The 72,089-nt window shown below is 45.2% G+C and overlaps 1 protein-coding gene across 1 annotated transcript; it reads right to left on the reverse strand.

Annotated features, from left to right (window-relative positions):
• Positions 1-23,842: 23,842 nt before the first annotated feature.
• On the reverse strand, positions 23,843-39,743 carry LFNG (LFNG O-fucosylpeptide 3-beta-N-acetylglucosaminyltransferase). Its single transcript, XM_073553730.1, has 8 exons — positions 39,283-39,743; positions 30,850-30,898; positions 29,921-30,020; positions 29,652-29,805; positions 27,498-27,583; positions 27,215-27,380; positions 27,026-27,111; positions 23,843-26,000 (listed from the first exon to the last, which is right to left on the reverse strand). Exons 1-8 carry the CDS (start codon positions 39,679-39,681, stop codon positions 25,934-25,936), a joined length of 1,107 nt encoding a protein of 368 aa, XP_073409831.1. The 5' UTR covers positions 39,682-39,743; the 3' UTR covers positions 23,843-25,933.
• Positions 39,744-72,089: the final 32,346 nt, after the last annotated feature.

Here is a 72,089-nt window from a genome sequence, read left to right on the forward strand (position 1 = left end):
TAGATCAGGAGGCAGGCTCAGACGGTCTCAGGCCCAGTATGGATTTGACCAGCTTGTACAAAGTTGAGAAAGTGTACATTATCACTGGATAGCAGGTATATACAGTGGGGCAAAAAAGTATTTAGTCAGTCAGCAATAGTGCAAGTTCCACCACTTAAAAAGATGAGAGGCGTCTGTAATTTACATCATAGGTAGACCTCAACTATGGGAGACAAACTGAGAAAAAAAATCCAGAAAATCACATTGTCTGTTTTTTTTTCATTTTATTTGCATATTATGGTGGAAAATAAGTATTTGGTCAGAAACAAAATTTCATCTCAATACTTTGTGATATATCCTTTGTTGGCAATGACAGAGGTCAAACGTTTTCTGTAAGTCTTCACAAGGTTGCCACACACTGTTGTTGGTATGTTGGCCCATTCCTCCATGCAGATCTCCTCAAGAGCAGTGATGTTTTTGGCTTTTCGCTTGGCAACACGGACTTTCAACTCCCTCCAAAGGTTTTCTATAGGGTTGAGATCTGGAGACTGGCTAGGCCACTCCAGGACCTTGAAATGCTTCTTACGAAGCCACTCCTTCGTTGCCCTGGCGGTGTGCTTTGGATCATTGTCATGTTGAAAGACCCAGCCACATTTCATCTTCAATGCCCTTGCTGATGGAAGGAGGTTTGCACTCAAAATCTCACGATACATGGCCCCATTCATTCTTTCATGTACCCGGATCAGTCATCCTGGCCCCTTTGCAGAGAAACAGCCCCAAAGCATGATGTTTCCACCACCATGCTTTACAGTAGGTATGGTGTTTGATGGATGCAACTCAGTATTCTTTTTCCTCCAAACACGACAAGTTGTGTTTCTACCAAACAGTTCCAGTTTGGTTTCATCAGACCATAGGACATTCTCCCAAAACTCCTCTGGATCATCCAAATGCTCTCTAGCAAACTTCAGACGGGCCCGGACATGTACAGGCTTAAGCAGTGGGACACGTCTGGCACTGCAGGATCTGAGTCCATGGTGGCGTAGTGTGTTACTTATGGTAGGCCTTGTTACATTGGTCCCAGCTCTCTGCAGTTCATTCACTAGGTCCCCCCGCGTGGTTCTGGGATTTTTGCTCACCGTTCTTGTGATCATTCTGACCCCACGGGGTGGGATTTTGCGTGGAGCACCAGATCGAGGGAGATTATCAGTGGTCTTGTATGTCTTCCATTTTCTAATTATTGCTCCCACAGTTGATTTCTTCACTCCAAGCTGGTTGGCTATTGCAGATTCAGTCTTCCCAGCCTGGTGCAGGGCTACAATTTTGTTTCTGGTGTCCTTTGACAGCTCTTTGGTCTTCACCATAGTGGAGTTTGGAGTCAGACTGTTTGAGGGTGTGCACAGGTGTCTTTTTATACTGATAACAAGTTTAAACAGGTGCCATTACTACAGGTAATGAGTGGAGGAAAGAGGAGACTCTTAAAGAAGAAGTTACAGGTCTGTGAGAGCCAGAAATCTTGATTGCTTGTTTCTGACCAAATACTTATTTTCCACCATAATATGCAAATAAAATGAAAAAAAACCAGACAATGTGATTTTCTGGATTTTTCTTTCTCAGTTTGTCTCCCATAGTTGAGGTCTACCTATGATGTAAATTACAGACGCCTGTCATCTTTTTAAGTGGTGGAACTTGCACTATTGCTGACTGACTAAATACTTTTTTGCCCCACTGTATAGCATAGTTTAAATATTTAAAATCTCCATGTTCTCAGTATGGATTAGACAACAATCTAAAAAGTAGAAAAAAGGAAATGTATTTGAAGCGTACATCAGTATACACTTTTGGTGGTACTTTTAAATCTTCATACATATTTCTGTCTCAGACTCTCCGCAATAGGAAATGAGATGCATACAATTACTGACATAAATTCTAGTGATTGCAGAAATCTAGGAATTCCTATTCACGGGATAAACTTCCGTCACAATTCTCAGAGGCGATGCAGACCCTCAATTAATTAGTGTGTGGAGACAGCGAAAACCTTTCTTTGTGAAGAAAGTGTTGCTGTATCGCAGTACCGTTGATCCCATCGCCATTACTCATATCCATATAATTTTGATCACAGGGAGAGATGTAAACATGGTGCTCACTGCCTATCATGCTCTGTCACGTAACTTTGGAGTGCAAAAGACAGAAGCCACAGGCCGTAGGTGATTCATTTGAATTGGCATGAGAGGGCACATTTAAAAATGTGCGCTGGAATGTCACACGTCTGTGGGTAGGAAAACTGTGAAAGCTGATGAGAAACCACCACTGCATCTCATTGTGAGTCGACGTCCATAAGAAATGGAAGCCATTGATCATCTGAAGCTAGATCCCGGCCAGCGGGACAGGGCATAGCTACGTCTTAACCATCATCTTCTATCAGTTCACCAAATTTGTAGTTGCAGTCCCAGTTAAGGATCTGACAGCCCAGACTACACAGCGGAGGAGCAGGAAGAAGTAAACATTGCAAATGCTGGGGCCCTGCCCAAGCAAGGGGGGCCCACTCGTGGGCGTCGGTACTGGCACTGGGCCCCTTATAGTACAGCGGTGTGTCTGATGGCGGGTGTGCACCCCCACCGTCAGAGACATTTGATTGCACTATGAGGGACCCTGTGCCAGTGCCCGCCCAAGAATCGGCCCACCCACCTGTCCAGGGCAACGGCACTCGCACGGTTGCGTGCGCTAGGTGGTGACTCCGGCCATGGGGGGAGGAGGCAGCCCAGTTAGGCAGGTTTACAAAATGGCATATGTTGATGTGGGACATTCACCTGCTGCTAAAGGTGAAATTGGTCAAGTCCCATGAAGAGGCGGACCAAAGAAAGCCATTTTTCTGTCAACCTATGTGTCATCAGGGTAAAGTGTGACAGAATCCTCGGAAACCCATGCATGGTTCATTTTAATGAAGGTTAGATCATCCACATTTTGGGTCGACAGACGGGTCCTTTTTTCTGTCAGGATGGATCCAGCAGCACTGAAGACTCTTTCCGATAGCACACTTGCAGCTGGGCAAGCGAGCTCCTGTAAGGCATATTGTGCCAATTCAAGCCAGGTGTCCAGTTTAGCTGCCCAATAGTCAAATGGGAATGACCTGTGAGGGAGAACATTGATATGGGAGGAAAAGTAGTTTGTAACCATAGTTGACAAGTGCTGTCTCCTGTCACTTTCAATTGATGCAGTATTACCAGTCGTGTGAGCGGGACTTGAAAAATCAGTCCACAACATGGTCATGAAACCCCTGTCTCCAACGCCACTTCTGATGTGTGCACCACCAACACCTCTTCCAAGTTGCCCCCGGCCCCTACGGCTCGTGTGACAACCATCACCGCTGCTGTGTGCTTGGAATGTCTCAACCAACCGGTTTACCAGAGTTGCTTGTTTGTTAGCCAATATTAGGTCAAGGTTCTCCTGTGGCATGATGTTTTTGGAATTTGCCTTTATAGCGTGGATCCAGGATGCTGGCCAACCAGTAGTCATCATCGTTCATCATTTTGGCAATGCGGGGTCCCTTTTTAGGATCTGCAAGGCATAATCTGACATGTGGGCCAATGTTCCCGGTGTCAATGATGCACTGCGAGTGCTGGGTGGAGGAGCACTTTCAGGCAAATCCACATCCCTCCTGTCACGCACAAACCCTGTACCAGACCTTGCCACGCCAACATTTTCTCTTGCCCCACGAGAAGCGTCCTCCCCTAAATAATCATCCCCATCATCATCCTCCTCCTCCTCTTCTTCTTCCACCTCGTCCACGTCAGTTCCCTGAACAGACAATGGCTGACTGTCATCATGGCTTCCCTCCTCCTCATCATCCTCGACTGCAGACGCCTGCTCCTTGATGTGCATCAAAGTTTGCATGAGCAGATGCATAAGTGGGATGGTCATGCTTATGATGGCGTCGTCTGCGCTTACCAGCCGTGTGCATTCCTCAAAACACTGAAGGACTTTACAGAGGTCTTTCAGCTTCGACCACTGCACACTTGTCAACTCCATGTCTGCCCTCAAAGTGCCTGCCCGTGTATCCTCCCACAAATGCATTATGGCCTGCCTCTGTTCGCACAGCCGCTCAACCATGTGCAGGGTGGAGTTCCACCTTGTTGCAATGTCGATAATTAGGCAGTGCTTGGGAAGGTGGAGCAATCGCTGCAGCTTCTGCATACGACTGGAGTGTACCGGCGACTGGTGGATGTGCGAGCACAGTCTTCGAACCTTATGGAGCAGGCTTGTTAACTCCGGATAATTAGTGAGGAAGCACTGCACCACCAGGTTCAAGGTGTGAGCCAAGCAAGGTATGTGTCTGAGTTTTGAAAGGGCTATGGCTGCCACAAAATTCTGGCCGCTATCACTAACTACCTTGCCTGCCTCAAGGTGTAGACTGCCCAGCCATGACTCAGTTTGTCAATGAAAGTAATCGGCCAGTACCTCCGCCGTGTGTCTGTCACCCAAACATATCATCTGCAACACAGCCTGCTGATGCTTTCCACTAGCTGATCGATAGTGGGACACATCGTGTGCACCACTGTCAGCTGCGGATGCAGTGCTCGTGCGACTGCACTCTGTGGACGAGCTTTCGCTTCTAGAGGAGGAGGAGGGTTGAACGCCTACAGCCAACTGTTTCCTATACCGTGGGCTAGGCAGCACTATGCCATCACAGCTGTCCCCTGTGGACCCTGCATCCACCACATTAACCCAGTGCGCAGTGATGGCCACGTAACGGCCTTGGCCATGCCTACTGGACCATGCATCAGTTGTGCGGTGCACCTTTCCACTCACTGATTGCTTGAGTGCATGGACAATGCGGTCTTTCACATGAAGGTGGAGGGCTGGGATAGCTTTGCGAGAAAAGAAGTGGCGACTGGGTAGGTCATAGCGTGGTACTGCGTAGGCCATGAGTTCGTGGAAAGCTGCGCTTTCAACCAACCGATAGGGCATCATCTCTAACGAGATTAGTTTGGCAATGTGGGCGTTCAAACCCAGTGTACGCGGATGAGAGGTTGAGTACTTTCTTGTCCTACTCATAGTCTCTGGTAGAGTGAGCTGGACTTGAGAGCTGCATATGGTGGAACTAGCGGTGGACATGGCGGAGAGAGGGTTGATGATGGTGATGGAGTTGGTGTTCTTTCTGATGGCCTAGATTCAGTCTTTCGTTGCAATAACAGTGTGATTCCCTGACTGATTTGCCCTTGCGACGACAACTCAACATTTGCTGCTGGTGGTGTGCTAACCGGTGGACTTACAGTGGGGGAAACAATGTAGCATTGCTGACTACCTTCTTTGGGAGCAGTAGCACATGTGGTATGTGAGTTTTGGTAGTCCGTCCACGCTTGCAAGTTCATGGTGGTTAAATGTCTTAGCATGCAACTGGTATTCAAATTTCTCAGATTTTTCCCTCGGCTAAAGGTCTTTGCGCACTTCTTACAGATAACCTTTGCCTGATCATTAGGATTTTGCTCAAAAAAGTGCCACACTGCACTCTTCCTACTATGGAAGACATTTTAAGGCCTTGCACGCTGTGCTGTTTTGACCGTCAGGCCAAGCTGTCCTGCAACTCTTTTGGTTTTTGTAACCCGTTTTTCGACTGCTCCGGGCCTGCCAGATAACAGCTGTTGCAATGTCGATGCCCGCTGCGGATGCTCCTCCTCCTCTTCTGAGCTATTGGCAGCGGCACCCTCTACCCCCAATGGATGCCAATCTGGGTCAACAACTGGGTCATCCATCACCTCCTCTTCAATGTCATGTGCACCTTCCTCTGTGTCACCATGTATGGTGGTATAGTATGCGGGAAGGGGCACCTGAGTTTCATCTGGGTCAGATTCTGGCTCATTATACTGCAAGGACAATGTAGTGCTCTGAGTGAATGTACCAGCAGAATCATCTATCAGTGGCTGTGCATCAGTACACTCCATGTCAGATTCATCTTTGCCTGGGTAATTCACGATTTGACTTGATAACCCAGGCATGGTATGTGAAAACCTCCATGGAGTAATCTGTAGTGTGGCCTGCCGCATCCTTCAATTTTGGTTGGGGTGAAGGACACAAGGAAAGGTGTGGTTCATGAACATGAGCCTCCAATGATGACTCAGTGCTTTTATTTTTTAAAACTTCAGAAGAGGAGGCGATAGAGCTGGAGTCAGCAATGTAAGCCAAAACTTGTTCTTGAAGCTCTGGCTTTAAAAGCAGTTTACCTACTCCCAGAAAAGGGAGCCTTTGAGGCCTTGTGGAGCCAGACGATGACGCTGGCTCAACACCTCCTTTATTAGGTGCTATTTTGCTTTTGCCACTACCAGCAGATCCACCACCAACACCAACACCATCATTACCAGCTGCCAACCCCCGCCCACTTCCACAGACTCTTCCACCACACTTCCTTATTTTTGGGGAAAATGTACCCAAAAAACCACCAACTTTATGGTACTGTAAAACAAGGTACAAGGTGTATATAGTAGTGGGGAGAATTGGAATCTCTGCAGATTTCAGGACACAGTTGGATTCTGTCAGGCCCTGTTTATTTTACACCGCAATGTGACAGGCAGATTCTGGATGTTGTAAGAAGGTGGATAGAGGACTGTGGAGAATTGGAATCTCTCTAGACTTCAGGACACAGTTGGATTCTGTCAGGCCCTGTGTCTATAACACCGCAATGTGACCGGCAGAAATTGCCTAGTGTATGACAAACTACAAGGTGTATATAGAATTGGGCAGAATTGGAATCTCCCTAGAGTGTAGGTCTGTAAGAACGGACAAACTCCTCGGCTTTTCCTTACAGAGTCACACACTTAGCTTCAATTTGGCCGTGATAACAGCCGTTACATGGTACTGAGAGAGGAGCGTGCACGTACACCGCTGTATGGTGTATGCAAAATTGTCAAGCTCCATGTTTTTGTATAGGGACTGACACACGCTGTCTCTCTCTAGTTTTGAATGTAATCAAACAGCAAATATACTAAACTGTTTGAAAAACGGACAAAACTATAAGGTGTAGGTCTGTAAGAACGGACAAACTCCTCGACTTTTCCTTACAGAGTCACACACGTATATAGCTTCAATTTGGCCGTGATAACAGCCTTTACACGGTACTGAGAGAGGAGCGTGCACATACACCGCTGTACGGTGTATGTAAAATTGTCAAGCTCCGTGTTTTTGTATACGGACTGACACACGCTGTCTCTCTCTAGTTTTGAATGTAATCAAACATCAAATATACTAAACTGTTTGAAAAACGGACAAAACTATAAGGTGTAGGTCTCTAAGAATGGACAAACTCCTCGACTTTTCCTTACAGACTCACACACGTAGATAGTTTCAATTTGGCCGTGATAACAGCCGTTACACGGTACTGAGAGAGGAGCATGCACGTACACCACTGTACGGTGTATGTAAAATTGTCAAGCTCCGTGTTTTTGTATACGGACTGACACACACTGTCTCTCTCTAGTTTTGAATGCAATCAAACATCAAATATACTAAACTGTTTGAAAAATGGACAAAACTATAAGGTGTAGGTCTGTAAGAACGGACAAACTCCTCGGCTTTTCCTTACAGAGTCACACACATAGATAGCTTCAATTTGGCCGTGATAACAGCCGTTACACGGTACTGTGTGAGGAGCGTACACCGCTGTGCGGTGTGTGAAAAAATGAATGCTCACTACCTCACCAGGACAAAACAATACAATTTGGATTGCTTTTAAAAAAGCAGTTTGAACACCAGTGTGCACACAGCAATGCAGCTAGCCTTAAAAGGCACCAGCGCTGCTGCACAAAAGCAAAAATCTTCACCTTTCACTGCACAGTAACTACAGTGAAAAGCACTAGCAGCAGAAGCAGTTTTTTTTTTCTTTTTGCCTTCCTAACGCTCTCCCTACAGAATCAGCAGCTGCAGCAGCTCTACCTATTCTGAGATCAGCATGAGTAACATGGCGGTCGGCGTCTCCGCCCTTTTATACCCCCTGTGACGCCACACAAAGCAAGCCAATCACTTGCATGCCCTTCTCCAAGATGGTGGTGACCACTGCCTATGTCATCACGTTGCCCACAGTGTACATTCTTCCTGATTGGCTGAAAAAGGGCGCTAAAGCATCTTTTGAAACGCGACTTTGGCGCTAAAGTTGCCGACCTCGTGGCCGACCTCACGCTAAGGTCGGCTTTCGTTTCATGAATCCCGACTTTGGCGAAAGTCGGCGACTTTTGAATTTTTTCAACCCGTTTCACTCAACTCTATCCCTCACCCACCCACAAGACATTGCAAATGAATTTGCGAAATATTTCAATCAACTGTATAATATGAGGTCTGATCCCTCTCTTCCCGCTCCAGATGAGGACTCTATTAATAATTTTTTATCTTCGGTTAACCTTCCAAATCTCAACTCTGTGGACGCAGATTTTTTATCTGCTCCTTTTACTGCTGAAGAGATTGGTGACACCATTAGTCAATTAAAGTCATATACAGCCCCTGGTCCCGATGGATATAGTAACAATTATTATAAGTCTTTCCGTGACATTCTTGTCCCCCATTTAACTAAACTTTTTAATGCCACTGCGTCTGTTGGTTCCTTCCCTAGAGAAAATTTAGATGCTACAATCGTAAAAATTCCCAAACCCAATACTAATCCTGATCAAATTCTTAATTATCGTCCCATTTCATTAATAAATACAGACCTCAAAATGTATTCTAAAGTTTTAGCTAATCGTCTTAATATTATACTGCCTAAATTAATTTCCACGGACCAAATTGGCTTTATCAAACACCGGCAGTCCATTGAAGGGACCAGACGGCTGATAAATATTATAAAGTTAATCAATTCCCAAAAACTTCCTTCTGCTCTAATTTCATTAGATGCAGAAAAAGCGTTTGATCGCTTGAAATGGACCTTTCTCCGATGCTCCCTACTAAAATTTGGATTTAATTTAGACTTTATCACCAAAATTATGGCCTTATATTCTGACCCTCAAGCAAAAATTTACATTAATAATCACTTTTCCTCCCCATTTCCAATTTCTAATGGTACCCGGCAGGGTTGTCCTCTCTCTCCATTGCTTTTTGCCCTTGCAATAGAACCGCTAGCCCAATTAATCAGAGATCATTCCTCCATAGAGGGTGCTCGAACAGATCGTCAGGAGTTTAAGATCAGTCTATATGCTGATGATGTCCTCCTCTCTCTTACTAATCCCTGCTCCTCTATTTCACATTTACAATCCCTTCTTCAAAAATTTTCCTCCCTTTCCTATTTTAAGATTAATGAGTCCAAATCTAAAATTTTCCAATTTAATTTCACCAATTCTCAAATCAGGAGTAAAAAGGCTGTCTCTTCTTGGGGTTGGGCGGAGAGGGAAATTGTTTATTTAGGTCTGCGGTTTTCTAAAAACCTAGGATCTCTGATTTCCACTAACCTAGATTCCCTAATTGCCTCCATTTGTAAAGGCCTTAATTTTCACCCGGACAAAGAATTATCCTGGTGGGCAAAATGACTAGTAGCCAAATCAATATTCCTTCCCAAAATCCTCTATGTTTTCAGATCCCTTCCCCTGCTTATTTCCACTTCTTATTTCAATTTCTCTACAGCGCCACCACAGGGGAAATGAAGCATTAAACAGTGCCTACTCAAGCAAATGAGCTGAGTAACGCAGGACAGGATAGGTCCTCCGGAGAGGTAGATGTTCTTTCTTTACTGGCCAGAGGGGAGGATCATGAACAAAAGACCACAGCCTCTCTACTAATTCACAATTATGGTATATAAAAGTCGGTAGAATCTTATTACTGTGTTGATTGACATATATACATTTGTAACATTGGAAACCAAATCCAGGCGGTCTCCCCAAGAGATTATTATTCATGCACATGTGGACAGATTTGTGAGTTTGAAAAATTAGACAAGAAAATATCTTACACTTGCAAATTTGTGCCACCTGCCTCTAGAAATTGGATCCTATCTGACTCCCTGAATCTGCAACGTGATGACATCACACAACCCATCTGGCCTCTATGCTGAACTAGACCATATTCTTAGGAACAGTACAAGCAGCTATTATGTGGGATGGACCAAAACTCTGGAGAATTTAGGCTTTTGGATCACTGCGTATCATTAGGTTTGGCACCTGGCCAGTTAGTATGTTATTATTAGGGCGGTAACAGAAGGTCCGCATGTTTCTCCAGAGATTTACTGAACCCAAGCTATACAGTATACTCACAGTACACACTATTTCTAATGTTAAATAAAGAGTGTCCTTATAAATACTAAACAAGGAGCTGGCACTTAAATACATAAATCAAAAACCCTTATTCAGAATAACACCAAAAAAGGTACCAGAAAATTAAGAGATCCAGCAATATTATAGAAAAATATTTTTATTATTACAATATTTTAATACATAATAAACAGCAATGCCCAAAGGAAGACACAACAAAACACTGATATCGCCACTCTGATCTATAGCAAAAAATACCAATTTATACAAAATGGAAGTTCTTCCAGGGGCGAAGCCCATGCGAAACGCGCGTAGGGGTGAGGGAGGACACGTCACATGCCACACTGCGCCACCAATGTTCCACCTACTTTAAGGTAATCTTATATTTCTCTCATGTCCAATACTTTTATTGGAATTATCCAGACTATTATTATAAGCGCCCTTCAATTTATGGCCGTGATTTTTTTGCTATATATCGCCATGGGCATAGTTATTGCTCCTTTATTATAATAGGGATTATCTCGGCAGTAATATATTTGTCAGTTTACATGGGGAATATGTGACATACTAATAAAGTTCTTCTGGAACCACTTAGGCTAATTATATTAGCGTTTTCCAATTTTATAGCTGCGAATTGTTTGCTTAACATCGCCATGGACATAGTGATTGTTTTTTACTACAATAGGTATTACCTTGGTAGTGATATATTTTTCATCTTATATTAGGGGAACATGTGATATATTAATAAAGGTTTTGTATAGACACTGTTCTTTATAATATATATTAATATAAACTATAAAACTTCCATTTTGTATAAATTGGTATTTTTTACTATAGATCAGAGTGGCGATATCAGTGTTTTGTTGTGTCTTCCTTTGGGCATTGCTGTTTATTATGTATTAAAATATTGTAATAATAAAAATATTTTTCTATAATATTGCTGGATCTCTTAATTTTCGGGTACCTTTTTTGGTGTTATTCCGAATAAGGGTTTTTGAACTATTTCTAATGTGTAGAGAACAAAATTGGCATTTTAGGGTAAAGTTTGGCATTCAAAGGACTACCACCATTATAGCCCCCATGAGGATTGCAACCCTTGGCTATCTTGCCTTGTAACCAAAAAACAAGGATAAAAAACGTATTCCATAACAAGACTTATCTCCCCCCATGCAAAAAGACCAACTGTTGGAATTCCAAAGTACTGAAGCATCTCTCCTCATCTGTTGGGGGAAGAGCCAGGGGGCCCCTATACATATTAGATGGTCGCCAATCTGTAAGGCCGTTTACTAATGTTGGAGCTGCCATCAGTTACCACATCTGACATGTGGATAGGAGCAACATATGGCAGCTATAAAGAGAAGCTAGTGTGCAGGAAATATGGGTAGTCTGCGATTATGTAAGATGGGTATATTAAGGCTCGCCATACTATTTAGATGGCTCTCGGCCAAAAGATTGGTCAACTGACAGCCATCTCAGCCGACTCTCACTTACATGGGAGCGCTTATTTTGCTAAGCAGTCCTGTGTTCTCTATGAGAAAGCCACCAACTAACTTCAGCCAGCAGCATAGCTCAAGGAGAACAATGTCGTCGGCGGTCCGAAATTGAACATGCCTGATTGACATGACTCTCGGCCATCATTTGACTGGTACCCCCACACTCTTTAGACCATTGCCTGAAACCGTCAATATCTGTGGGTTCAGCAGACATAAGTCTAATGTACAGTGGGGAAAATAAGTATATGATACACTGCTAATTTTGCAAGTTTTCTCGCCTACAAAGAATGGAGAGGTCTGTAATTTTTATCGTAGGGACACTTCAACTGTGAGAGACAGAATCTAAAAATAAAAAACAGAAAGTCACATAAGTATTTGATAATAGAAAAACAAAATTTAATATTTGGTACAGAAACCTTTCTTTGCGATTACAAAGGTCAGACGTTTCCTGTAGTTCTTCACCAAATTGGCACACACTGCAGTAGGGATTTTGGCCCACTTCTCCATACAGATCTTCTACAGATCTTTCAGGTTTAGGGGCTGTCGCTGGGCAACATTACGTTTCAGCTCACTCCAAAGATTTTCTATCAGGTTCAGATCTGGAGAATGGGTAGGCCACTCCAGGACCTTGAAGTTATTCTTAAGGAGCAACTCCTTAGTTGCCCAGGCTGTGTGTTTTGGGTCATTGCCATGCTGGAAGACCCAGCCACGACACATCTTCAATGATCTTACTGAGGGAAGGAGGTTGTTTGCCAAAATCTCATACTACATGACCCCATTCATCCTCCCTTCAACATACTGCAGTTGTCCTGTCCTCTTTGCAGAAAACCACCCCCCAAAGTATGATGTTTACCCCACCATGCTTCATGGTTGGTACCGTGTTCTTCAGGTTGTACTTATACTTCTTTTTCCTCAGAACACCGCGAGTGCAGTTGATATAAAAAAAGTTCTATTTTGTTCTCATCTGACCACATGACCTTCTCCCATGCCTTCTCTGGATCATCCAGATGGTCATTGGTGAACTTCAAATGGGCCTGGACATGTGGTGGCATGAGCAGGGAGACTTTGCATGAATTATCCTTTCCCCACAAGGTGAGATCTAGCATGGAGCCCCAGACTAAGAAAGGTTGACAGTCCTCTTGGGTTTCTTCCATTTTCTAATAATTGTGCCAAAAGTTGTTGCTTCCTCAACAAGCTGCTTGCCTATTGTCCTGTAGCCCATCCCAACCTTGTGCAGGTCGACAATTTTGTCCTTTGTGTCCTTAGACAGCTCTTTGGTCTTGACCATGGTGGAGAGGTTTGGAGTGTGATTGAAATTGTTACCTGTATAAAAGGCACCTGTCCACACACTCAAACAGGTGCATCCTCAGACGTTGTCTTGGTGTCCAAATGTACATTCAGGGGTTGGAAATGGGACATGTAGGGATAAGTGGAAGAAGACCTGTCCTGAAAAGTGAGGTTGCCACACATCCTGGAGCAAGTATTAGTGATGAGCAAATGTGAGGTGTTATCCGAGCATGCTCGGATGCTAACCGAGTGTATTCAGCATGCTTGAAAAATATGTTAGCGTCCTGTCCCCGCACCTGAATAAGTGAACAACAACCCATTTAAGGAACCAGTCTAATAAAAAGAGAATGTGTAAATTGGACAAACCCTTTAACTAAGTTCCTGTGTTTAGAGAACTGTTATGAAGGACGGCAGGTAGTCAATGCCTGTAAAAAATACAAAAATAACAAATTAAATGTTCATTATAATCATGGGGTGTCTACAAGTACTGAATAAGGACAGATATAAAAAGGGATTTCCTTCATACAGCTGCCTAGATCGTGGCTTTTTTTTAAAGCTCTATGACATGAGACACAGGGATATGAAGCTGATCTCCATTCTTATTTTTTTGGCTTTTGGGTTGAGGTGTGCCCTATGTAATGTACGCTGTCTGCTCCACAGAAGAGATTAATAAGTGACTTGTCCTGTCACGCGTGTAATGTTTCCTCGGTCCTCCCTGCCAAAAATCCAAACAGTTTATTTACACCCCAATAATCACTTTACTTAAGCACGGCGTTATGTAAAAGCTGCAGAAAACAGAGTACGGAGGGTCTCCGAGCACGAAAATAACCTTTTATATAGGGAGAATAGGAAGGTTGCTATGACAACGGGGCCTACAATGCACACTCCAGTCAGGAGGCATAAAGGAAGGCCAAAATGGGAGAATATTTGGTTAAAATTGTGAAGGGAAGTCGTCATTAACATGCCACAAGGAAAGAACGACTGAAATACCTCACACCATTCAGTTTTATAACAGGAGGGAGAGAGGAAGCGAGAGCTGCCTACCTACAAATAAACTGATTTACAATGGAGGATGGAGGTCACTTAAAACCTTGAATTGAATGTCCATCTTTTCCCACCGTCACTATTAATGCTGTGGGCGACAGACTGATGTATTGTGCATCTTACGGTGTACTGCTATTTTATGATATGTGAACGCAATGTCTTTTTCAGGTGGATTCCTCCCAAAGAGGTGATAACAGTGGCGCCCCTGAGGCTCAGTCGCCACAGAGGTACTGCACCTTCTCCTAAGGTGTAGTGCCCCACCACCTAGGTAAGTTGGGAACTCCTTTCCACACTCCAACACCTGCATCCCACACACAGGATAGTTCAGCCATGGACCAGATTGCGGCTCCATGCTTAGAGGTTAGCAGAGCACCTTTCGTGGGTCCTGGCTTCGTAACACGAGATGTGCTGGGAGGTGGGTGGAGTTGAGATTCATATAAAGGGTTTGGAAGGTTTAGAATTACAGTTCAGTCAGACGGGGAGTCTGAGTCAGAGAGCAGGCTGACAGGAGGTCAGCCTGACGGGAGGTCAAGGCGGAGGAAGACAGTCAGTCAGGAGAGGCTGAGGACTGGTCTTAGTGGAACGAGCTCCCTAGGAGAGGAAGAGAAGAAGGAGTGCTGCAGCTGTCTCTGTGATCTGAGTCAGCTGGCACTGGGAAAGGAACAGAAGGAGAAAGACGTAGAACTGCAACCTAAGCTTCCATGAGAGAGAGAAGGAACAGCGCGGAACAAAAGAGTAGGAGAACAGAGAGGAGTTGTGGGTTGGAAGAGGAAACTTGCCTATAGGTTCTCAGCGCAAGGCTGGGGCCTGGTCCCCGAGGTTGTATGGACACTTATGGTTCTGCAGCAGACACCGGTGGAGTAGTTGGCTGTAAATGCACTACTCCCATCTAAGACTTGGGACACAACAGCAACCGAATAGAGAGCCAGGACTCAGAGAGGAGTCCCCGATAGAGGCTACAGCTGTCTGTCATACAAGTAAAGTTGTTAAGAACATCTGACAGGAGGAACTTCAGAGTACCACGGTACTGGAGCTCTTCACACTAAAGGCGCAATAGAGGAGTCGTTCAGGAAAGGTACATGTTGGCGGAGTGTTGGAGACGAGAAGCCTAACTTGCTCGGGAGGTTGATTGAGTCTCTGCCCCAGAGGACACGGCATGGAAGCAGGCACCAGTGGTTACCAAGAACTGTGAGTAAAGCGTTGAAACTGCAAGCCCTGGTGTCCTCCATTCCTTCTTGCGTCTGCCAGCACTGCTACATTCCCTGCGCCGGACACTACACCATCAAAGTGTCCCCACATCTACACTGCCCTGGGACAACAGCCCTGCCTGTGGAGGGCTATACCACCATTGCTGTATCCCACCATCTGTCCCAGAGGATCTGTCTGCAGCGTTGGCTTAACATCTCCCTTGCTGAACACCACAGGTGGCGTCACGAACTATTCAATTCCATTAACCACACACCACCATTGACATTGGGTGCCCAGGGCCACGGACCGGGTCACAGCTGCCGTGATACTTTCCCCCTGACACCGGCCCAGTACAGAGTACCCCACTGCCCTGGGACTGGAGGGCGACCCAATAACAACCACCAAAAATAATTAACATGGTTGCCATGTAATATCGGCAGGCTAATCCGACAGTCCAATCATCAAGGGAGAGTCAGGAGACCCCCATACACTTAAGATGGTGGCCTGCTGAAATCAGTCAGGCCGACTCTCATCTAATGTGAATGGGGCCCTTTATAATGAAGAATATAGAAATATCCTTATCTGTAAGCTATGTTAATAGCGCCATACCCCCAAATAGCTCTTGGAAGCACAGGAAAATTTGGATTTAGGGAAAAGAAAAATTGGGTTCTGATTAGGGTATAAATTAGAGAAGGTGATGAAATTCTATCAATATATGATAAATTAGTCAGTTTAGTGGAAATAATTACTGGAACAGAAAATTACTGGAAAATTATTATGTGAAAGACTTTCACCATTGATATAATTTTCTTAAAAGCTCTTAGAAATAAGAACCACTTTGTGGGTAGTTTCCATTTGTTTTGACAGGTGGGTGACCTTAATAAAGGCCGTGTGTGGTTCATTCTTATGACTGTTCTGAAAGACCAAGATGTATTAATTAAAAAAAGTCAGATGCGTATTACTGTGGCAGAAATGTTTGAATAGATCCCAACAAGAATCATTTATAAGTGGCTTGGACTGGCCAACAGGAGAACCCTCCGGTGGGCCCTATTGGAAACTGTCTAAAAGAACGTATTAGGGAAGGGTCACATGACAGTATAAAAAAAATCGTTCCAGAAAAGTGGGACAATTTTTTTTTCACTTGTCATTCGTGTGCAATTACGGTAATCATTTACAGGACAATTTACAGATTTCTATGTTACAGAATTGCAGTGTATCCAAAAAAATTGGATGCTGGATTGTAGCTCTGTACTTTATCCGATTTTTATCCTGTACCCATGGGTGAGCCTAATCTGATTTAAGGAGGAAAATCGTGCATGTTGTGATATTTTCACACACACTGATTTGGTCAGCGAACAAAAACATTCATCTGCACTGCCCCATTGACTTACATTGGTCCGAGTGCGATCCATTTTTTAATGGATAGCACCTGGACTGATAATATAGTCGTCTGTGCATATATTAGTGCGCCAGGGGGTTCGGAACGGTTTTTCAGGTTGGACTCACTGAAAGGCTAGGTACAAACTGCTGTAACTGAGTGACATCTCGGTGTAAATATATGGTGACAGTCCTCAGCAATGGACACGTATCTGCATAACAATTAGTTGCATCCAATTCCAAGCATTACGGAGATTCCCTTTACATTTTCCCACTCCAGGACCGGAAACACATAGTGTTTTTCTAGTGCAAGTATTGTAGTAGAAATATAGTGTTTGTACAGCGGTATAACACACTGAGCAACCTTCTATATATAACTGCGGGTTATGTCATGAGATAAGATGGAAACATCGCCAGATATATAATAACCATGTCCTAAAGACTAGAATATTTGTTTGTTTTTTATTAATGTCTTTATTTTGAGACCAAGAGATGATCATTGACATGGATGACCACAAGTGGTCTCAAGTTTTGTCCCAATTTTGACCTATCAAATTTCAAAAAAGTTGAGTTGAAACCTCATCCATCATCAGCCAGTGCTGGGGTCGTCTTTTACTACAATTTTATTGAGCAGTCTACATTTTGGCTTGGTTTTGAAGATTGATGTTGCAGTGTGCCACATGGCCAAGAAACATGTGGCACAACAGCACATGGTTTCATGTAAATTTGCAGCAAGTCCAAGATCTTATGTGAACCTGTACCAAGTGCAGGTTAAGTTCATGATTTTTATGTGCCTCATCTTGACGATGTGAAACCGCAACCGAGTCATGGGTAGTTTTGTTCTGAGTCACACAACGCAACATGAACATCAAAACTTACCGGGGCTACTCAATTTGACTCTGTCACAGTCAAATCAGAACGAACAACATCTTAGTGATCGAGCATGATGTTAGCGCTAGTCAATTGACTTATGGTTGGGTTCTGTAGAAGGATATGCTGCCAAAGTAGGGAGAGAAACCTGAAAGTCCAAAATCTAGGGTCAGAGAGCCAAACTGAGAATCTGAGTTTTTCTTAGTATAAAATGACTGTTCACACCAAGCACAGGCATTCAGTGCATCCTTGATGTGGTTGAGCAACTGGTTTTGAATCCATCTCTGCACCCCCTTCCTCAATTGACAGCTCTGGCTTTACAGGAGCAAGAGAAGGGCAAAGATGGAAAACAAGTATTTGGAAACTTGCACTGAACTGCTTGACCACACCAAGGATTGACTGAGCACCTGTGCATGGTTTGAGCCATCATTTTGTGCTGACAGAGACAATTAACCTAATATCATAATAATATATATACGGTACATATATATGAGGCCTGCAGATCTAGAAGACAACCCCATTCAAAGCCAACGACAACCACTTCTACTACTTAAGGGATCTTCAAGGAGTTTGTATGTTCTCTGCACGTTTGCGTGGGTTTCCTCCAGGTTCTCCAGTTTCCTCCCACACTTCAAACACATGCTGATTGGGGCTCACAATCTAATTCCCTATGGGGACAGTGATGACAATGTCTTTAAAGCGCTTCAGAATATTATGGTGCTATACATGCAAGTATAATAAAAAGATTCAGAAATATCCTATCAGATCTTATTGATGGTGTCCTATGTGTACAATGCCAACAGTACAGACAATGCAATTAAATGTGGATGTAAACATGTACTGCATAAATGAAGGCTGGATCCAGGAATTACTTTGTCTGGTGAGTCCAGGAAAAACAATCACTGCAACCACGATCCTTTGCTTAACAAGATGCAAAGGGAGATTAAAGGGAATCTGTCCCCTGAAATTGGCGGGCTAGTTAAATGCCTTCTGTCTGGTCCAATGGGCAGTGTTTCCTATCCATTCCTCCTCCCCATCCTTGGCCGCCATCCACAATACTATCTGGAATTTGAGTAGGTGTCCGCCATAGTCCACGCATGTGCAATGCAATCTTGCTTTGCGCAGTATGCTTTGCCCAACTGCGGTCAAAGCCAAAAAGCATTACTGCACAAGCGCCGGTTAACTATGTCCCAGAAGTATTTCGCTGTGTTCCAGGACATAGTTAACCGGCGCATGCGCAGTAATGCTTTTAGGCTTTGCTCGCAGTTGGGCAACGCATACTGCGTGAGCGCAAGGCAAGATTGCATTGCGCACGCGCAGACTATGGCGGACACCTACTCAAATTCCAGAAAATATTGCGGACGGCGGCCAAGGATGGGGAGGAGGAATGGATAGGAAACACCGCCCATCGGACTGGACAGAAGGCTTTTAAATAGCCTGCCAAATTCAGGTGACAGATTCCCTTTAAGTAGCACCAAGCTATCCTTTTGGTGATGGTTTGAGGAAAACAACTACCAGAATTAGGTGGTCTCATTGTGCTTCCAAAGCCTGATGAGGACAAAGATGATCATGCCAGATTGCTAATCAAGTGATAGATAAAAAAAAAATATAGAGTGGCTAATCTGACTCATTTCACAGTGCTTCGTGTTGGGTTATCCATCGGTCACATTAACCTTCTACCAACAGTTTTTACGAATTGTGATAAACGTTTCAGATCTGCTTCCGCCCAAGTCTTGTGGGTAGAAGTTTGCAGCCGGCTGGCAGCACACAGCTCATTTCTGGGTATCGTGCTGTTTCTACGCAGCTGAAGAGGAAAGCAGGCGATGCGGTTTGAAGCTGTGGTTTATCTTCAACATTTCCTGTATGCGCACACTCATCAGCAAACGGAGCGCTTCCAGAAAGGTGTTTTCTAAAACTACATTGTCAAGGGTAACACTGGATGGAGGAGGGTGTCACGCAGATCCCAGTACAGCCACCAATTTGTCACATAACAGATGGTAGAAGGGGTGTGCAGGTCCCACTGCTGTCACCAGTTTGTCAGTGGAATGCAACTCCGCTGCCTCCAATCGTCAGGGTAATTGCGCAATTGACTGACAAGTGATGGAAAAGGTCGCTTCCACCACTAGGCCGGTTATTGAGGAACTCACAATGAGCGGATGGTGTATACACCTCCGATTCCGGCTCATGGAATAAATACAAACCGTATATACAGTAGTGTGAAAAAGTATCTGCCCCCTTCCTGATTTCCTATTCTTTTGCATGTTTGTCACACTTACATTTTTTGGTGATCTGAAACATGTAAGTATTAAGCAAAGATAACACAAGTAATCACAAAATGCAGTTTTTAAATTAAGGCCTTTATTGCTAAGTGAAAAAGAAATCCAAACCTACAGGTCCCTGTGTGAAAAACTGATAGCCCCCCCATCCTTACAATATAAATTAACTGTCGTTTATCACTGCCCCACCTATTCTCAATCAATAAATCACTTAAATAGAACCTGCCTGACAAAGTGAAGTAGACCAAAATTTTCTTAAAAGCTAGATCTCATGCCACGATCCAAAGAAATTTTGGAAAAAATGAAAAAAGTAATTGAGATCCATCAGTCAGGAAAAGGTTATAAAGCCATTTGCGACTCCAGCGAGCCAGAGTGAGAGCCATTATCCACAATTGGCAAAAACATGGAACAGTTGTGAACCTTCCCAGGAGTTGCCAGCTGAACAAAATTACCCCAAGAGCACAGTGACGACTCATTCAAGTAGTCACAAAAGACCCCACAACATCCAAAGAACTGCAGGCCTCACTTGCATCAGTTAAGGTCAGTGTTTATGACTCCACCATAAGAAAGAAACTTAAGCAGAAAAACTATCCATACCTCTGCAGCTGAAAGTTTGAGGCAAAGAAACACATTTATATAATTGCCTTGTTCATTTCCTCTTCTGTCCAGTTGTCACCGTATCCCAGAATTCCAAGCGGAGGAAGTTTACCGACCGCCATATTGGGACACCCAAGTGATGGGTGTCTCAATATGGAAACTGCTGCTGGTACCAACCTATTGCGTCGTACTGCCACTCTCACTCTTGCGCGGTTCCACCAGCAGAACACAGTAGCACTGCGCCCGCGAATTCCACGCAGTGAATCATTCGGCTGATGCCGGCAGCAGATGCGCGACGTGTCTACAGGCAGAGGAAGCCTGTTCCATTAAAGGGGTTTTATTCAGTCGCCATGACAGCACCACGAGAGAGGAGATCCGCCCTTCGGGGACAGGAAACCTATAGACATAAAAAGGGCGGCCTTCTCTCCCGCCTGAGCTGGTTTCCTGTCCCTGACAGGGGATAGAAACCACTACAGATTGGATTTAGGCGGGTCCGCCGACCTCACGTTTGGGAGAAAGGTGCTTGAGGTAGCTATCCCTCCCTAGAGTTCTCTTCATCTCTGCAAATCTCTCGTGGTGCTGTCATGGTGACTGAATAAATGCTCAGCTACTTACCGGTAGCGGTGTTTTTCAGGAGCCCATGACAGCACCTCTACATTCCCTCCCTCTGTTCTCACGTCTTGGATCAGCACCTTTACTTTGGTTAAAAATTTGTCATGGGAGTAGAGAATATTTAGTTTGACTGTGCATGTATGAATTGCTACTAACCAGGGAGGTCCTCTCATGCTCTGTAATCCAACTGAGGCGGGAGAGAGTGCCACCCTTTTTATGTCTGTAGGTTTCCTGTCCCCAAAGGGCGGATCCCCTCTCTCGTGGTGCTGTCATGGGCTCCTGAAAAACACCGCTACCGGTAAGTAGCTGAGCATTTCCTACGACCGAAAGTTAATTTTAAAAATTGTGTGTCTGTGTACAGAGCATACCACATCTCCTGGGCAGGGGAGGAAGCAAAAGACAATACTGACATTACAGCAGGGGTTCACAGAGGATTTTGTGAGGTAAAATATTTCACTGACTGTTTTTAAACATTATTTTACCTCACAAAATGTATCCTCTGCGATCTCTTGCTGTAATGTTAGTATTGTCTTTTGCTTCCTATTCTGCCCAGTAGCTGTGTTATGTTCTGTACACGGTCAGACACAGGGGTGAGAGAGCACAGGGGGGAGACAGCTCAAATGGGACAGCACATGAGGGGAGAACACAGCACAGGAAGGAGAGAGACAGCAGACAAGGGGGATAGCACCTGGGGTAGACAGGTCAAAGAAGAGCGTACAGACAGGAGAAGTCAGCACATGGGGAAAGAGAGTGGATAGGTGGGTGAGCACGGGGGTGGGGGGGGGGGGGGGAGGAGATTCTTAACACTGCAAAGCCTGCCCCCATTGTGACATTACCGCCCTCCCGATGCGATTGCATTGGGCCTCCATCTAGTTTACATATAATTTTTATATATTAAAAGGAAGTGTGTACTTCAAAGAAGCTATTGGGAAAACCAAGTAAAGCTTAGTTTTGCCAAAGCAAATGTACAGTAAGGAATAGGGACTGTGGGGACAAGGGGATAGGGACTGTAGGAACGATGGATGGGGGCACATCCACGGTGGAGGTTAAGGAAGTCCATAGCATAGTTGTCTCTCTTGCAGCCTATGGCATACGCTCACATACTGTGCTGCCATCTCCACCATGCTCTCTTCTTCCTCCTCCAGCAGGATGTTTTCTCTTCCTCCTTCATGGAGCTGAAATTAAGGAAGAGATCAGATTCTCCTGAAGTGAATGTTCCTCACTGCTGAGTATTTGGTGCAGTGTAACAGGAAGTGGGTCTCATCCTCCAGGTTGCAGTGTAGGGACAGTCTGTTCTCTCTGGGCTTAAAGTTCCATCTCTGCCAGCCAAACTATGGCCAGATTGTACCCACTGAGTCTATACTGGCTCAGGATCTGGTGGTCTCTGGGGCCCAGGAGTTTCTCCAGATAAGGAGCCAGTGTGTAATCTCTCTGTAGACTCCAGTGAACAGTTTCTGTTTAGCTTCCCTTGATGAAGCTACATGCGAAACACAAGTCAGGTGCGGTTCTTTCATTGACTGGTAAGACCTTCTGCCACTATGCACATTACATGTCTTACTGATGGGATTTCTACCCTTTTACATCATGATACAACAGCTCTGTAGATAAGAAAATGTTTGACTAGATCTTTGTATGCCACTGCGTGTTCACATTCTTTACTAGACTTACATTTCTCTTATTTCATGATACTTGACCTTTGGAGCTGATTACATTAATATGACAATATATTTTATGCATTGTATCTCTCTGCACTATTAGCACTGTACCTTGTATTTCACATTATATTTACCATTTTCCTAACCCAATAGTTTTGTTCATTGACTTCCTCTTATATTTGTATCATGTTTGTAGCCTACTTTTGCGCATCAGCTATGATTATCTTGTGTATTATACCTTTTATCAACTTAATTTATTCTTTGATAAACTTGATAATTTTGTATATACCTCTGTGCTTTGCACTTACTCTTTGTAGGTTTTGTTTCTATCTTATGTGCATTCTGGCCTACCCATTTTATGTGTAATACATATTTATAAACATAGCAATAGTAAAATCCAGGCGGCACCAAAGGATCAGATCACTTTGGCCACTGATTACTAGACATTCGGCTCTTGATCTGGAAAAACCCAAAGATGCAGATCCACTGAAGAATATTTTGTCCTTTTACATAAAACCTGTAGGAAAAAATCAAGATTTTGCTGCCTTCATCCGTCACACGTTAAAACTACTTTTGGGGAATATGGGTTAATAAGTCCAGGAACTGTTACAATTCTCAAGTTCTATAACTTGCCATTCACATTGTTTCAGTGGTCCATTCCTTAATAGAAAGATTCTGCCAGCACTGTAGGTGCTGGAACATCCATCATTCAGCATCTATTGTTCCCATCTCCTGTCCATAGACATGCCTGCCCTAAACTGACAATCTGCAAATTTTAGTATCAACTGAGATCTAGTTGCCTGAAAGTACAGGGACCATTGTTAGGACTCCATGTAATTGGGTTCAGCCTTAGGCCAAGCTCACACATTCTGCATTTTTCACCCACTCCTGGTTTTGGCTTACAAATACTGATGGAAAATACTGAAAGTGTGAACAAGGCCTTTTCTTGCAGTCGATTTTAAGGACATAGACCAAACATTTAAAGGGCAGGGTGAAAGAATCCTGCAAAAGCAAAACCATGCAAAATCTTTAACAAAACCCAAATGCAAAAGTAATGTTTAGCCCAAAATGCATATAAAAAAAAACAAAAAAAAAAAAAAACAAAAACACACAGATGACATCTAAGACACACCCAGGGTGGTTGCCTCACATCATTGGCTTCTTTTTGCATGTGACTATACACAAGTAGAGCAATCATTATGTCTGATATGTACTGACGCACAATAAACAGTGAAACGATACAACCATTTCAAGCAAGAAACTGCTTTATTTAAAGCAGAGGACGACATACATCATAATCACCCTGACACCGGGTAGAATTCCCCTGAGAACAAATTGTTAATTCTCTTTTAGATTTATAAAACAATAAACTCGTATAACAATTAACCCCCAGATACTGGGATAATTTAATAATGCGGGCGCGTTTGAGATAAAAGAAAAACAAACAAAAAAAACAAAAAACATTTTGATAAACTTTTTTCTGATCCACAGAAAAATAAAAAAAAATATATATAAATTCATTAGACACCAAAAAAAATAGATTTTTGAGATCCACAGTAAAAATACTGCATCTTTACATTATATACAATTAATGCCCACTATGGGCAATAACATTACACTCCCCAAAAGGTCACCTTGAAGCCGCCATAAAACTCTGCCATTAAAATTAACTAAAGAATAACCCATCGGGTGCTGGAAATATTTTTTATAGCAAATTTGCAGTTGGACTGTAAACTGCTGCCCAAATCCAGGAATGTAGACCACGAAGGGGCCTGTGTACGCCAGGAAAAGGTCGAGCTCGGAGCCTTGTTTTGCATAAAGGTCTAATGGGCACCACACTGCAAGAGGCTTGGAGATAACGGGGCAGAAAGAGGATGGATCTTCCCCCACTATGGACTAGGTGGGTGTCACCAAACTGCTCCCCGTTGTGTTAAGGATAATGGATCAGGGCTCCCTTTGGATAACATTCGATTCTACGGGTAGATTAAAGGTGACCTATTAAAACTCTGCACATGATGCAGCCATGGATCAGTTTTTCATCTTGATTTTGGAAAAGTTGCGAATGTTTCAAAGCCCAGGAAGTTAATTTTCATGTCTAATATTAAATTCAGCTCTGAACTGTATAAAGGGGACCATTGTGTAACAATGTGTTTTGCAGTCTGGCTCCTATAGTGTTTCATGGCAGAGTTATAGCACTGAAACATTTTGATCTCCAAAATAAACTAAATGATCCTGAGGCCTTACTACAGTCCCTTGTGCATCCTCAGACCATCAATAATGGCCAACAAAAAAAAAATAAAGGATGGGATCAGAGTAGCAGCTCTAAACATTACAAACGTTTGAGCAAATTTCAGTGCGGCAGCTTCAAAGGCGCTTTTAGAGTCCAGCTCTACTATTTGTTCACGGTCAATCAAAAGTGCCTTAAAAAGTGGTGAAGACTAGTGATGAGTGAACGTGCTCGGATAACGTGCTCATCACTAGTTAAGACCCGATTCACTGCCCCAATTGCAGAAGATACAATGCAGAACACCGGCAGGAACCTGGTCAAGCTCCAGTCCTATCTGATGTAGATGTTCCCAGTGGTGACCATCTTGAGGTTCTACACCAAGGAACACTTACATGATTAAACCAGAGCCCAATTCTAAAATATATCTGTTTTACATGGGAGGTGTTCTTCATTTGGACATAAATCCGGAGCCTAAAAAAGGGGGCAACATTCTTTAGAACATCTGGAAACTTTCCCAAAAATGCACACAAGACCTAGGATGATACAAAAAGTTAGTAGCACCAAGGTTATCCTGCTGGAATAACTAACTGGTATAAAAAGTACCAAAAAATTTAAAATCAGTCACTATGGAGCAGAATGACAGGGGTTTAGGGCATGAAAAATTGGTGCGCTAAAATTTGGTCTGCAACAGGGAAAGCCATTTTTGTATGTAAAAACTATAGGTAGCTCAAAGGAAGCAAACATTTAGCAAGCAGGTCTTCAGCACACATTCTATAAGAATAGCAGACACTGCTGCAAAGCAATTGTATAAAAGTCTATAGGCTTGTAGCCACATGACATGCAAGCTCTGTCCATCTTCAGGCTCTGTTCCAGAAGTTGGCACACTTCTCAGCCACACGAGGAGGTGCTCTGTAGAGATAAGCTGTCATTGACTGCTCAGACAAGGACAGTAACCAGCCGCACAGCAGCCTATGAAACCATACACTGTGCAATCCCTGCACAGCACCAGAAATCAGCGACATTCACAGCAAAGGGAAACACGTACAGGTCCCACATAGCCCTTAGGATACCAGGGAAACTTGGGACGAGGTTGAAGAAGATTTGTAGTCTTCTAATAGGCAATATTCTTGGGGCACCATGGAGTGTCTGAATACAACAGACAATGGATGGATCGGAATCTGGAACGGAAACATCATGTTTACACTTTTGAGTACAGAAATTTTCATGTATATGTTGAAAATTTGGGGGGGGTCGTCCTGGATGGAATCGGAAAAGGGACTTTGGGCCCAAATATAGACTTTTAAACACCTAAACAGTTTTAGGCCATAAAATATTAGATGATTAGACTTTCAATTAGATCAGATTTTATATGTTACAGTAATAGTCACTCATTTGGCATGGTTAGTTGGTAGAAAAAGAAATCAGAAGGCAAATAAAGGGATCTCCTTAGTGTACAGGTAGAAGTAGGAGATGGACCTTCTGGTAGACCAAGCTGCTATGAAAAAGGAGTAGTCACACATGTGGTATTTCATGATGAGAGAGTGCATTGAGCATGGCAAATGAGCACCCACAATACGCTAGTCCGCTCCCTGCATGTTACGTGGCTGTTAGACAGCAAAAAAAAAAAAAAAAAAAAAAAACACATGCAGGGTTTGCCCACCATACATGGTCAATCCACACAAGTTTGGCTGTCTAACAGCCACAAAACCTGCAGGCGGGAACTCTAGAATGATGCTTCAGCACCACCGATGCTTGATGCGTACCCAAGTACACTCACAGCACCACTAGTGGTAATACTTTAAGTAGCTTTAACACTTTTCGGGTTTGTACCAAACCCTTTCTTAAAGCAGAAGATCAATACAAAAAGGGGCATCAGTCCACAACTTACTCAAGCCAAACTGGGAGTTTCTTTGAATATTGACACCCTTTTGTGTATTTAAACCCCCTCTTGTTGTATTGCTCTTCATATGTAGTTCAGTTTTGAGAAAAGGTAAGGTATGAACCAGAAACACATTACTACCTGAACAACTTTTTCACAGTAGGTCAGTCTACCAAAATGTTTATGTCCCATTTCTCCTCAATCTACATTCAGAAGATACTCTTATTTACAGACTTGACTGCAGCAACTGAATAATCTACAGGAATTTACTGGATTATGACATGATCTATGAAATATTAAAAAGTAACGTTAAATGCCTCTAACCTTGAAGGATCATCCTCAACTGAGAAAGCCCCTTTCATCAGGATTGTGTTCCTCTTATTTTCAAACATTCCATAACTTAATGTCACCTAGGAAGCCAGAAAACGCTGGTTACATCTCTTATTTCTAATTAAGCGGAACCATGAAGAGTGTTGGAAACTTTGGTAATTTCCATTTTGCAACGTTTCTTACCTGATTGTGGATTTCGCTTTGAGGAACTTGGTGCAAGTTCTCCAAATGAGAATGAAAGAGGTTGCTTCTGATTAATTTCACCCCCAGCACAGACTCGATAATGTAACCAATGGTGCAGTCATCAGGAAGTCGGATCTTCTCTGCAGTGTTCATGAAGTGTCCACCACTAAAGAGGAAAAGAACAGCAAGTTCTTATTATTAAAAAGAAAAAAAAAAAGATCCACATCAACCATCTGTCCATCTACAGAAGCGTAGCAAGTTCTTGTACTTTGTCGATCCTTACCTCGCCCATGGACTCATTTTCAATGCCAGGCCACGACTTATGCAGAATCCAGCACCTCCAGTGGCAAACCAGAAGTTAACGGGACGCTGAGAAGAACAAATTAGAATTACTACACCAGTGGAGGAATGTTTAGAAGAATACCAAAGTGATATCATGAGTCTCAAGAAGGTGTCTCATCTGATAGATCTTAAACTTGCCGGTCTCTAGAAAGTCTAAGGGTTTTCCAACTAATCTTACTCATAAAATGTGGTGGTCCTGTAAGAAGTGGTTGAGAATGAGAGAATACTCTCAATATACTCTTATTTGGAATAATCGCTGTTTGGGAAAAATGCATAGTTTGGAAGGTTTTGGGAACTGGAAAAGGAAGGGATTGAAGTACTTGCATCAATTATATGTGGAAGGAAACTTGTTAATTTAAACATTAGGGAAACCCTATGGCTACAATTAAACCTAGAAGGGAGAGAGATGTTGGACTAATTACTCAAGAGGAGTGGAAGACATCCTGGAGTCACCAGAAAAACATCGATAAATATGACAAAGAAAATCTCAATTATTTCTTATCCATAAAGTATACAGAACACCTAAATTATTATATATGAAGGGCCTTAGGATGAATGATTGTTGTCCATGTTACGGGAAAGATGGAGCAAATTTAGTCAATAGGTTTTGGTCCTGCACCCATTGTGGGAAGAGGTGAGCAGACTGGTCTTGGAGGTCTTTAATGTTCACATTTCTTTAGATCATAGAATGGTAGAGTTGGAAGGGTCCTGGGTCATCTGGTCCAACCCCCTTCTCAAAACAGGATTCACTAAATCATCCCAGACAGATGTCTGTCCAGCCTCTGTTTGAAGACTTCCATTGGAGGAGAACTCACCACCTCTCGTGGCAGCCTGTTCCACTCATTGATCACCTTAACCATCAAAAAGTTTTTTCTAATATCTAATCTGTCTACTCCCATTGCTTCTAGGGTTTCCTTGTGCAAATGAGATTAAAGATGATCCTTCTACAATGTGACAGCCCTGGAGATATTTGTAGACAGCTATTGAGTCTTCTTTTTTGCAAGCTAAACATTCCCAAATCCTGTAACCATGCCTCATAGGACATGGTTTGCAGACTGGTCACCATACTTGGTTGCTCTTCTCTGAACTTGCTCCAGTTTGTTGGTGTCTTTTTTTAAAATATATTGCCCAAAACTGGACACAGTATTCCAGATGAGGTCTGTCCAAAGAGGAGTAGAGGAAAATAATGACTTCACGTAATCTAGACTGTATGCTTCTGTTAATACATCTCAGAATTGCATTTGCCTTTTCTGCTGCTGCATCACACTGTTGACTCATATTCAGTCTGATCTATTAGTATACCCAAGTCTTTTTCACATGTCCTGTTGCTTAGCCCTATTCCTCCCATTCTGTATATGCCTTTTCATTTTTATTGCCCAGATGTTGTACTTTGCATAGGTGTGTGTGCTAGGCTATGTGGAGGAGATTAGAAGTTCGCCCCCTGAACAACTGACAAAATGTTGTATCAAACCAGAAACACTGTAGATAGGCATTGGCTGGCTAACACTGCTCCCTTAAATAGAAGAGATGGTGAGCTGTTTGAATAACACTATTCTAATGATGGGCAGCACAGTGGCTCAGTGGTATGGACAGCACGGTGGAGCAGTGTTAGCCTTTCAGCAGTGTTAGCCTTGCAGGGAGCAGTGTTAGCCTTGCAGCGCTGGATCCCTGTGTTCAAATCCCATCAAGGACAACATCTGCAAAGAGTTTGTATGTTCTCCCTGTGTTTGCGTGGGTTTCCTCTGGGTACTCTGGTTTCCTCCCACATTCCAAAGACCTACTGATAGGGAATTTATACTGAGAGCCCCATCAGGGACAGTCATGATAATGTGTGACATATCACTGCTTGCTATGTGGTCCATTGTAGTGGAAAGATTTTTATGGAAATTCAGATGACAGGGGAAAAAAAATCCTGGAATTCTATAATTGTTATTGTTGGACTTATTACTTTGTTGTAATTTCTGCACCATCTAATCTGTAAGAAATGATTCCTGCGCTGCACTGAGCAGGGAGTTGGACATGATAATCCTTGAAGTCCCATACATTCTATGATTCTACAATTCCTGTTTAATAAAAAAAGGAGGCGGTTCCTCACCATTTTGCTTTCACTGATCCTCTCAGTTGCTTGGATTGGCCGATCTAAGCTCGGCTTCCCGATATAGATGTCACTGGTATGAGAATATCGGGACAACAGTTTCAGCAGCGTCTTCACATTAACGTAGTTATCGTCATCTACATGGCAAAACCACCTGAGACAAGGCGAGAAAAGACAAGTTAAGATGCAAGGAATAAGACAGCTCTATGTCATCGGCAAATTCAAGGCAAAAAACGTTCATCTTTGGTTTGGTTGATGAGGACACTTACTTTTTGTTGGACTCTATGAACTTGTCGTACTCCACGGCCATTTTGCAGGACAAGGCTTGACGGCTGTGAGCTGCCGAGCAGTTTGTGCTGATGACATTTCCTACAAAGTTACAGAAAAATTATGGTCATTGTAGATGGAACATACAAAGAATTATGGGTTATTATAATCATTCATTGCAATGAGGGTTTAATACAGCTGCTGGGGCAAGGGTATAGGGTTACAGTAGAGAACGGCATCAGACTGGGGGATGGAGGCAGCAGATGGAACACCACAGTCACTTTGCAAAGAATGGGGGGCTGGGCAAGTGTAAGGAACATGTGAAAGGGTTAATTACAAGTCAGCCCTCCCCAAACTTTTTTTCTCCAAGGAACGCTGTCCTATTGAACATGGACTTTCCCAGACCGGACCACCTGTTACTGGCTGAGCACACTCAATAGAAGCTGTATCAGTAGTCTGAATGGAAATCATTTACATAAGGAGAATAAAGGCCATGACCCATACTCAACGGGGAGAAGGAAAAAAATACACATGCCACATTAGTACCAAACCCACCCCTCGGCTGGTGTTCCAGCCCCCACTATCCATATTGGTTAATACTATGGATTACTCCTCTGCAGTTTAGTTAAAAAAGGTCTTAACCATAAAAAGGGGGTAAAATGTCATCCGAAGAGCCCAGAGAAGGACCATGACCATTTGTAAGGATTACACCCCACCTAGCAAAGGGCACTTAACCACCTCATCTTATCCCCATGTTGACAGGCTAGAAACACAATATATTACATTATATTGGTTTAATCACCAATTTTTTACTTTGTAATAAAAAATAGAATACAATAAAATATTACAAACAGTCAAAAATCAAAATGATAGCAAAAGATCCTAAAATTTAGATTGGCTACAACCACAAAATGAGCAAATTCAACCTCACCTGTTCTGCGCTGCAGCTCTTCGTCTTCGCCGTCCGTGAAAATGTAAGTCTGAAAGGTACACAATGCCAACAAAAGGAACATTAGATTAGTTTTTTCAGTGCACCTGGGATTCTTTATTTTAAAAAAAAAAAAAAAAAAAAAAAAAGCAAAAATGCAGAGGAGCAGATGGTTAGGGGACAGGGCTTGTAATTTGGGACTAAACCCCCGTGCAGATCCACAAGCCGTTTGTATTGTGCATGGAGGCTTTGAAAGGAGACAGCTGTGTTGCTTAAAAACCTAAAAGGGACAAACACAAAAACTTTTCCTGAGGCTGATAAAAGACAACGGAGGGAGATTTAACTCATTGGTTTTGTTACACTGAAGACTGACTAATTTCTGAAAATCGTACCCTGGTGATCATGCCATACCCCCATAATAACCTATGATTCGAAGTAAAATCTCATTTTACCTAGTTTGAGGACCTTGCAGCTGTTTGTTTGGCACAAGACTTGGCATCGTTTCACCCAACGGCTCTGCCAGTCTTAACACCTGCCTGCTGCCACTTTGCTTTCAAATTTTTTTGTTTTCACGCCTCCATCAGTTCCTATGTAACTCAATAGCTCTGTAAAGCGCTAGGGCTTATGGCGCTGCAAGACTGCCGGCTACCTTCCTTACCCCGCCCCAAGCTCTACCTTCTCCACCTGCCGGGCCGCACTCCCTTATTTACACAGGCTCAGGGTAAGCAGACGCCGGCTGTCTCTGTGGTTAGCTTTTCATTGTGCGCCGATTGTTGTGGGACGGGAAGATATTCACAACATGAGAAAACATAAGTCCCATCAATCAGTTTTCGGAGAAAGCAGAGGGAAGGGTAACACTTGTGCCAGCTGCTTTGCGGAAAGCAAAAAAATAAAAAAGTATGCAACAAAAAAGGAAGAAAGAAGGCAACAAAGGATAAAGAGTAGGAGGGGAAGTCGGCTGACGTTGCAGAGTCGCTGTCAAGAATCATTTATGGTGGCCGCGGGTATTCTTTAGGTTGGGGGGGGGGGGAAAGTTAGGTGCCTGTTTTCCCAACAAAAGAGGCGATCCTTCGCCACTGACGGATAGTTTAAGCCGAGACATGTCCGTCCTGATTAGCATACAGCTGGCCTGGTTAAGCTTGGGGTATTGAAGGGAGAAGAAAGGAAGATGATTGATGTGGAGAACTATTCTTCCTCCCGCGGTGGTACCCAAGGAGGGGTGAATGAATGACGGGGGTGGCTCCGGGGTTCTTTATGAAGGTAAATTTAACAGAAGAAAGACAGAAATTGGTTAAGGTCTCTTTTGTGCCTATTGTTCTTATACAGCACTTCTGTGGGCCAGATTTCCCTAATGGTCCACGACACAGCATTAGTAGGAATGTATGGCATTTAGTTTATGGCCGGTCTCCATTTCATCTCACTAGGCGCAGCCAGTTATACTATTAATAGATAAAAAGATTGTTTATTGCCAGGTCCCTAAGAACAATCTGATCCCGTGTCCATAGGGCCCCTTCACCCCCGCTCTCGCCGTCAAGAGACAATGGGATGACTCCAGGCTATAAAAGAAGAGTCGCCTTTCTTTAGGGATGGACAGGAAAGGAACAGCATGCACCCCCCTTTATTGGAAGGAAACTCCGGAAACTTGTAGACTGCTTGCTTGCTCCTTGTGAGGAAGGGATGGGACCATTTAAAGCCCCAAGTGTCACCTCTCAGGAGATATCAGTGATTGGCAGAATTGCTGCCTCACACCCCTTCCTGCCAAGCCCAGGACTTCAGGAGCCCGGCCAGGAAATCCAATCAAAGCCAAACAATTCAGCTTAAAATTTGTAAGAATTTGTACACTTCAGAAAAAAAAAAAAAAAAAAAAAAAAAAAAGGCAACCTTTACCCCAAGAGCATAGGTGACTCGTATAATTGTAGTCGTGGGGCAAGAATGTTTACCTTTAAAAGTTCTCTACGTAATGACCACTTTCTGGAGGAGGTGAGGTTAACATCTTAAGGCAAAGTACAGGGTTCACTGTGGCTTATGAAAAGCCTCTGAAGTTTTATAACTTCGCTAGCATGTAGGTGACGGTGAATGTCAAGGTGGCAGGAGAGCAAAGTGACAAGCGGGACGTGGGGGAGGAGGGGGACATCAGACAGCAAGTCACTAATACTAAGGTTACAGCAAAAGTGTAAGTAAAAAAACTGCAAAAATATTCCATTATTTCTCAACGGTCCCATGACTCACTATCTTCTGAAATATCTAATCTAACTTCTGCTTTTTTTTTTTCGGCGCTTCTCAAAAATTTAAGTTTCAACCCTGGGTTAAAGCAGAGGAAACCTCATTGTTCTAAAAATCAGCAGTCGAAATAATGACAGGATGCCAACTCCTCTTCTAACAATAGAGACCACCACTGTAGTAGGTGCGGACAATGGAAGACCCCCCCCCCCCCCCTGAGGTCTGGTCCTGCCGCTAAGGTTAACAATGAGTAGCTCTTTGGTAAAGTTTACTGGTGGGCTGAGGGGGGGGGGGTAGTTAATTTTATAACTATCGTGATGAGCGATGCACAATGTACGAGTTGTGGTGCAATCTCCCTTTATTTTTGGAGATTAAGGATTTTGAATTTGAATTTCCCGCTGCGGTGAAGACAGGTTGGACAGGATGAAACATACCTGCTCATGTCATGAGGAGGAAGAAGGCGAGTGTCTGCAATGCACCTGATCCAGCAGGTGTACCCAAAACATTGCCTCTCCACCTCCTAGTAATAAAAAAAAAAAAAAAAAAAAAAAAAAAAAAAAAAAAAGGAGAACTACTTCTCCACCCTGTTCCCTGACGATTACAGCATATTTGGCCGCAAAAAGGGGGAAACAACAAGCTCTGCTGTTTCATGTACTCGTTACCCCCTGAAGAACTCGCTGCGGGAGGTCAGAACCAGTTCTTCCCAGTTAGATCAGATTAGACTGGACCATAAACTTAGACATGTTTATAGCACAAATACAAATGTGAATTCTTCCCTACTGATCCGTGTTGATATATACACAGAGCAGCACGTCAGGAGCATGTCAGGAGCACGGCACACCTTTCCCGAGCCGTTACACCTGAGGACAGGGCAACCTCCGTCTTGTCACTGCCACAGCTCCAGTCTGGGTTATTTGGTCTGTGCAGTACATGCGCCTATAACAACCCCCATTCACTGCTGGAGGCGCATAGTTGTAGGTCAGGAGTTTTCTCTCAGCATGGGGCCTGACATCGGCAGTCCGTTAACCCTTTAATTATTCCACACCTGTCACTCAGGTATACAAAATACGTCAAGAACCATCTAGTCTTTCACTATGAAGTAACTATATCTCCAATAGTCGTCCAAGTAAGGAGGAGACATTTAGGGTAAAAAACCTACAAACATTGCACATATTAAAGGGGGACCTGTCACCAGGTTAAAAGCGACTAGTTTTTGCCCTTATTTTATTCCCACTGCTCCCCTGAATATTCCATTTTTTTATTTTTTTAAAATTCGCCACACAGTTCAAGATTTTTTATTTTACTTGGTGCCAATTTTTATGCTCTTTATTAATGGGGCGTAACTTAATTGACACTAGAGTAGTCTAAAGACATGCCCTCTAAGCCACGCCTCCTCAAAGACCATGTGGGTGTGTGCACACGCTGCGGATTCTGCTGCGCAGCAGTATTGCTGCGGTGTACAGTACCATTATTCCCTATGGGAATAAAAAACCGCAGTGCAGACGGTGCGGATTTTTCTGCACGGTTTTGAAACTGCAGAAAAAATTGACATGTCAATTCTTTCTGCCTATTCCGCAGCGGTTTCCTATCTCCACCATTGTGAAGATGGTGAAACCGCAGGGCCAAACTGCAGGATAATCCGGATTTAACAAAATCCGCGAGGCCAAATCCGCACCCCATTCCACAGCGTGTGCACGTAGCCTAAAAGTTAGCACCAAAGTAAAAAAGTGCCTATAATTGTAGAACCGTATGGATGATTTTAGAAAAACAAAAAACGTAATACTCAGGGGCTTACAGGGAAAATAATAAGGGCAAAAACTGAACACTTTACCTGGTGCCAAAAAAAAAAAACAAAAACAAAAAAAAAAAAAAAGAGTATATAGCTAATAAAAAAGGAGACAAACGAGAGTATGGAATAAATGGGATATACAGTAGATCTAACAAGACCCTCTTTCTCCAACTGGGGGTGGTCCATATTTTAATGAGTAATGCCAATAAGTTAGTTAATACCAAAAGCGAGACAATAGAGCGATGTAACCATATATGAGCACTAGAACAAGACACGGGATACTGGACCTATTGTGTCTTATCAAAGACACCTTGTCCTCCTAAGAAACCAGGTAACACTGGCAGGTCTTAACCCTTACAGTCCTCACAAGGGGTTAAGTCTAGAAGGGAGATCTTTGACTTGTAGTTTAAACCAACAATAGGGAAGCACTCCTTGTGTTAATGGACCAGTGCCAACAATTAAGGATAAGGGCGCGTGCTGGAGTGGGCGAATACTCTGTTTTGGGTTAAACACTGGATGTTTACTACCCAGGGGCACGTTGGACTGGAAATTCCACTTGTGCCCTAAGGATCTGGCAAAAAAAAAACAAAACAGTAATTTAGTCAGAGCTGTTGACAAAACATAAGATCATTGCTGACTAAATACAAAAAATAAATAAGTACATAAAGTTCTATCCAAGGAACAGTTAAGAAGAATTTAGATGAAATCGCCTGTGATCGAAGGGTTTTTAAAGGGACAGCGCATAGAAATTTCTTACAAAACTTTTCTATGTACTTAATCCAGTTTGAAATCCAACGCTTCAGGATTTTTTTTTTTTTTTTTTTTTTTTTACAGGCCTTACTTAAGTAAACTTTCAATGCGCAGAAAAAGGATTATCCCGCACATCTATAGTGGCTGCTGTCAAGCCGTGCCTCAATGAAGCCAGTTTTGCTTCCAAGCTTATTTGGTAACATTTTCCCCTCAAACGGCTGTCCTTCAAGTCTCTACCATCGACTGTCAAGCCTGTCAAAAAGGGTTCCAGGATGCTACCCCCGCCCATTCCCTGGCTCCTTGTCTTGGGTTTTCACTGGCCCACATCTCCAGGCAACCTGACCTGGACACCACAGCAATAGCTTGGACTTAAGTGTTCCCATGATAAAAGCTTCATGGAAGAGGCAGCAAAAAAAAAAAAAAAAAAAAAAAAAAAAAAGGGGCTTTCTCCTTGCTTGGAGAAAAGGGGCATTGTTAGCAAACGCAGGGGGACAGCGTGAGAGAACAGGCTCCGTCCTGGGAACTCAAACCGCCCGCAAAACAATGAGAAACCAAAGAAGAGATTCATTCTCCGGGATGTCATTCTATAAGACTCCTGAAATTTATCCTCTCTCCCCTTCATCTTCAATGGAGACTCGGGTTCTCATTCAGAAGTCGGAGGGTTTTATTTCTAAGGAAGAACTGTCACAATGAAAGCCGTTCTGCCACCAACGAGAATTTATAAATCCGGCAGAAGCATGCAAAAAAGGAGGCAGAGGCTATCCAAAAAGCCCAAGACTCATCAGGAAGCCCTCATGATCCTTGGCTCTGCTCAACATCTCAAATTGAGCTCAATATGAAAATAGCCGTCTCCTGGAGACCTAATCTACATGTTCTCCCATGAAGTCCATACGCTTAAGAGATCAAGCTAGTGCACGTTCACACCAAGTTTTGGGCAGAAACGCTCCAATTCTCTATGCAAACTTGGGTTTTTGGGGAGTTTCTGCTCTAAAAAGTCAGTGAAAGCAGATTCTAAGGAGAACCAGAATCTCTCCTTTCCTGATGCAACAGCTCAAATCTTAGTGACGGCTCCTATTAATGGATCCAAGCAGCTAAAGCAAGCCATTATCCCTCACACAAGATAATGATCCATGTTATTAGGCGCCATGTCAGGTCCCTTCACAATCCTTTGGTGGCACCTATAATTTTGCTCATTTTTACATTTGACAGACACAGAAGCCCCTGTGTATGAACAGTATATGGGCCCTTTTCAGCCCAATAGCTCCTCATAATGCACAATGCTACCTGCTTTGCAGGTAGAAGTGGCCCTGACACCTCCTGGGCCCCTACGGCTGCACAACTTGCACCAATGGCTTTGTCTGTCCCTGATTTGACAAGCTGAATAAGAAACCTCTATGCAGGATCAGACACAGATTCAGAACCAGGTAGAAGATAAGCCACAGACATGAGATCTTTATCTGCCGACCATTGGCAGAGCCAAGTAATCTGCTCAGTGACAGAGCCGGACACATCATTGATGCAGCTGCGGTGGCCCAAAAGGTGAAGGGGCCACTCTTCTCTCCAAAGCAGGAAACATTGTGCATTATGATGAGCTCTGGGATTGATAAGGGCCTGAATATTGTTCTTGTACAGGGGCTTCTGTCTACATACCCCACTGTACAGAGCCCACCAGCTGTAGATAATTCTCTCATGTTTGGGGAGCAATAGTGTGATGTACATATTGTCATATACCTCCCATTGATGTATATATACAGTTGTGGCCAAAAGTATTGACACCCCTGCAATTCTGTCAGATAATACTCAGTTTCTTCCTGAAAATGATTGCAAACACAAATTCTTTGGTATTATCTTGATTTAATTTGTCTTAAATGAAAAAACACAAAGAATTGTCCTAAAGCCAAATTGGATATAATTCCACACCTAACAAAAAAAAAAAAAATAAAAAAAATAAAAAAAAGAGGGTGGACAAAAGTATTGTCACTGTTCGAAAAATCATGTGATGCTTCTCTAATTTGTGTAATTAACAGCACCTGTAACTTACCTGTGGCACCTAACAGGTGTTGGCAATAACTAAATCACACTTGCAGCCAGTTGACATGGATTAAAGTTGACTCAACCTCTGTCCTGTGTCCTTGTGTGTACCACATTGAACATGGAGAAAAGAAAGAAGCCCAAAGAACTGTCTGAGGACTTGAGAAACCAAATTGTGAGGAAGCATGAGCAATCTCAAGGCTACAAGTCATCGCCAAAGACCTGAATGTTCCTGTGTCTACCATGCGCAGTGTCATCAAGAAGTTTAAAGCCCATGGCACTGTGGCTAACCTCCCTAGATGTGGACGGAAAAGAAAAATTGACAAGAGATTTCAACACAAGATTGTACGGATGTTGGATAAAGAACCTCGACTAACATCCAAACAAGTTCACACTGCCCTGCAGTCCGAGAGTACAACAGTGTCAACCCTTACTATCCGTTGGCGTCTGAATGAAAAGGGACTGTATGGTAGGAGATGCAGGAAGACTCCACTTCTTACCCCAAGACATAAAAAGCCAGGCTGGAGTTTGCCAAAACTTACCTGAAAAAGCCTAAAACGTTTTGGAAGAATGTTCTCTGGTCAGATGAGACAAAAGTAGAGCTTTGTGGGCAAAGGCATCAACATAGAGTTTACAGGAGAAAAAAAGGCATTCAAAGAAAAGAACACAGTCCCTACAGTCAAACATGGCGGAGGTTCCCTGATGTTTTGGGGTTGCTTTGCTGCCTCTGGCACTGGACTACTTGACCGTGTGCATGGCATTATGAAGTCTGAAGACTACCAACAAATTTTGCAGCATAATGTAGGGCCCAGTGTGAGAAAGCTGGGTCTCCCTCACAGGTCATGGGTCTTCCAGCAGGACAATGACCCAAAACATACTTCAAAAAGCACTAGAAAATTGTTTGAGAAAAAGCACTGGAGACTTCTAAGGTGGCCAGCAATGAGTCCAGACCTGAATCCCATAGAACACCTGTGGAGAGATCTAAAAATGGCAGTTTGGAGAAGGCACCCTTCTAATATCAGGGACCTGGAGCAGTTTGCCAAAGAAGAATGGTCTAAAATTCCAGCAGAGCATTGTAAGAAACTCATTGATGGTTACCGGAAGCGGTTGGTCGCAGTTATTTTGGCTAAAGGTTGTGCAACCAAGTATTAGGCTGAGGGTGCCAATACTTTTGTCCGGCCCATTTTTGGAGTTTTGTGTGAAATGATCAGTGTTTTGCTTATTGCTTCATTCTCTATTGTGTTTTCATTTAAGACAAATTAAATGAAGATAATACCAAAGAATTTGTGTTTGCAACCATTTTCAGGAAGAAACTGAGTATTATCTGACAGAATTGCAGGGGTGTCTATTCTTGGCCACAACTGTAGTCATATACCCCCCATTGATGTATATAGTCATATACCCCCCATATTAGTCATAAATCCCCCAATTGATGCATATAGACACATACCCACCCCACATTGATGCACGTGGGCATATAGCTCCCCCCGCACACCCCGATGTCCACCTCCTCCTGCCACCACAGCTGTCACTTCTGTGTCGCCTTTCAATGTGGGACACTACAATGAGCCCGGGTGCTGACCCGGGGCTGCGGTCACTAACTCGTCGCCGCGGAGTGTGAACAGAGCACAAAGCCGGAGCCTCACCTGCGCCCTGTTCCTGGAGATCCAGGTGTCCATGAGCAGGACCATCCTGGAGCGGTGGAACTTCTTGGTGGTCTTCACCGCTATGAACACATCGTCAGCAGTGACCTCCTCCACGGGGGGCTTACTGGCCCTGGTGCCTTCCGTGGATGGAGTGGCCACCGGCTCCACGTCTCTCCTCACCCGGGTCAGCGTGCTGATGTACGAGGAGAAGCTGCGGGCAGCCCTGGCAGCAGAGGCGGCAGCCTCCTCCTCCAACCTGGCAGCAGGCTCAGCCTCCAGCTGGCTCCCAGAGCCGTCCACCTCCTGCCTGGTCTGCTGGTCCACCATGAGCACCAGCAGGCAGGTGAGCGTGGCCCCCACCAGGGACAGCAGAAACTTCCTCCCGCAGTTGTTCAGCATTGTTGTCCGCTCCTGTGCGCGCTGCACGCACCGCCCTCCACAGCTCTGCTCACACTGCCCGACAATGCCGCATGCTGGGATTTAAAAGTTCCTACACCACAACCACGCCTACCAGGGAGGGGTTTACATGTAGCCACGCCCAGCAGCAGTCTGAACACTGTGGTGGACGTCACCACAGGGGCGTGTCGCTCAGCAATCACGCCTCTATGCCCGCCCATTAGCAGCTAGAACACGGCACTAAGGCGTGGCTAGCGTTAGACACGCCCCACTGGCATGGGATCCATAAGGAGACGGGCTTGTGTCACCCGTAGGATGGTGCGCGACAGAAGGAGACGTATCGTGACAGAAGCTGGCGTGTATGACTTATCCTAGGAGGCTGGGGATCAGATCTGCTGCACTACAACTCCCAGCAGGTCCTGACAGCTGCAACCTGGTGATCGTAGTAGGAGAGAAATGTATCAAAGTCTTGTGAGGGCAGCAGCAATGTGAGAGACGGAGAGGAGCATCAGATTACTATCACCACATGGAATAACTACACATCAGAGCTATCTCCCCTCTTCTCTCTTCTCTTTCTTTTTTCTCTTCTCTCTTCTCTTTCTTTTTTCTCTTTTCTCTTCTCCCCTCTTCTCTTCTTCTCGCTTCTCTTCTCTGCCCTTTATACAATTAAAAGGTTAAAAACTGCTGGGGCAATCTGCCACAAGCCCAAGAGCGATCCCCTTCAGCTTCCAGGTGGGCAGCCATGTAGCCAGGGGGCAGTGAGACTACCCCGGGCTTGCAAGACTAGGTAGTTATGCTGGTTAGTAGAGTTGAGCGACTTTTGGTTTTTTAGGGTCGCGTTTCGTTTCGTGAAACCCGACTTTTCCAAAAGTCGGGTCGAGCAAGATCGTCCAATTATAGGGAAAAGTCGGGGTCGTCCCGAAACACGAAACCCAATGTAAGTCAATGGGGAATAAAAGTCGGCAGTGAGAGGAGGACAGGAAACACACCTACAGTGCCCATTTGAATGCCAAAAGCATCAATTCTTCTTACTTAAGCTTGTCAACCTTAATTAACTTCATAATACAAGTTACGCACTGAAAAATGGGGGTTATTTGGCTACAAACTGTGGGCGGGGAGGGCTGGCTCCAGGTTTTCATGTGCCCTGGGCGAAAGAGCGCCCCTTTAACACATACCACAACTCATCATGCTCCGATACGGCAGAGAAATAGCGGTATAGTACAATGAAAAATACTTCACTTTTTACATCTCATGACGAGGCCCATCTATTTCTCCATACAGAATCATTGGTCCCATATAATGTTTGAAACAGTATATGATGAGCTCCACATAATGCTACAGTATATGTTGGTCCCCATGGATGAAGCTCCACTGTGTTATGGGCCCAAATAATGCTCCAAACATAATGGGCCCCATTTCTAATGCTCTAGTGTATAATGGGCCCTGTAAATGCTGCTCCAGTGTCTGATGTCCACCTTTGGAATGTTCCAGTGTATGGTGGGCCCCATCTATCATTCTCCAGAGTATAGTGCTCCCCAAAAATTGCTGTCCCAACATTGAAAACAATGAAATAAGTCTCCTCGCTAGGGAATCCCTGTACTAGTCTGGACTCCTCGTCGTCCCCATCTTCCATCTCACTGCACAGTATTTCAACTTTGCAAGTGCTGTGATCCTGAGCAAGCAGGGGAGGCCCACTCGTTGGCGACGGCACTGGCACAGGGCCCCTGATAGTACGGTGGTGTGTCTGATGGCGGGTGGGCCGAACCTGCACTTTCATCTGCAGCTTCCTCTTTGTCACCGTGTAAGATGGAACTATATATGGGAAGGGTAACCTGAGTTTCATTAGGGTCAGATTCAGGCCGTGTAGCGTGCGAGGGGAATGTAGTGGTCTGGGTCAATGTACCAGCAGATTCATCGAGCAGTGGCTGGGCATCAGTGCACTTGTGTCGCCCCCAGGAGTACGGTCGCCACAGTGGCATTACCTTCTTCCTAGGGAGTGTGATGTCATGCTTGGGAGCAACGAAGGATCTCTCTAGCAGGTTAACTGATTGGGCGGCGTTATTCCCACGAGTCATGACCCTCCAAACAGCGTTCATGAAGGCAAAGTGTTTGTTTTACGTGGGCAGTATGGTTGCAAAGCTGAACCTTAAAGGAATGTCCAGAAAGGCACCACCAGGAGTGGAGCCTACGGTTAAATTCGACTCCACCTGGGAAACCTCAACCATGCCAGCTACAGAACAGATGCACACATTGCAAGCTTAATTCCGTTAACGAACGAGACTCCGTCATGCCCCGCGGTCCGAGTCCGGCTTACTAGAGGGACACGTGAGGCTCTGGCACATGAGATTGGCCAATAACTGGTGTGTCATGCCCTTACATGTCCGTGGCTGCATGTGCGCTACACTGAAAAGGCCAGCGTTTGTCGCTTACAGGTGCAGATAACCCGCTGAACAACGTTAGTGATGGGGATCACTGATTACAATTATTACTCGCGAACGATGATTTCCCAGTAAGTGCAGGTCAACCGCAGTTCCGGAATTAGGCCTAACCGTCATTCCTGAAAAAATGAAAAACTTACGTGTGCAAACCACAGGTGCTGTAGCTTGCTTAACAGCTCGCCAGCCGTTCTCACGCCCAGTATGGATTACACGTGATTGCACAAAGGTGAGAAAGGGTACAGTATCCCCGGATAACATGTATGGATAGCGTACACATTCAAAATATATGTCTATACATCAGGAGGCAGGCTCAGACGGTGTTAGGCCCAGTATAGATTGCACGTGATTGCACAAAGGTTAGAAAGGGTACCGTATCCCCGGATAACATGTATGGATAGCGTACACATTCAAAAGATATGTCTATACATCAGGAGGCAGGCTCAGACGGTGTCAGGCACAGTATGGCTTGCACGTGATTGCACAAAGGTGAGAAAGGGTACCGTATCCCCGGATAACATGTATGGATAGCGTACACACTCAAAATATATGTCTATACAGCAGGAGGCAGGCTCAGACGGTGTTAGGCCCAGTATGGATTACACGTGATTGCACAAAGGTGAGAAAGGGTACCGTATCCCCGGATAACATGTATGGGTAGCGTACATATTCAAAAGATATGTCTATACATCAGGAGGCAGGCTCAGACGGTGTTAGGCCCAGTATGGATTGCACGTGATTGCACAAAGGTGAGAAAGGGTACCGTATCCCCGGATAACATGTATGGATAGTGTACACATTCAAAAGATATGTCTATACATCAGGAGGCAGGCTCAGATGGTGTAAGGCCCAGTATGGCTTGCAAGTGATTGCACAAAGGTGAGAAAGGGTACTGTATCCCCGGATAACATGTATGGATAGCGTACACATTCAAAAGATATGTCTATACATCAGGAGGCAGGCTCAGACGGTGTTAGGCCCAGTATGGCTTGCAAGTGATTGCACAAAGGTGAAAAAGGGTACCGTATCCCCGGATAACATGTATGGATACCGTACACATTCAAAATATATGTCTATATATCAGGAGGCAGGCTCAGACGGTGTCAGGCCCAGTATGGATTGCATGTGATTGCACAAAGGTGAGAAAGGGTACCGTATCCCCGGATAACATGTATGGATAGCGTACATATTCAAAAGATATGTCTATACATCAGGAGGCAGGCTCAGACGGTGTTAGGCCCAGTATGGATTGCACGTGATTGCACAAAGGTGAGAAAGGGTACCGTATCCCTGGATAACATGTATGGATAGCGTACACATTCAAAATATATGTCTATACATCAGGAGGCAGGCTCAGACGGTGTTAGACCCAGTATGGATTGCACGTGATTGCACAAAGGTGAGAAAGGGTACTGTATCCCCGGATAACATGTATGGATAGCGTACACATTCAAAATATATGTCTATACATCAGGAGGCAGGCTCAGACGGTGTTAGGCCCAGTATGGATTGCACGTGATTGCACAAAGGTGAGAAAGGGTACCGTATCCCCGGATAACATGTATGGATAGCGTACACATTCAAAATATATGTCTATACATCAGGAGGCAGGCTCAGACGGTGTCAGGCACAGTATGGATTTGACGGCCCAGACTACACAGCGGAGGAGCAGGGAGGTAAAGATTGCAAATGCTGGGGCCCTGCCCAAGCAAGGGGGGCCCACTCGTGGGCGTCGATACTGGCACTGGGCCCCTCATAGTACGGCGGTGTGTCTGACGGCGGGTGTGCACCACCACCGTCAGAGACACTTGATTGCACTATGAGGGACCCTGTGCCAGTGCCCGCGCCCAAGAGTCGGCCTACCCACCTGTCCAGGGCAACGGCACTCGCACGGTGTCGTGCGCTAGGTGGTGACCCCGGCCATGGGGGGGGAGGCAGCACAGTTAGGGAGTTTTAGAAAGTGGCATATGCTGATGTTGGACATTCAGCTGATGCAAAAGGCGAAATAGGTCAAGTCCCAGGAAGAGGTGGACCAAAGCAAGCCATTTTTCTGTCACCCTATGTGTCATCAGGGGAAGGTGGGACAAAATCCTTGGAAACCCATGCATGGTTCATTTTAATGAAGGTTAGATCATCCACATTTTGGGTTGACAGACGGGTCCTTTTTTCTGTCAGGATTGATCCAGCTGCACTGAAGACTCTTTCCGATAGCACACTTGCAGCTGGGCAAGCGAGCTCCTGTAAGGCATATTGTGCCAATTCAGGCCAGGTGTCCAGTTTAGCAGCCCAATAGTCAAAGGGGAATGACCTGTGTGGGAGAACATCGATATGGGAGGAAAAGTAGTTTGTAACCATAGTTGACAACTGCTGTCTCCTGTCACTTTCCATCGATGCAGTATTACCAGTTGTGTGAGTGGTACTTGAAAAATCAGTCCACAACATTGTCATGAAACCCGTCTCCAACGCCACTTCTGCTGTGTGCACCATGAACACCTCTGCCAAGCTGCCCCCGGCCCGTACGGCTCGTGTGAGAACCATCACCGCTGCTGTGTGCTGGGAATGCCTCAAGCAACCGATTTACCAGAGTTGCTTTTTTATTAGCCAATATTAGGTCAAGGTTCTCCTGTGGCATGATGTTTTGTAATTTGCCTTTATAGCGTGGATCCAGGATGCTGGCCAACCAGTAGTCGTCATCGTTCATCATTTTGGCAATGCGGGGGTCCCTTTTTAGGATCTGCAAGGCATAATCTGACATGTGGGCCAATGTTCCCGGTGTCAATGATGCACTGCGAGTGCTGGGTGGAGGAGCACTTTCTGGCAAATCCACATCCCTCCAGTCACGCACAAACCCTGTACCAGACCTTGCCACGCCAACATTTTCACTTGCCCCACGAGATGCATCCTCCTCCCCTAAGTAATCATCCCCATCATCATCCTCCTCCTCCTCTTCTTCCTCCAACTCGTCCAGGAGAGGTCCCTGAGCAGACAATGGCTGAATGTCATCAAGGATTCCCTCCACCTCTTCCTCCTCATCAACATTGGCTGCAGACGCCTGCTCCTTAAGGTGCGTCAAAGTTTGCATGAGCAGACGCATAAGTGGGATGCTCATGCTTAGGATGGCGTCGTCTGCGCTTACCAGCCGTGTGCATTCCTCAAAACACTGAAGGACTTTACAGAGGTCTTTCAGCTTCGACCACTGCACACCTGTCAACTCCATGTCTGCTCTCAAAGTGCCTGGCCGTGTATCCTCCCACAAATGCATTATGGCCTGCCTCTGCTCGCACAGCCGCTCCACCATGTGCAGGGTGGAGTTCCACCTTGTTGCAATGACGATAATGAGGCGGTGGTTGGGAAGGTGGAGCAATCGCTGCAGCTTCTGCATACGAACGGAGTGTACAGGTGACCGGCGGATGTGTGCGCACAGTCTTCACACCTTATGGAGCAGGGCTGTTAACTCCGGATAATTTTTGAGGAAGCACTGCACCACCAGGTTCAAGGTGTGAGCCAAGCAAGGTATGTGGCTGAGTTTTGAAAGGGCTATGGCTGCCACAAAATTACGTCCGTTATCACTAACTACCTTGCCTGCCTCAAGATGTACACTGCCCAGCCATGACTCAGTTTGTCGCTTCAAGTACTCGGCCAGCACCTCGGCGGTGTGTCTGTCGCCCAAACACATCATCTGCAACACAGCCTGCTGACGCTTTCCACTAGCTGCTCGATAGGGGGACACCTCGTGTGCAACAGTGGCAGCTGCAGATGGAGTGCTCGTACGACTGCGCTCTGTGGACGAGCTTTCGCTTCTGGAGGAGGAGGAGGAGGAAGAGGGTGGAACGCCTACAGCCAACTGTTTCCTATACCGTGGGCTAGGCAGCACTGTCCCACCACCGCTGTCCCCTGTGGACCCTGCATCCACCACATTAACCCAGTGCGCAGTGATGGACACGTAACGGCCCTGGCCATGCCGACTGGACCATGCATCAGTTGTGAGGTGCACCTTTCCACTCACTGACTGCTTGAGTGCATGGACAATGCGGTCTTTCACATGATGGTGGAGGGCTGGGATGGCTTTGCGAGAGAAGAAGTGGCGACTGGTTAGGTCATAGCGTGGTACTGCATAGGCCATGAGTTCGCAGAAAGATGCGCTTTCCACCAACCAATAGGGCATCATCTCAAACGAGATTAGTTTGGCAATGTGGGCGTTCAAACCCAGTGTACGCGGATGAGAGACTGAGTACTTTCTTGACCTACTCATAGTGTCTGGGAGGGTGAGCTGGACTTGAGAGCTGCATATGGTAGAAGTAGCGGTGGACAGGGTGGACTGAGAGAGGGTTGATGATGGTGATGGAGTTGGTGTTCTTTCTGATGGCCTAGATTCAGTATTTCGTTGATATAACAGTGGGATTCCCTGACTGCTGTGGCCTTGCAACGACACCTCAACATTTGCTGCTGTGCTAACCGGTGGGCTTACAGTGGGGGAAACAATGTAGCGTTGCTGACTACCTTCTTTGTGATCAGTTGCACATGTGGCACTTGAGGTTTGGTGTTGTGTCCACGCTTGCAAGTGCATGCTGGTTAAATGTCTAAGCATGCAACTGGTATTCAAATTTTTCAGATTTTTCCCTCGGCTAAAGGTCTTTGCGCACTTCTTACAGATAACCTTGGCCTGATCATGAGGATTTTGTTCAAAAAAGTGCCACACTGCACTCTTCCTACTTTGGCAGACATTTTGCGGCCTAGCACGCTGTGATGTTTTGACCCTCTGGACAAGCTGTCCAGCAACTCTTTTGATTTTTGGAACCTGTCTTTGGAGTGCTCCGGGCCTGCCAGATAACAGCTGTTGCGATGTTGATGTCTGCTGTGGATGCTCCTCATCTGAGCTATTGGAAGCAGCACCCTCTTCCCCCAATGGATGCCAATCTGGGTCAACAACTGGGTCATCCATCACCTCCTCTTCAATGTCATGTGCACCTTCCTCTGTGTCACCGTGTATGGTGGTATAGTGTGCGGGAAGGGGCACCTGAGTCTCATCAGGGTCAGAATCTGGCTCTGTACACTGCGAGGACAATGTAGTGCTCTGAGTGAATGTACCAGCAGAATCATCTATCAGCGGCTGTGCATCAGTGCACTCCATGTCAGATTCATCTTGGCCTGGGTAATACACCATTTCACTTGATAATCCAGGCATGGTATGTGAAAACAGCTCCATGGAGTAATCAGTAGTATGGCCTGCGTCATCCTTCAATCTTGGTTGTGGTGAAGGACACAAGGAAAGGTGTGGTTCATGAACATGAGCCTCCAATGACGACTCAGTGCTTTTACTTTTTACAACTTCAGAAGAGGAGGCGATAGAGCTGGAGGCTGAGTCAGCAATGTAAGACAAAACTTTTTCCTGATGCTCTGGCGTTAAAAGCGGTTTGCCAACTCCTAGAAAACTAAGCCTTCGAAACCTTATGGAGCCAGACGATGACGCAGGCTCAACACCTCCTGCATTCGGTCCTATTTTGCTTTTGCCACTACCATCAGATCCACCACCAACACCATCATTACCAGCTGCCAACCCCCGCCCAATTCCACGGCCTCTTCCACCAGCCTTCCTCATTTTTGGTAGAAATGTAGACAAAATCCAACAAACTATATAGTAATGTAAAACAAGGTACAAGGTGTCTATAGGACAGGGGAGATTTAGATTTCCTGCACACACTAGTGGACACTGGACACTTTTGGATTGTGTGAGGCCCACTGAATATCAGAGCGCTATGTCACAGGCTCGATGGCACAGGTGTGAAGAAAGTGACTACAGGATAAGGGAGATTTTGAATTTCTGCAGACACTTGTGGACACTGGACACTTGGATTGTGTGAGGCCCACTGAATATCACAGCGCTATGTCACAGGCTCGATGCAGCAGGTGTGAAAAAAGTGACTACAGGATAAGGGAGATTTTGAATTTCTGCAGACACTTTTGGACACTGGACACTTGGATTGTGTGAGGCCCACTGAATATCACAGCGCTATGTCACAGGCTCGATGCAGCAGGTGTGAAAAAAGTGACTACAGGATAAGGGAGATTTTGAATTTCTGCAGACACTTGTGGACACTGGACACTTGGATTGTGTGAGGCCCACTGAATATCACAGCGCTATGTCACAGGCTCGATGCAGCAGGTGTGAAAAAAGTGACTACAGGATAAGGGAGATTTTGAATTTCTGCACACACTTGTGGACACTGGACACTTGGATTGTGTGAGGCCCACTGAATATCACAGTGCTATGTCACAGGCTCGATGGCACAGGTGTGAAAAAAGTGACTACAGGGTAAGGGAGATTTTGAATTTCTGCAGACACTTGTGGACACTGGACACTTGGATTGTGTGAGGCCCACTGAATATCACAGCGCTATGTCACAGGCTCGATGCAGCAGGTGTGAAAAAAGTGACTACAGGATAAGGGAGATTTTGAATTTCTGCAGACACTTGTGGACACTGGACACTTGGATTGTGTGAGGCCCACTGAATATCACAGTGCTATGTCACAGGCTCGATGGCACAGGTGTGAAAAAAGTGACTACAGGATAAGGGAGATTTTGAATTTCTGTGAGATTTTGAATTTCTGCAGACACTTGTGGACACTGGACACTTGGATTGTGTGAGGCCCACTGAATATCACAGCGCTATGTCACAGGCTCGATGGCACAGGTGTGAAAAAAGTGACTACAGGATAAGGGAGATTTAGATTTTCTGCAGACACTTGTGGACACTGGGATTGTGAAAGGCCCACTGAGTATCACAGCGCTATGTCACAGGCTCGATGGCACAGGTGTGAAAAAAGTGACTACAGGATAAGGGAGATTTTGAATTTCTGCAGACACTTGTGGACACTGGATACTTTTGGATTGTGTGAGGCCCAATGAATATCAGAGCGCTATGTCACAGTCTCGATGCAGCAGGTGTGAAAAAAGTGACTACAGGATAAGGGAGATTTTGAATTTCTGCAGACACTGGACACTTTTGGATTGTGTGAGGCCCAATGAATATCAGAGCGCTATGTCACAGTCTCGATGCAGCAGGTGTGAAAAAAGTGACTACAGGATAAGGGAGATTTTGAATTTCTGCAGACACTGGACACTTTTGGATTGTGTGAGGCCCAATGAATATCAGAGCGCTATGTCACAGGCTCGATGCAGCAGGTGTGAAAAAAGTGACTACAGGATAAGGGAGATTTTGAATTTCTGCAGACACTTGTGGACACTGGACACTTTTGGATTGTGTGAGGCCCACTGAATATCAGAGCGCTATGTCACAGGCTCGATGGCACAGGTGTGAAAAAAGTGAATTGTAGAATTGGGCAGAATAGGAATCTCCCTAGAGTGTAGGTCTGTAAGAACGGAACAAGTCCTCCACAGTGACACACAGATAGCTTCACTGTGGCTGTGATAACAGCCGTTACACGGTACTGTGTGAGGAGCGTACACCGCTGTATGGTGTGAATAAATGCACGCTCAGTACCTTAGCAGGACAAAAAAAAAATTGGGATTGCTTTTAAAAAAGCAGTTTGCAGAGCAGTGGGGAAACAGCAATGCAGCTGTCAGGAAGCCTTAGAAGGCAGCCTAACAACCAACACCGCTGATACACCACAATATAGCCTCCCCTTGCACTGCACACACAGTGACTAGTGTGTTGTACAGGCAAAATCGCTAGCAGCAGAAGCAGTTTTTTTTTCTTCTTCCCTGCCTAACGCTCTCCCTACAGAATCAGAGAAAACAAAAAGCAAAAAACACAAATATCCTGAACTAAAAGTAAAAAATATACTGCAAATAATGCATAAAGGTAATAATAATAAGGGTATTTAGTAAACATAATTTTGATCAAAATAATGTACAAGCCATCCCGCCACGTCACGGCAACCCTTGTGGGACAGTCCCTACTCTAGTATTTAAAACCTTATCACTTGCCAAGTGGCGTGAATGTGAACAAGGGTCGAGCGGCTGAACCACTAGTAACAGTTTAGGCCAGACTGGATGGCTTTCCCAGCTCAGAAAAAGGGCGGTCACACCCATATATGCACTGAATGCACAATGAAATGAATAAAAAACAAATCTGAACTGAGAAAAGTAAGTTAATGTGTATGCACAATGTAAGTGCATATTAACACATGACCATTAACCAGAGAAGACAAAAAGCAAAAAACACAAATATCCTGAACTAAAAGTAAAAAATATACTGCAAATAATGCATAAAGGTAATAATGATAAGGGTATTTAGTAAACATAATTTTGATCAAAATAATGTACAAGCCATCCCGCCACGTCACGGCAACCCTTGTGGGACAGTCCCTACTCTAGTATTTAAAACCTTATCACTTGCCAAGTGGCGTGAATGTGAACAAGGGTCGAGCGGCTGAACCACTAGTAACAGTTTAGGCCAGACTGGATGGCTTTCCCAGCTCAGAAAAAGGGCGGTCACACCCATATATGCACTGAATGCACAATGAAATGAATAAAAAACAAATCTGAACTGAGAAAAGTAAGTTAATGTGTATGCACAATGTAAGTGCATATTAACACATGACCATTAACCAGAGAAAACAAAAAGCAAAAAACACAAATATCCTGAACTAAAAGTAAAAAATATACTGCAAATAATGCATAAAGGTAATAATAATAAGGGTATTTAGTAAACATAATTTTGATCAAAATAATGTACAAGCCATCCCGCCACGTCACGGCAACCCTTGTGGGACAGTCCCTACTCTAGTATTTAAAACCTTATCACTTGCCAAGTGGCGTGAATGTGAACAAGGGTCGAGCGGCTGAACCACTAGTAACAGTTTAGGCCAGACTGGATGGCTTTCCCAGCTCAGAAAAAGGGCGGTCACACCCATATATGCACTGAATGCACAATGAAATGAATAAAAAACAAATCTGAACTGAGAAAAGTAAGTTAATGTGTATGCACAATGTAAGTGCATATTAACACATGACCATTAACCAGAGAAAACAAAAAGCAAAAAACACAAATATCCTGAACTAAAAGTAAAAAATATACTGCAAATAATGCATAAAGGTAATAATAATAAGGGTATTTAGTAAACATAATTTTGATCAAAATAATGTACAAGCCATCCCGCCACGTCACGGCAACCCTTGTGGGACAGTCCCTACTCTAGTATTTAAAACCTTATCACTTGCCAAGTGGCGTGAATGTGAACAAGGGTCGAGTTTACTAAATACCCTTATTATTATTACCTTTATGCATTATTTGCAGTATATTTTTTACTTTTAGTTCAGGATATTTGTGTTTTTTGCTTTTTGTTTTCTCTGGTTAATGGTCATGTGTTAATATGCACTTACATTGTGCATACACATTAACTTACTTTTCTCAGTTCAGATTTGTTTTTTATTCATTTCATTGTGCATTCAGTGCATATATGGGTGTGACCGCCCTTTTTCTGAGCTGGGAAAGCCATCCAGTCTGGCCTAAACTGTTACTAGTGGTTCAGCCGCTCGACCCTTGTTCACATTCACGCCACTTGGCAAGTGATAAGGTTTTAAATACTAGAGTAGGGACTGTCCCACAAGGGTTGCCGTGACGTGGCGGGATGGCTTGTACATTATTTTGATCAAAATTATGTTTACTAAATACCCTTATTATTATTACCTTTATGCATTATTTGCAGTATATTTTTTACTTTTAGTTCAGGATATTTGTGTTTTTTGCTTTTTGTTTTCTCTGGTTAATGGTCATGTGTTAATATGCACTTACATTGTGCATACACATTAACTTACTTTTCTCAGTTCAGATTTGTTTTTTATTCATTTCATTGTGCATTCAGTGCATATATGGGTGTGACCGCCCTTTTTCTGAGCTGGGAAAGCCATCCAGTCTGGCCTAAACTGTTACTAGTGGTTCAGCCGCTCGACCCTTGTTCACATTCACGCCACTTGGCAAGTGATAAGGTTTTAAATACTAGAGTAGGGACTGTCCCACAAGGGTTGCCGTGACGTGGCAGGATGGCTTGTACATTATTTTGATCAAAATCATGTTTACTAAATACCCTTATTATTATTACCTTTATGCATTATTTGCAGTATATTTTTTACTTTTAGTTCAGGATATTTGTGTTTTTTGCTTTTTGTTTTCTCTGGTTAATGGTCATGTGTTAATATGCACTTACATTGTGCATACACATTAACTTACTTTTCTCAGTTCAGATTTGTTTTTTATTCATTTCATTGTGCATTCAGTGCATATATGGGTGTGACCGCCCTTTTTCTGAGCTGGGAAAGCCATCCAGTCTGGCCTAAACTGTTACTAGTGGTTCAGCCGCTCGACCCTTGTTCACATTCACGCCACTTGGCAAGTGATAAGGTTTTAAATACTAGAGTAGGGACTGTCCCACAAGGGTTGCCGTGACGTGGCGGGATGGCTTGTACATTATTTTGATCAAAATTATGTTTACTAAATACCCTTATTATTATTACCTTTATGCATTATTTGCAGTATATTTTTTACTTTTAGTTCAGGATATTTGTGTTTTTTGCTTTTTGTTTTCTCTGGTTAATGGTCATGTGTTAATATGCACTTACATTGTGCATACACATTAACTTACTTTTCTCAGTTCAGATTTGTTTTTTATTCATTTCATTGTGCATTCAGTGCATATATGGGTGTGACCGCCCTTTTTCTGAGCTGGGAAAGCCATCCAGTCTGGCCTAAACTGTTACTAGTGGTTCAGCCGCTCGACCCTTGTTCACATTCACGCCACTTGGCAAGTGATAAGGTTTTAAATACTAGAGTAGGGACTGTCCCACAAGGGTTGCCGTGACGTGGCGGGATGGCTTGTACATTATTTTGATCAAAATTATGTTTACTAAATACCCTTATTATTATTACCTTTATGCATTATTTGCAGTATATTTTTTACTTTTAGTTCAGGATATTTGTGTTTTTTGCTTTTTGTTTTCTCTGGTTAATGGTCATGTGTTAATATGCACTTACATTGTGCATACACATTAACTTACTTTTCTCAGTTCAGATTTGTTTTTTATTCATTTCATTGTGCATTCAGTGCATATATGGGTGTGACCGCCCTTTTTCTGAGCTGGGAAAGCCATCCAGTCTGGCCTAAACTGTTACTAGTGGTTCAGCCGCTCGACCCTTGTTCACATTCACGCCACTTGGCAAGTGATAAGGTTTTAAATACTAGAGTAGGGACTGTCCCACAAGGGTTGCCGTGACGTGGCGGGATGGCTTGTACATTATTTTGATCAAAATTATGTTTACTAAATACCCTTATTATTATTACCTTTATGCATTATTTGCAGTATATTTTTTACTTTTAGTTCAGGATATTTGTGTTTTTTGCTTTTTGTTTTCTCTGGTTAATGGTCATGTGTTAATATGCACTTACATTGTGCATACACATTAACTTACTTTTCTCAGTTCAGATTTGTTTTTTATTCATTTCATTGTGCATTCAGTGCATATATGGGTGTGACCGCCCTTTTTCTGAGCTGGGAAAGCCATCCAGTCTGGCCTAAACTGTTACTAGTGGTTCAGCCGCTCGACCCTTGTTCACATTCACGCCACTTGGCAAGTGATAAGGTTTTAAATACTAGAGTAGGGACTGTCCCACAAGGGTTGCCGTGACGTGGCAGGATGGCTTGTACATTATTTTGATCAAAATCATGTTTACTAAATACCCTTATTATTATTACCTTTATGCATTATTTGCAGTATATTTTTTACTTTTAGTTCAGGATATTTGTGTTTTTTGCTTTTTGTTTTCTCTGGTTAATGGTCATGTGTTAATATGCACTTACATTGTGCATACACATTAACTTACTTTTCTCAGTTCAGATTTGTTTTTTATTCATTTCATTGTGCATTCAGTGCATATATGGGTGTGACCGCCCTTTTTCTGAGCTGGGAAAGCCATCCAGTCTGGCCTAAACTGTTACTAGTGGTTCAGCCGCTCGACCCTTGTTCACATTCACGCCACTTGGCAAGTGATAAGGTTTTAAATACTAGAGTAGGGACTGTCCCACAAGGGTTGCCGTGACGTGGCGGGATGGCTTGTACATTATTTTGATCAAAATTATGTTTACTAAATACCCTTATTATTATTACCTTTATGCATTATTTGCAGTATATTTTTTACTTTTAGTTCAGGATATTTGTGTTTTTTGCTTTTTGTTTTCTCTGGTTAATGGTCATGTGTTAATATGCACTTACATTGTGCATACACATTAACTTACTTTTCTCAGTTCAGATTTGTTTTTTATTCATTTCATTGTGCATTCAGTGCATATATGGGTGTGACCGCCCTTTTTCTGAGCTGGGAAAGCCATCCAGTCTGGCCTAAACTGTTACTAGTGGTTCAGCCGCTCGACCCTTGTTCACATTCACGCCACTTGGCAAGTGATAAGGTTTTAAATACTAGAGTAGGGACTGTCCCACAAGGGTTGCCGTGACGTGGCGGGATGGCTTGTACATTATTTTGATCAAAATTATGTTTACTAAATACCCTTATTATTATTACCTTTATGCATTATTTGCAGTATATTTTTTACTTTTAGTTCAGGATATTTGTGTTTTTTGCTTTTTGTTTTCTCTGGTTAATGGTCATGTGTTAATATGCACTTACATTGTGCATACACATTAACTTACTTTTCTCAGTTCAGATTTGTTTTTTATTTTTTTTTTATTCCCTACAGAATCCGCAACCTCTCCCTATGCTAAGATCGGCAGAAGTAAGATGGCGGTCGGCGTGCACGCCCTTTTATAACCCCTGTGACGCCCACCAAAGCAAGCCAATCACTTGCATGCCCTTCTGAAAGATGGTGGCGACCCCTGCCTATGTCATCACGTTGCCCACAGTGTCCGTGGATCCTTATTGGCTGAAAAAGAGCGCTAAACAAACTTTTGAAACGCGACTTTGGCGCGTAAGTCGCCGACCTCGTGGCCGACCTCATCCTAGGGTCGGGTTTCGTTTCATGAAACCCGACTTTGCCAAAAGTCGGCGACTTTTGAAATTGTTCGACCCGTTTCGCTCAACTCTACTGGTTAGTAAAGTGAGCTGACCTGTGATGTCTGTGATTCTTCCAAATCCCTTCATTTTTTAACCCTTTCCTATGATAGGACATTCTGGTAGCAAGGAACCGAGCCCTGTCCATAGTCCCGCAGGCGCTGGCAGGTGTACAATAAAGTATTGGAGTGCAGAGCAGAAATGATCACAGGGTCCAAAAATAGAGTGCAAACAAAGCTGTTAAAACTGTAAAAAAAAAAAAAAGTTTGGCTCTTCCGACTTTTCCCTCTTTGAAAATAAAACAAATATATTCGGTTTCACTGAGTTTATAAAAGTCCAATCTAGCAAAAAAAAAAAGCAAAAAATGGAAAGGCCAGAATTGTGTTTTTTGGTCACTGCGCCTCCTTTAAAAAAAAAAACCCCCGCTAAAAAGCAATGAAAATGTCGCATCTCCTCCAGAGTGGAACCAATAAAAAACCACAGCTCAGCTCACAAAATCAACTCCCCACACAGCTCCACTGCCAGATACAAGAACGGCTCGGGTCTCAGAAAAGGTCGACACAAGTCAATTATTTATTTATTTTTTTTAGAAACTTCAGATTTTTTTTCACCACTTTAATCCTCTGTCGATGGAAAAATAAAATAATGAAAAAAATGGAAAAAATAATTAAAAAATGGACTTGGACGGGAAGCGGTTAGCGGAACACCCCCTAAAAAGCAGCTCCTAAGCTCTTATTTTTTCTGGTCGTCTTGTTGCCATAATTTCATGCTTTTGCTTGCTGATCCCTATTGCGCCACCATCTATAAATAGTGTTTCTAGTCCAGGGCCCACTTGGGTCTCTGCAGTTTGTCCTTCCCAATTGCTGTCACCAGCAGATCACTGATATGCTCCAGAGCGGAGTGTTTGTTGAAATGACAGAAGTGTGTCATATGTGAAAGTTTGTGCCCCCCTCCCCACTTACTGCAAGGACAGATCACAAGGGCTGATTCACACTTGCTGGTGAAATCCTAAATGACTCCTGACACTCAGTCCTGTGCAATTCTGTCCCATAAAAAATCCCATTACTAGATCCCTGTTCTCCTGAATTCACATAATAAAAAGTCCAAGCAAATCATATAATCGCCTTATAAATCAATTTGAACCCTCCTGTAATACAAGTCCAAGCAGCCCAATCTAAAAGATTGTAGGCCTCTGCCATATACAGATCTGAAAAGTGCTCCCCCTAGTGGACAGTTCAGACTGAAGTTGGCTGCTCCATATATCCCAGTCCCGGCTTGTTTCCTGCTTAGTAGCCCTCGCCTGGCTACAGAATGCTCATCTTAGCTACATGCAACTTGTGACCAAATATCCATCCGGTTAGGATTTTGTTGCCCTCTGCAAGGAAAAAATAAGAACTTGGGTGCAGTCTATAGGTGACATATTAAAGGGGTTGTCTAGTACTTATAAATTGATGTCCTATCCTTAGCACTCCCTCATGGTCAGTTGTATGCAGCTCTGATGTCAGCCAGATCTACACATTACAGAGATCCAAAACAGCACAGTGCCATACTCTGAGCAGTGGCCATTTCAGGGTACTGCAGAACAACTCCTATTGAAGTGAATGGGAGCTGATCTGCAGTGCAGTTGACATGGACATTGCTTTTAAATCTGCTTTTACAGCTCTGTACACTAAAAAAATGGTGGGATGACTTTTATGCTTCTTTGATCAAAATAGCTTTAGCTAAGTATCCTATGTCATTTACATGTACTATTACTATTTACTTCCTGTAGGGTATATACTGATTTTGTTAGTCTATTTTTTCTTGGGTTTTGTCAGCTCTGCACACTGTACACATTCAGCTGCCACAGTAGCTGTACACAGCAGATTGTCGGGACGCCTAGTGCCGGACCTCCATCAATCTGATATTGATGAGTATAAAACATCAATATTTACATTCTATCCCTTTAATATTGCACCAATGGACCCATACCGCACCCTGTATATAATATTCAGGCCTACAAATTAGCTTTCTGAATGACTACATTATGGAGGGGCTCTCCTCTAGAAGAATTGCTGCTTATCATTCACTTCTATGTGTAACAGTATACGTTAAGCTCCCCCTAGTGGTGACAGCAAGCAGTCAGGGATTTGGAGCTCTGGAGTAGAAAAACAGATCTGACCACTATACAGATATATTAAGAAATTAGTAGGAAGTTCAAGAATAGCAATTTGAGTGTGCCTGCCTTTTCAGGTTACTTTCCAGAGTAAGGCCTGTTTCACACATCAGTTTTTTCAAATCAGTTAAGATCCGCTGTTTTGCAAAAAAAAGGGATCCGCCATTTTGCTTGGCGGATCCGTTTTTTTTTCCCATTGAGTTGCATTACCGGCGGATCTTTACGGATGGCCATCCGTTGGATCTGTTTTTTTGCAGATCCGCCAAAATTTTAGCGTCCGCCGACATGTCTGGACGGACCATGCAACGTTTTTTCGGGCAGCCGGATCCGCATTTTACATTGCGCATGCCTGGAGGATTTGCTTCGGCCACAAATTTAACCCTGTTCTGGCGGCTGAAAAAAATTCTCTCTCTCTCTCCCCTCTTCCCCAGGCAGCGGTTCCTTTAAAATTCTTCCTTCGACGGATCCGTTAAAACAACGGTCCGGTGCCAAACGTTGTGGTGAGTACAGGAACGGATCCGTTCTCCGCCATTTTAGCGGATTTTAACTGAGAACAAAAACTGATGTGTGAAACAGGCCTAAGCTGTTGTGAGTATGCATGAAGAATATCACTATTTCTGGCCATTATTTAACTTGTATCCTGTATTTTTCTCCTGTTTTACCCTTTCCAGTGTCTCTAACTTTCAGTTGTCTCTGAGCTAGTGGATAGAGACCAGCTGCTTTTATATCTCCCATACACAATACACAAAGGCGTGAGAGATCTCATTCAGTTGAAGTGTAGCAGCATGCAGGACATTATGCAGCAGTAAAGAGCAGTGTAGCTGTGAATCCAGCTCTGGTGTTAGATTAAACACTTACTAAAGAGCCACAGTATTGTCATTGACTTTAATATGCTGGCAGTTTATCAAGCAAGACCGTATTTTAGCTGTTTTCCAGGTAATAATGAGCTCAGAAGATGTCAATGAAGAGAAGTGGCTTGTAAGTGGGAAAAGAAGCCAATTTCTTTGATAATACACATTACCACGTTTCTTATATTCGCTTGTGCTATCATTTTAAGCAACGTGTATTGAAATGGCATTGACTGTTAAAGACTCATCTCCCAGAGTTTTCCTTTTGGCATTCTGAGTTTTGCAGTGCAGAATAGCTAGATGTCAGACACGGTAGCAGATTTCATTACAAGGGCTCTAAGTCTCTATTTCCGGATCACGTCCTTTATTTCCATCTTTAGCAGTAAATATAGACAGTCCATTTCTTATTTATTTTGGATATCGTGTAATTGGACGTTGTGCAGATATGTCCACAACTGGAAGGGTCACTGAGATGTTTTCTTGACATCCCGCAGCGCCTGCTGCCTCCTGTGTCTTGGAAAGTGACAGATGCGCAGGTCAGTGGCACGGCGAGTTCAAGCCCAGTATTAGCAGCGGTGACAGAAAGTCTCAGAACGCCAGCAACAATAGGCTGCTTGTACACAGGAACATGTGGAGCCTCCGCACATTAAGGCCTATGACAATGGCCCCATCTCAAGTTCTGTCTTTAAACCCATTGATGGTGTCCCTTTCCCCCCGAGGTAATAGGCTGTGATATGGGACATGCAGCTGTATGCTAAGCTACAGCTCATCCTGAATATTTTTAGATGCTTTTTTTTTGGCTTCATGCCGTTACTAGTTGTCCATTACATGGTCCATATGTCCGACCAGATGACTCCATGTTTCCACCCAGAGGCATCTAGCGTCCAGACCAAACAATGGCGACTCATACATGCAGTGGGTATGGAAAGTATTCAGACCACTTTAAATTTTTCACTGTTTGTTTCATTGCAGCCATTTGGTAAATTCAAAAAAGTTCATTTTTTTCTCATTAATGTACACTCTGCACCCCATCTTGACTAAAAAAACAGAAATGTAGAAATTTGTTGCTATTTTATTAAAAAAGAAAAACTGAAATCTCACATGGTCATAAGTATTCAGCCCCTTTGCTCAGTATTGAGTGGACGCACCTTTTGAGCTAGTACAGCCTTGAGTCTTCTTTGGGAATGATGCAACAAGTTTTTCACGCCTGGATTTGGGGCGTCAGGTTGGATGGTGGACGTTGGTGGACAGCCATTTTCAGGTCTCTCCAGAGATGCTCAATTGGGTTTAGGTCAGGGTTCTGGCTGGGCCAGTCAAGATGGTCACAGAGTTGTTCTGAAGCCACACTTTGTTAGTTTAGCTGTGTGCTTAGGGTCATTGTCTTGTTGGAAGGTGAATCTCTGGCCAAGTCTGAAGTCCAGAGCACTCTGGAAGAGGTTTTCATCCAGGATATCTCTGTACTTGGCCGCATTCATGTTTCCTTCAATTACAACCAGTCGTCCTGTCCCTGCAGCTGAAATACACCCCCATAGAATGATGCTGCCACCACCATATTTCACTGTTGGGATTGTATTGGGCAGGTGATGAGCAGTGCCTGGTTTTCTCCTCACATACCATTTAGAATTATCACCAACAAGTTCTATCTTCATCTCATCAGACCAGAGAATCTTATGTCTCATAGTCTGGGAGTCCTTCATGTGTTTTTTAGCAAACTCTATGCGGGCTTTCATATGTCTGACACTGAGAAGAGGCTTCCGTCGGGCCACTCTGCCATAAAAGCCCGACTGGTGGAGGGCTGCAGTGATAGTTGACTTTGTGGAACTTTCTCCCATCTTCCTGCTGCATCTGTGGAGCTCAGCCACAGTGATCTTGGGGTTCTTCTTTACTTCTCTCACGATTGCTCAGTTTGGCTGGACGGCCAGGTCAAGGAAGACTTCTGGTGGTCAAAAACTTCTTTCATTTAAGCATCATGGAGGCCACTGTGCTCTTAGGAACCTTGAGTACTGCAGAAATTCTTTTGTAACCTTGGACAGATCTGTGCCTTGCCACAATTCTCTGAGCTCCTTGGCCAGTTCCTTTGACCTCATGATTCTCATTGGGTCTGACATGCATTGTGAGCTATGAGGTCTTATATAGACAGGTGTGCGCCTTTACAAATCAAGTCCTATCAGTTTAATTAAACACAGCTGGACTCCAATGAAGGAGTAGAACCACCTCAAGGAGGATCACAAGGAAATGGACAGCATGTGACTTAAATATGAGTGTCTGAGCAAAGGGTCTGAATACTTATGACCATGTTGTGGGAGGAACGGTCCCCCCCGTCGAGTTTCCGGGCCGGAACCAAGGGAGCCGTCATCCAGGTTCCGGGGGAAACTGTTCCCGGTGGACAGAGTTCAGGGATGGACTGTTGTGACACACAGGAGAGCCAGGGAAGGGACCAGTATAAAGAGGGTGGGGAATTCCCCGGGCGATGAGTCAGCAGACCGGGACAGAGGCAGCTGGAGACGAAGGGAGCAACTGTAAGCGAGAGTAACTTACCAGTGTTAGGCGTCAGATTCCTGGGTCAGCACAACAGGAATCCAGAGCCGTACATCCAGCGGTCTCTCATTCCCCTCTGACTGCTCAGGGACCTGCTCAGCAATCCCGGCGATCAAGGCATCCTGCTCAGACTCGCTCTGTGAGCCTGGATGTTGCTGCCACCCAGAGGCGTATCTAGGCTTCCTGGCACCCGGGGCAAGAATTTGGTTTGGCGCCCCCCCACTCCAAATCCCCCACACATTAATCCCATCCCCACTCATTAACCCCCATCCCCACTCCAAATCCCCCACACATTAAATAACCCCCATCCCCACTCCAAAATCCCCCCACACATTATGTACCCCCCACTCCAAATCCCCCACATATTAACCCCATCCCTACTCATTAACCCCCCCAAACAATAACCCCCATCCCCACTCATTAATTCCATCCCCACTCATTAACCATACTCCCAAATCCCCCAACACATTATGTACCCCCCCACTCCAAATCCCCCACACATTAACCCCTATCCCCACTCATTAACCCCCCAGACATTAATTCCATCCCCACTCATTAACCCTCCACAAATTAACCCCATCCCTACTCATTAACCCCATCCCTACTCATTAACCCCCCCAAACAATAACCCCCATCCCCACTCATTAATTCCATCCCCACTCATTAACCATACTCCCAAATCCCCCAACACATTATGTACCCCCCCACTCCAATTCCCCCACACATTAACCCCCATCCCCACTCATTAACCCCCCAGACATTAATTCCATCCCCACTCATTAACCCTCCACAAATTAATTCCATCCCCACTCAATAACCCCCATCCCCACACATTAACCCCATCCCCTCATTAACCCCCCACACATTAACCCCCATCCCCACTCATTAACCCCATCCCCACTCTTTACCCCCCACACAGTAACCCCCATCTCCACTCATTAACCCCCCACTCATTAACCCCCATCCCTACTCATTAACCCCCCACACATTAACCCCCATCCCCACACATTAACCCCCATCCCCACACATTAACCCCCATCCCCACTCATTAACCCCCCACACATTAACCCCCATCCCCACACATTAACCCCCCACACATTAACCCCCATCCCCACTCATTAACCCCCCCACACATTAACCCCCATCCCCACTCATTAAATCCCCCCACATTAACCCCATCCCCACACATTAACCCCCATCCCCACACATTAACCCCCCACACATTAACCCCCATCCCCACTCATTAACCACCCACACATTAACCCCCATCCCCACACATTAACCACCCACACATTAACCCCCATCCCCACTCATTAACCCCCCACACATTAACCCCCATCCCCACTCATTAACCCCCCACACATTAACCCCCATCCCCACTCATTAACCCCCCCACACATTAACCCCCATCCCAACTCATTAACCCTCCCACACATTAACCCCCATCCCCACTCATTAACCCCCACACATTAACCCCATCCCCACTCTTTACCCCCCATCTCCACTCATTAACCCCCCACTCATTAACCCCCATCCCCACACATTAACCCCCATTCCCACTCATTAACGCCACTACACATTAACCCCATCGCCACACATTAACACCCCCCATCTTCGGTGGTTTCTTCAGCTCCACATTGGAGCACACTTACCACCAGCGCTGAGCGTTCACTCTGGGCGCCGGGGAGTGACGTCAGCAGCGTGATCACATGACATGTCACGCTGCTGACGTCACTCTGGCCCGGCGGTCAGAGCTGCAATTGTACTGGCGTCTATACAGACGTCAGTACAATTGTTCCCTGGGAGCCGGCATGCGCACCTTCTCTGCGCCTGCTGTCAGCTTGACAGCTGACACAGAGAACCGCCGACTCTCAGGCCAGGGGGGGCGGCAGAACGCAGCCGCCAGGGAGGGCACTGCGGACCGCTGCATTCGGCGGCCCGACTGCGCCCCCCTGCTGGCTGCGCCAGGGGCAACTGCCCCGGTTGCCCCCCCCTAGATACGCCCCTGCTGCCACCTCTGGTGCAGCAATGGTAGCGCACCTGCTCTGCAGGGAACCGCTCCAGAGGCTAAGTTCTCTCACCGTGCTGCTGGGCATGCCCGCAAGAGGACCTCTCAGTGGAGAGCAGGGGTCACATGCTCAGGTCCTGTGTCGGATCTGATTGGTCCTTCCCAGAGTACTGGAAGGTCCTGGAAGCGCATGGCTATAAAAAGCCCGCATGGTGGCTCGGCCATGCGCTAATGTAGACTTATTATGCTATATGTGAATGGTGATGGATGCATGTTTCTGGTGACTGAATTATTTGAAACCCCTACCCTCGGATATTACGAATGGTGACAGAGTGTTGGTTTAGTCAGCGCCAGGTAGTGGCTAGCTATGCGCCACTGAGCTACCATACCATACACTAGCGTCCGTCAGTGACCGCTTCTCCGACACTGACGTTAAGCGGCCTCAGTCAGCAGCATCTCTTGGCGTTCGTGGCTGCGACGCCACCCGCCGGCAGCCTGTGAGATTAACAGGTCCGGCGCTTACGCCTTATTTCCTTTAGGGCATCTCTGTGCTTGTAACAGAGCCGCGCCTAGCACCTCAGGTGACGCTAACCCGAGTGTAGTGCTCCGCCTCCTAGCTAGTCTGCCATTGTCCAGCAGTGGTCTTGTCACCTACTGCACGGTGGACACCAGGCGGCGAACGCACCTCCTATTATTTATATTTGCTGCATTCCGCCGTCCATAACAACCAGGGCCAGGCAAGACGCTCACTGAGGGCCCCAGAGAGACTGCACCAAGACGAACAGCTGAGACTCGTCGCCCCGCTACAGCCCGCAGCCACTGCTGCCCCAGTCCAACCCGCAGCCGCTGCGGCCTGTGTTATGAATGAGTTACCGTAGGAGGCAAAAAGAGAAATGCTAGCTAAGTCCAGAAAACCAGAGAAGTTGGCAGCTATCGGATTGCAGACCCCTGAACCTATCAACACAACTAGCAGTAGCCGTGGGGGGTTCCTACGATGCCCTAGACCCCTCGATCACAGCCGGAGAATTAAATAGGCCTAAAGAAAGAAAGGGGAAATCTAAACTGCCCCAGAGCAGCCGCAAAGCAATAGGCAGCCCCCAACATATAATGACGGAGAAGCAAGATGAAAATACTAACACAGACAGAAAGATAGACTAAGCAAAGAGGGGCCCAAGCTAACTAGATAGAAAAGGACAGGAAGGCTGCTGTCTGCAATCCGTGAAAAACCCTATGAAAATAAGAGCCAACAGACTGACAGTAAAAAAGGCCCTGAAGACGCTAGGCTTCAAATAGCTATGTCAGTACTCAGGAATATACTGAAGACAGAGCTACAGGCAAAAGGAGATTCAGCTCACCCCAGCAGGGAATGGCAGAATACTGAATAGCAAGGAAAACAAAAAGCTAACAGGCAAAACAGAAAACTTAGCATTAGAGGAGCAGGAATCAGACTGGTGTCCTAGAAGTCCACAGAGAAATCACCCGCAGGGCAGAAGGGCGTCGGCAGCCTTATATCCAGTCCGTGACTCCACTCAGCCAGTCATCCTCATTAGACTCAGGTGCCTGATAATCAGGCTCATTACCTTCCTTTACCAGAATAGGGAGTTCACCAGACCTCAGTGACGAAGGGGAAAATGAACTCACAACAGTACCTCCCCCTTGAGGAGGGGTCACCGAACCCTCAACCACGCCACCAGGGCGATCAGGGTGAGCCCGATGAAAGGCACGCACCAATCTTTTGGCATGAATATCAGAGGCAGAGACCCAGGAATTATCCTCCTGACCATAACCCTTCCACTTAACCAAATACTGGAGTCTCCGTCTAGCCAAACGGGAATCCAGTATTTTCTCTACCTCATATTCCATGTTACCTTCAACCAATACAGGGTCTGGAGGTGCCACCCCAGGAACAACTGGTTCAACAAACCTCTTCAACAAGGACTTATGGAACACATTATGGATTTTAAATGTGACAGGAAGAGCCAAACGAAAAGAGACTGGATTAATAATCTCCAAAATCTTGTAAGGTCCAATAAATCTAGGCTTAAACTTAGGAGAAGCCACCTTCATAGCAATATTTTTTGATGATAACCACACCATATCACCAATCTTAAACTGGGGACCAATGGTCCTATGTCAATTGGAAAACCGCTGGGCCTTTTCCTGGGAGAGAGATAACTTATCCACCACTTGGTCCCAGATCTGGTGCATTCTCTCCACCACAGTGTCAACACCTGGGCAGGCAGAAGGCTCTACCTGCCCTGAAGAAAATCGAGGATGAAACCCAAAGTTACAAAAAAAAAGGTGACATCAAAGTGGCAGAACTAGCTCTATTATTTAAAGCAAATTCGGCCAAGGGCAAAAATGAAACCCAATCATCCTGATCAGCGGAAATAAAACATCTCAAATACGACTCCAAGGTCTGGTTTGTTCTCTCTGTCTGCCCATTGGTCTGGGGGTGAAAAGCAGAGGAGAAGGACAACTGAATTCCCAGCTTGGAACAGAAAGTCCTCCAAAATCTAGACACAAACTGAACTCCTCTGTCAGATACAATGTTCTCAGGAATCCCGTGTAAGCGAACCACCTGTTGCAAAAACAGGGGCACCAACTCAGAGGAAGATGGCAACTTAGGGAGTGGTACAAGATGAACCATCTTAGAGAACCTATCACAAATCACCCAAATAACAGTCATTCTTTGAGAGACCGGCATATCAGAGATGAAATCCATTGAAATATGGGTCCATGGCCTCCTGGGGACCGGCAAAGGCATCAACAACCCACTAGAGCGAGAACAAGATTTAGACCGGGAGCAAGTCCCACAGGACTGCACAAAATTCCTGACATCATGAGACAAGATGGGCCACCAAAAAGAGCGACTCACCAGATCTCTAGTACCAAAAATACCTGGATGACCAGCCAATGCAGAGCAATGAACTTCAGACATCACTCTCTTCTTCCACTGGTCAGGAACATACAACTTTCCACTGGGACAACGCTCAGGTTTGTCCTCCTGGAACTCTTGCAGCGCAAGTCTCAAATCGGGCGAGATGGCAGAAAGAACTACCCCTTCGCCTAAGATGGTAGCAGGTTTGGTCACCACAGGAGAATCAGCAAAGAAACTCCAAGAGAGGGCGTCTGCCTTGACATTCTTAGTTCCAGGAAGAAAAGAGACCACAAAATCAAAACGTGTAAAAAACAAGGCCCACCTAGCCTGTCTAGGGTTCAAGCGTTTAGCCGACTCTAGGTAAATCAAATTCTTGTGGTCAGTGAGGACCACAACTTGATGTTTAGCTCCCTCCAACCAATGTCTCCACTCCTCAAATGCCCATTTCATGGCCAACAGTTCTCGATTCCCCACATCATAGTTACGTTCAGATGGAGAGAACTTTCGAGAAAAGAAAGCACAGGGATTAATTTTAGATGTTACAGGATCCTTTGGGGACAAAACAGCTCCTGCACCAATCTCAGAAGCATCCACCTCTACCTGGAACGGGAGTGAGACATCAGGTTGCCGCAAAACCGGGGCGGAGGTAAATCTTCGCTTCAGCTCCTGAAAGGAAGCAACAGCCTCCGGAGACCAATTCAACACATCAGCACCCTTCTTAGTCAGATCAGTCAATGGCTTGGCAATACTAGAAAATTTTGCTATAAATTTCCGATAAAAATTAGCAAAACCCAAAAACTTCTGGAGGGCCTTCAAAGAAGTGGGCTGAACCCTATCATAAATGGCCTGTACCTTGGCCGGGTCCATTTCAATAGTTGACGGAGACAAAATAAATCCCAAAAATGAAATCCTCTGTACTCCAAAAAGGCATTTCGATCCTTTGACATACAGGGAATTCTCCCTCAAGATCCGGAACACAGTCCGAATATGTTCCACATGAGAATCCCAATCCTTGGAGAAGATCAAAATATCATCCAGATAGATAATCAAAAATTTATCGACAAAGTCTCGGAAAATATCGTTCATGAAGCACTGGAAGACAGAAGGGGCATTAGTGAGCCCAAAAGGCTTCACCAGGTACTCAAAATGTCCCTCCGGAGTATTAAACGCCGTCTTCCATTCATCCCCCTGCTTAATGCGGATAAGATTATACGCCCCCCTGAGGTCAAGCTTGGTAAACCAGCAAGCACCTCTAACTCTAGAGAATAGATCCGAAATCAGGGGTAACGGATACTGATATTTAATAGTAATTTTATTGAGGGCACGATAATCAATACAAGGCCTTAAAGAACCATCCTTTTTGGCCACAAAAAAAAACCCGGCACCTAAGGGTGAAGAGGATGGTCTAATATGACCCTTCTCCAACGCCTCCTTAATATAGGACCGCATAGCCTCGTGCTCGGGTACAGATAAATTGAAGAGCCGACCCTTGGGAAATTTACACCCCGGGCTTAGTTCAATTGCACAGTCATAACTCCTATGAGGAGGCAAGGACGCAGACTCATTCTCACTAAATACATCATAAAAGTCCACCAAATAGTCAGGAACATCATGCGACTGAGGAGAGGTGGAAAAAACCGGAGCCTCACTAAAGGCACACCGACAACCCCAACTCACCACAGACACAGATTTCCAATCCAAAACTGGATTATGGATTTGCAACCAGGGAAACCCCAGAACAACGGCATCATGCAGACCATGCAACACAAAAAATCTGCGATTTTCTTGATGGTCTGGGGCGAGCCGCCTGACCAACTGGGTCCAAAACTGAGGTTTATTTTTAGCCAAAGGAGTAGCATCAATCCCCCTCAAAGGGATAGGCGTCCGCAGAGGTGTCATCGGAAATCCACAACGTTTAGCAAAATCTAAGTCCATTAGGTTTAGCGCTGCTCCCGAATCCACAAAAGCCTTGGCGGAAAATGTGGACAGGTAGCAGATCAGAGTAATTGCCAGAAGAAACTTAGGTTGAACACCACCAACAGAAAGCGTGTGTGCAAAGCGTTTCTCTCGTTTAGGACAAACAGAAATAATATGCGAGGCATCTCCACAGAAAAAACACAGCTTATTACGCCTTCTGAACTCCTGACGTTGCGCCTTAGACAAAACTCTATCACATTGCATAGGTTCAGACGTCTGTTCAACCGGTGGCAACACCTCTCGTGCAATCCTGCGTTCACGTAAACGCCGATCAACCTGAATGGCTAATGACATAGAATCGTCCAGACTAGAGGGAACAGGAAATCCCACCATAGTATCTTTTACGGCTTCTGACAAACCCTTCCGAAAGAGAGCAGCCAAGGCATTATCATTCCAGGTAGTAAGGACCGCCCACTTTCGGAACTTTTGACAGTACAACTCTGCAGAATCTCGACCCTGGTTCAATGCCAACAGGGTCTTTTCAGCCTGATCAATAGCATTAGGTTCGTCATACAACAACCCCAAAGCTTGAAAGAATGCGTTCACATTAGTCAGAATAGGATCATCTGGTTTCAAAGAAAACGCCCAATCCTGGGGATCGCCACGCAGCAAAGAGATGACAATTTTAACCTGCTGCGCGGAGCTCCCTGACGAGTTAGGCTTCAAGGCAAAAAATAATTTACAATTATTTTTGAAACTCAAAAATTTAGATCGATACCCAAAAAATACATCAGGTGTAGGGATCTTTGGTTCAACAGCATGCGAACGAGCAAGGTAGGCGGAAATTCCCCGCACTTCCGCAGCGAGCTGCTCCACACAATCAGACAATTGCTTTATCTCCATTGAGAGAGAAAAAAAAAATTCCCCCTACGGCCTCAGAGATATAGAGGAAAGAATATACAAACACCTTTTTTTTTTTTTTTTTTTAAACACAATTCTTTCCTGCTATTGAGTACCCTAGGATCTGCGGTATGGCGGGTGATTCTGTTATGAATGAGTCACCGTAGGAGGCAAAAACAGAAATGCTAGCTAAGTCCAGAAAACCAGAGAAGTTGGCAGCTATCGGATTGCAGACCCCTGAACCTATCAACACAACTAGCAGTAGCCGTGGGGGGTTCCTACGATGCCCCAGACCCCTTGATCACAGCCGGAGAATTAAATAGGCCTAAAGAAAGAAAGGGGAAATCTAAACTGCCCCAGAGCAGACCCCAAAGCAATAGGCAGCCCCCAACATATAATGACGGAGAAGCAAGATGAAAATACTAACACAGACAGAAAGATAGACTGAGCAAAGAGGGGCCCAAGCTAACTAGATAGAAAAGGACAGGAAGGCTGCTGTCTGCAATCCGTGAAAAACCCTATGAAAATAAGAGCCAACAGACTGACAGTAAAAAAGGCCCTGAAGACGCTAGGCTTCAAATAGCTATGTCAGTACTCAGGAATATACTGAAGACAGAGCTACAGGCAAAAGGAGATTCAGCTCACCCCAGCAGGGAATGGCAGAATACTGAAAAGCAAGGAAAACAAAAAGCTAACAGGCAAAACAGAAAACTTAGCTTTAGAGGAGCAGGAATCAGACTGGTGTCCTAGAAGTCCACAGAGAAATCACCCGCAGGGCAGAAGGGCGTCGGCAGCCTTATATCCAGTCCGTGACTCCACTCAGCCAGTCATCCTCATTAGACTCAGGTGCCTGATAATCAGGCTCATTACCTTCCTTTACCAGAATAGGGAGTTCACCAGACCTCAGTGACGAAGGGGAAAATGAACTCACAACAGGCCTGCTTGCGGTCGCCCGCGGCGCTGCCACCTCTCCTCAGCCCGCGGCTGCGGCCTGCCCGCTGTCGCCCGCGGCCGCTACGGCCTGTCCCCCGCCACCCACAGCCGCCCCGCTCTCACCAGTGGCCGTGGCAAGTACAGTGTCGTTGGCGGCCACCACTGTCCCGTTCCGATCCGCAGCAGGAGCTGAGCCTCGGCTTGCCGCAGATTCCCAGTCGCAGCCGTTAGCTGCCCAGGCGGCTCGTCATTCAGCACCCGACATCGCTGCCGCTTGCCCCAGTCCAGGGGCTGTGGCCTATCCGTCCAAGGACTCCGCCAGGGCCCGTGGGGCTCCAGGGTCACCAGCGCTCCAGAGCACGCGAAGATTCCACCAACGCCTCAGCAACTGGGCCCAGCAACTACTACGCCGAAGGACCGCCATCCCGAATGGCGTGGGACGTCTGGACAGCTAAGTGACTGTATCATTACGGACCCGTAGTCGGCCATACCCCGGCCCTATAGTGACCAGCTATTGCCGGGAGTAGTCATGTTCTAACGTTTTGTGTTTGCTTGTATCGAGCCCCTGCGAGAGCAACCCGTGTTACCCCTTTTTGTTGATCAAGCCTTGACTGAGGAAAGTTCCCACTAGTCATATAAACGTTATTCTAGTAAGCACCAAATTGTCTCGCGACTCGTCACAGCATCCTGCATACCTGCAAACACCACATTTGGCGTAGTTGGCAGGATGCAGTCTCCGAGCGCGGACGAGGGCCCCCAGCCCAGCATTTCTTTGGGGGCTATGCTGAGCAATCTGCCCAGGTTCTCCGGCAGCAGTACTATGCTGTGGAATTGGATGGAGTGAATGCGTAGGTTATTCAGGATGCATCCGCTTACCCCTGACCTAGAGGCAGAAGTGGCCCTGATGGCGTTGGACGGGGAAGCCCGGGATACTGTAATGTTGAGGCCCGAGGGGCAGCGAAACACCTTCGTCAGGGTGTTACAGATTTTAGAACAGGCCTATGGGGACCCGACCGATATGGGGGAACTGAGAACCCAGATGTTTAGACGCATGCAGAAAGAGGGGGAAACAGTGACCCAGTATATGAATGTTTTGCAGGAACTGTTTTTAGCCATTGAAAGGAAAGATGGAGTCCGCGTGGGGACTGTGGACGTAACATTACGTGACCTGTTAGTGACCGGGTTACGAGACACCCTGACAAGTCAGGCTTTGCGAGAGCGGGTGCGAGTGGACCATAGGTCCTGCCTACCAGGGGTATGAGCACTGTCTCATTATGGTGGATCATTTCACCAAGTTCGCCGTGGTCACCCCCACCCAAGACCAGACAGCGGAGTCGGCCGCCTATGCGATTTGTAAAAACTTTATCCAAGTGTACGGCTGCCCGCAACGAATACATTCGGACCAAGGAGCGTGCTTCCTAGGAAGAGTCGTGGAAGAACTACATCATCTCTACGGTATCGATAAGTCTCGGACTACACCATACCACCCGCAGGGAAACGGAGCCTGCGAACGATTCAGTGGGACACTAATCCAAATGCTGCATACCCTGGAGAGCAACCGAAAGGCCCGCTGGCCTGAATACGTCCCTGAGCTGGTGCGGGTATATAATGTAATAACCGGGTGCACCCGGTGACTGGTTACACCCTCTACTCATTGCTGTTTGGACGGGAAGGCAAAGGAATCACGGAAGTGGATTTAAATCCGGAGGAACCTCTACCCTGGACCGGAGTATCCTCGTTGGTCCGAAACCACCGGCACCGACCCTCCACCAAATCGTCCATACAAAGCTCCAGGATCTAGAACACCCGGGGGGAGCGCTGCCCCCACCAATTGACTTCCAGGCTGGGGATCGGGTACTCGTACTAGATCAGTGCCCCCAAAACAAGTTAGAACCACGGTGGGAGAAGAACCCGTACCGAGTGTTGCGCCGGATAAGCCCCAACGGGCCTGTGTATGAAATACAATCGGAAAGAGGCGGTGCACCCCTCACTCGTACTGTGCACCGAAATATGTTGCGCCCCTGTGCGTCCACTGATTCCATATGACCCGAGCCGATCACTCAGGTCCCTGACCCCCCGTCAACGGTTCGGGACCTGGATGACGAAGAGGACTTCCCAGCCACATCCGCAGGCCCTCCAAGTAATGACATTACAGTAGACCCAGTCAGCCAGCCAGAATCGACCAATCCACCACCATCCACCACCCCAGGAAGCTCCACCCCGGTCGAACTTAGACGCTCCGAGCGGTCAACAGCTGGCAAACCCCCTGAACGTTACGAACAGGACCAGTTCGTATGGCGACAAGGACTGTCGTCCCAAAAAGCTAAACTGAGTCTACAAAAACCCTCGCCCGAGGACTGGCGAGCCTACAGGGTGGGGGAGTGTGGGAGGAACGGTCCCCCCTGTCGAGTGTCCGGGCCGGAACCAAGGGAGCCGTCATCCAGGTTCCAGGGGGAAACTGTTCCCGGGGGACAGAGTTCAGGGACGGACCATTGTGACAGACAGGAGAGCCAGGGGAGGGACCAGTATAAAGAGGGCGGGGAATTCCCCGGGCGATGAGTCAGCAGACCGGGACAGAGGCAGCTGGAGACGAAGGGAGCAACTGCAAGCGAGAGTAACTTACCAGGGCCAGGCAAGATGCTCACTGAGGGCCCCAGAGAGACTGCGCCAAGACGAGCAGCTGAGACTCGTCGCCCCGCTACAGCCCGCGGCCACTGCAGCCCCAGTCCAACCCGCGGCCGCTGCCGCCTCTCCACAGCCTGCGGCTGCAGC

This window comes from Dendrobates tinctorius, unplaced genomic scaffold (assembly GCF_039654945.1).
Source record: "Dendrobates tinctorius isolate UK_male_01 unplaced genomic scaffold, ASM3965494v1 ptg000202l, whole genome shotgun sequence".
In the NCBI taxonomy this organism is placed as follows: Eukaryota; Metazoa; Chordata; class Amphibia; order Anura; family Dendrobatidae; genus Dendrobates; species Dendrobates tinctorius.

What these genes read in the sequence shown, in the direction of transcription:
- LFNG (XM_073553730.1), bottom strand. Translation starts at nt 39,681, where the DNA reads ATGCTGAACAACTGCGGGAGGAAGTTTCTGCTGTCCCTGGTGGGGGCC. An exon ending in TCTCCAGGAACAGGGCGCAG is followed by an intron (nt 30,899 to 39,282) that starts GTGAGGCTCCGG and finishes TGTACCTTTCAG; the next exon opens with ACTTACATTTTCACGGACGG. An exon ending in AAAATGAGTCCATGGGCGAG is followed by an intron (nt 27,381 to 27,497) that starts GTAAGGATCGAC and finishes TTTCCTCTTTAG; the next exon opens with TGGTGGACACTTCATGAACA.